This window comes from Rattus rattus, chromosome 1 (assembly GCF_011064425.1).
Source record: "Rattus rattus isolate New Zealand chromosome 1, Rrattus_CSIRO_v1, whole genome shotgun sequence".
Taxonomy (NCBI): domain Eukaryota; kingdom Metazoa; phylum Chordata; class Mammalia; order Rodentia; family Muridae; genus Rattus; species Rattus rattus.
The window spans coordinates 17,196,586-17,267,117 of NC_046154.1; the positions used below are offsets into that span (position 1 = coordinate 17,196,586).

General features: G+C 50.7%; 1 protein-coding gene across 1 annotated transcript; it reads right to left on the bottom strand.

Annotated features, from left to right (window-relative positions):
• Positions 1-1,404: 1,404 nt before the first annotated feature.
• On the bottom strand, positions 1,405-43,776 carry Padi2 (peptidyl arginine deiminase 2). Its single transcript, XM_032895258.1, has 16 exons — positions 43,606-43,776; positions 33,902-34,085; positions 32,415-32,487; positions 25,746-25,807; positions 24,009-24,126; positions 23,338-23,463; positions 18,278-18,456; positions 17,635-17,738; positions 16,646-16,757; positions 15,035-15,142; positions 12,360-12,511; positions 11,024-11,168; positions 9,491-9,584; positions 7,192-7,277; positions 4,455-4,583; positions 1,405-4,081 (listed from the first exon to the last, which is right to left on the bottom strand). Exons 1-16 carry the CDS (start codon positions 43,695-43,697, stop codon positions 3,848-3,850), a joined length of 1,998 nt encoding a protein of 665 aa, XP_032751149.1. The 5' UTR covers positions 43,698-43,776; the 3' UTR covers positions 1,405-3,847.
• Between the last annotated feature and the right edge of the window lie 26,756 nt (positions 43,777-70,532).

The following is a 70,532-nucleotide window of genomic DNA, read 5'->3' on the forward strand; positions in this document are numbered from 1 at the left end:
AAGCTTAGGGTAAGCCCTTTACCTGGGAAGCTACCTCACGGGTTTAACTTCGCTCTTTTTAAACACAACTTATTATCTTATTTATTTATTTGTATGTATCTGAGCATGTGCGCACATGCAGGTGCCCACAGAGGCCAAAAGTGGTAATTAGTCACCTTATGTGGGTGCTGGGAACTGAACCCTGGTCTGTCTGGAAGAGTAATGTTTAACCACTGAGCCATTTTTCCAAGCCCCACTCCCTAACTCTGTTTTTTTTTTCTTAACGATTTATTTATCGTATTAATACAAGTATACTGTCGCTCTCTTCAGACACACCAGTAAAGGACATTGGATCCCATTACAGATGGTTGTGAGCCACCATGTGGTTGCTAGGAATTGAACTCAAGACCTCTGGAAGAACAAGACCACTGGGCCAGGCCACCTCTCCAGCTCTCCCCAACTCTGTTCTTTTTTTTTTTAAACTACTCTTTTTTTTTTTCCCCAGAGCTAAGGACCTAACCCAGGGCCTTGCACTTGCTAGGCAAGCGCTCTACCACTGAGCTAAATCCCCAACCCCCCAACTCTGTTCTTTTTTTTTTTTTTTTTGGTTCTTTTTTCCGGAGCTGGGGACCGAACCCAGGGCCTTGCGCTTCCTAGGCAAGCGCTCTAACCACTGAGCTAAATCCCCAACCCCCCAACTCTGTTCTTAATGCAGCAGATACAACCTTTTTTAAATCTTCCTGTGGACTACCAGTGACTCTACCTATCAAGTACCAAAGGGACCATAGTTAGCGCCCTGCTGGTCAGGTGCAGCGGGTCTCCAGCTCCAGGGGCTCAACTTCCAGGGGCCATCAGCTCTGCAGAGCTTACAGGGGGTACTGGGATGAACTGGCCTGGAAATTACACCCCTTGCTTATGTCTTCACTTTCAGTGTCCTGTTACCCCAGTTCCCGGACCCGTTTCTCCTGGAGACACTTTGCTAAGAGATGCTCATCTCACTGTGTGCATCCTGGGAAACTTGCCTTTAAAACACATGAACGAGGGGTTGGGGATTTAGCTCAGTGGTAGAGCGTTTGCCTAGCAAGCCCAAGGCCCTGGGTTCGGTCCCCAGCTCCGAAAAAAAGAAAACAAAACAAAACAAAACAAACAAACAAACAAAACACATGAACGATTCTTTCTGTGGATATTGGTCATGACCTTGGGTAGAGGCCATGTGACACATAGTCCTGAGTGTGTGTGTGTTTGTGTGTGTGTGTGTGTGTGTGTGTGTGTGTGTGTGCGCGCGCGCGCACGCGCACGAGGGTATGTGTCTGCGGGACATGGGGGTGGTACCAGGTCCTTGATATGAGTTTGATGAGGACCTCGAGGGCCGCATGACTTGCGATCATGTCTCGGAAGCCACAAAGAAAATCACCCAGAGCCACGTAATGTCCCGCGGACGGCTTATTTTATTGCCCTTTATTTTGGCTCTTCCCTCAGACACTCCTCAGACTCCATGTTGGCTTCTTTTCCAGGAAGTCCATGCTGCCCCGTTCCCGCCATCTTCCTGCCGTTACCCCCACCCTCAGCAGAGCATTTCAAAATTAACATTGAAACAGGAACTGGCATAGCCCAGAAGCATCTGGGCATAAGTTTAAAAAAAAACAAACAAACCAACAAACAGTGGAGGTGGGGAAGAGCAAGGAGTCCACGGGATGGGGCGTCCACACTTGGGGGAGTCACACTGGGTGAGTAAGTGAGATGGGACAGGCAGAGTCCTGGAGTTCCAGAAATTTTCTAAACAACCAACCAACACAACCTACAAAAGACACGTCTTGGCCCCCACGAGGGAAGGGCTCACTTCCTCTTAACGCAGATAAAAATAAAAGCAGTAAAAGCCACTTTAACGGAACACCACACACGACAAACCGCCACATCCCCAGACCACCTCCCTCAGAGAGGTGCCTGTGTTTTCCACTCTGGAGCAGGAGACAGGATTTGGGGCTTTGCCCTCAAGGGCAGGAACCTCTGTCCCCAGAGACAGAGGATGACAGCTTTGGAGGCTCTGGGGCCTGACCTGGCATGGTGCACTAGGCCAGCTGGACAGAAAAGAGGACGCCTCCTAATTGTTGAAGGCAGTGACTGTTGTCCTGAATGCTTCTTGAATATAGTGGGTAGTGTTACCACAGCAAGGGCAGAGGGTGGCTATGCAGACGTGGGTTTTGTCTGTTGGGACAAGCGAGTCTATGGCTAGCTTGTGTTATCAGAGTCCAAGTCTGTGCCCACTGCTCAGTAGCATACTGAGGAAATAATGCAAGGTAAAAATTTTGTTCCCCTAAGAATGTGGGTGTAACCCTTTTCTTCAGCTATAAAATGGGACCGTTTAACCCTCCAAAGCAGAATTACCATTTCTTACCTTCTTGGCCTTAAAAGGACTTTATTTTAAGAGACATATTTTCCTTGTTTCTATTTTTTTAAGCATCGTTTATTTTACTTTACTTGTATGTGTGCTTGAGGGCGTGTATGTGAACCATCTGTGTGCAGAAGCCCATGGAGGTCAGAGGAGAGCATCGGACCCCCTGGGACTAGAGTTATAGTTGGTTGTGAGCCACCAACTGGGTGCTGAGAACTGAACCCAGGTCCTCTGCAAGAGCAGCAAGTGCTTTTAACCACTGGGCCACTTCTCCAGACTCTCAAACATTTATTTGTCTATGGGTTTGTGCACATGTGTGAAGTGCCCTCAGAAAAGGGTATTGGATCCTCTGGATCTGGAGTTACAGACAGCTGTGGGTGCTGGGAACTGAACTTGGGTCCCTTTGAAGAGCAGGGAGCATTTTTAACTGCCGAGCCATCTCTACAGCTCCTGGGGGCCTTTCTAAATGAAGCAAAGGGGATACGTTTGCCTGTATCTGGATGGAAGGCCTTCGGAAAGTGTGCTGGAAAATTCCGCCTCGGGAGCAGTAGCTAGCTGGGAAGTGATCAGTGAGGCTGGGGCATTGCCAGCATCCTTGGACAGTGGGATTGGCTACTTCTCAGGCCCTCGGGAGGCCTGCATCTGGCTGGTGGTGAAGAAACTGTAGCTGCTGGAGGGGCAACATCCAGAATAGGAAGGTCAGTGTCAGAAACAGAAGAACAATGGAAAAAGAGGCCCACGGACTGGCCAGAGAATTGAGGACCAGGGGAGAGAACAGAAATAGTGTCGACACACAGGAGCATCTTTGTCTACTGAACTTTGGACCTCGGATGCTAGTCCCAGACCTCCCCGTCCTCCCAAAAGTGGGCAGCCCGCATCCACAGAAAGTGAAGACCTCTCCTCTGCTAAGACCCATTTCCAGATGATTCTAAGCTGAACGATTGGACCCTCAGGGGGTGGGGGTGGGGTGGGGTGGGGACACAGTGTGTATGGAAAGCCGTAAGGAATGAACGGGTGCAGGACAACACCAGGAGGCCCCAAGGTAGGTAAGCTTGAAAAGATGGTTCCGTCCGAGTTACACCAGGACCCTGGCCTTAGTCCTCCTGGTCTATCTTGAATGTCAGATGGGTGCTGGGCGAGCCAATGACCTCAGAGTCTCCCTTCTCTCTCCCCTCCTTTTGATCTGGAGTAGAGGCTGAGAATTCTTTGGGGGGACAGTGCGACTACATGATTTGTTGAAGTCTGGTTTTCCCTTCCAGAGCTCTGCACACTAACCACATGTCTAGCTATTTTCAGGGGTAGGGAACGGTTGGGCTTACTCGGGGTGGCTTCAATGGACACTAAGGTCCTTCTCCAGGGGACAGCAAGGCACATATACCTTCCCAATCCCACCCGCTTCTTGTAGGGGAAGGACTTGGGGACACAGGAAGGACCTGGAGATCGCAGGGAAGGAAGGAAGGCCAGGGCCCCTGGCAGTCAGGGCACCATGTGCCACCACTTGAAGGTGAAGGGCTTCCTACGCACGTTGGTGCCACAGTGAACCTCTCCCAGAAACTTGTGGTATGCAGAGATGTCATCAATGAAGGTGCAGGCAAGGCCCAGGGGCTCCAGCAGGCCTCGAACATGTGTCTCCAGGCAGCACTCCTCCTCGACCTGGGGCCCGAAAGGCTTGGGGATACCCAGGTCTTTGTCTAGCACGATCATGTTCACCTGGGGTGGGGGGAGTGAGTGTTCAGGGAGCAGCCACTGTTTGCCTGTGGGTGTCAAGGCTCTTGGACCCCTGATACTGTCCTATGTAGGAAGTGTTATCTGGGATCCTCCTTTAGAGGTGGGGAAACCGAGGCACAGATTTTGAGCTAATCCTGGTCTGTGCTGTGATATTATTCGCAAAGCACTCTCCTATCTGTTAGAGTAATGGGTTGGGAGTCACCTAGTAAAAAAGGAAGTTAAGCATGTCACCCCTCTTCAGAGAGGGCAAGTGCCAGAGGTGAGGTCACACAGCCACTCAGCTGGGCCTTTTGGGGCTGGTTACACCCTGCTGGGGCTGGCGCTGGTGTGAGGGGCTGGGGCTGGTGTATCTCACCATGTTAGGGAAGAAAGCCCTGGCCTGACGGTCTTCATCCATCTTGAAGAGAGCAGGCAGGTCAATGATGTCCTTCTCAGTCAGCGCCAGCTCCTTCTTAAGGATGTCACGGTTCCAATCCAGACAGCGCTGGGAGAGGGGGAAAGAGGAAGCCTTGAGGTCAGGGGACACACACTGGCTTAGCTGTGTCTCTGCCACCTTCTCTGCCACTCCTCCATATCTCTCCACCAGGGATAAAAGGCAGTAGTAAATCCATCTCTTTGTTTTTGTTTTTGTTTTTTCCTTTTCTTTTTTTCGGAGCTGGGGACTGAACTCAGGGCCTTGCGCTTGCTAGGCAAGCGCCCTACCACTGAGCTAAATCCCCAACCCTGTTTTTGTTTTTTTTGAGACAGGGTCTCTTTGTAGCCCTGGCTGTCCTGAAACTCTATAGACCAGGCTAGCCTTGAACTCACAGAGATCCGCAGGTGTTATGCTTAAAGGCGTGTGCTTAATGGTCCATTGAGGCACAGCTACAGATGAACAGAAAACTCTGGACTGCCGCTAATGCTTGCTAGTCTCCCTGCAATGCTACAGCCCAAGCTCTGTTAGCTTAGTCACCCCTTTGCCCCCTAACTTAAACTTTACAATAAAAAATTGCTAGCGGCTGGGCTTGCCCACAACTAGCAGATGTGTCAGCCATGTTGCTGACAACTGTGAACGACGTAAACCAGAGATAGAACTCAGAACAGTCCTCGCTGAAAACCAAACTTAAGCGACAGAGACCCAGGTGACCCTGGAGGACTGTGCCCTCCAGCTTACTCAGCTAATGAGGAAAGCCCGGAGGGGCGGGCCTTAGTGCTTAAACTCTCCTCTCTCTGCTGTCAATCAGTGCACCTGCCATCTGGGCTTTGCAAAGCTGTAAGCTGGGCTTTGCAAAGCTGTAAGCTGGGCTTTGCAAAGCTGCCTAGCTTCTCCAGAGTTCTTATTACAGTGTGTGTGTGTGTGTGTGTGTGTGTGTGTGTGTGTGTGTGTGTGTGTGCATGCGCACATGTGTGCTGTGTTTCTTACAGGGATCATGGAGGGATAGTCAGAGGTCAGCCCCAATGAGGAGGCTGGCTCAGCTCCAGTGGGTCCTGCTTCAGAGAGTGGCTGGGTTGTACTAACTTCTCTGAGCTTCAGGTGAGAGCTCACTGGCGGTCCCTTGACACTTCCTCTCACCTCAGTGATTAAGGGGGGGGGGGAGTTACAGTGACTCAGGACTGAGCAAACTGGTACTGGGAAACTCCCTGACCACACATCACCAGTTCAGGTTGACCCCAAGGCAGAGGGAGATACAGGGTCCTGTTCAAATGCCGCAGGGCATCTAAGAGCTCTGTTTCCCAGGATGCTGTGCAGGTATTTATGCGAGGCTTTGAACTTCCACAGCCTTGAGGGCACCTGTGCATACCGACCTGTGCACAGTCGGAGCCCCATCAGCCTGAGCCCCATCAGCCTGAGCCTGAGGTCCACACAACCATAGGACTTTGAACAAACCCCACCCAACCCTGACTCCTGCCCCTTCCCTCACTTCCATTGCCTCACTCAGTTGCCCACTGTGACCCACATCCTGATAGCAAGGTCAGGGCAGATTCTGGAGATAAAGCCCTCTCTGTCTGGACAAACAACTCCGGGAGAGAGAAACCTCAGGTTTGCAGTAACCCGAGTTAAGCTGCATTTAACTTCCCCCTTCCACAAACCTCCTACATAAACCCCAAGTGTACCCCTCCCCCTTCCACAGACACCCCTTTCCTGCAGTGTCTGAACAGTCTGCCGAGGCCCACCCTCCAGCCTATTTTCTGCCTCTAGATTCTTCAAACTGACTTAGATATCTAACACTGCATTACTATGGGCCAAGAATGGGTTCTGATTGGTCTCTCTCTCTCTCTCTCTCTCTCTCTCTCTCTCTCTCTCTCTCCCTTCTCTTTTCTTTCTCTCCTTCCTTTCTTTCTTTTCTCTCTCTTCCTTCCTTTCTTTCTTTCTTTCTTTCTTTCTTTCTTTCTTTCTTTCTTTTTTTCTTCTCTCTCTCTTTCTTTCTTTCTTTCTTTCCAAGGCAGGGTTTCTCAGCCTGACCTTGAACTCACAGATCCACCTGCCTCTGCCATAACCTAGGCCATCTTAAAATGGAATCCAAGGCTCTCTTTCTGTCAAGGCAGGAGCTCTACCCATGGAGCTCACTCCTAGGTGCTGGGTTTAATGTCTGGTGCAACTCTTTTTTTTGGTTTTTTTTTTCAGAGCTGGGGACCGAACCCAGGGCCTTGCGCTTCCCTAGGCAAGCGCTCTACCACTGAGCTAAATCCCCAGCCCCTGGTGCAACTCTTAAGACAAGAATGAGAATGTCTTAAGACAAGAAGCAGAATGTCACGCCCACACACAGCTCTTCAAAGGATTTGCGAGCAGCCATAGCTCTAGAGGGAGGGATGCGTTCAGGCCACCATTGTCCAGACAGCAAGTCTAGAGCTTCGGTCTCCCCTTAAGGGGAATGCGCTCTGACCACGTGTCTGATGCAGCTCTGGGCTTGAGGTTCTGAGCCCTGCTGCCCCTCTTGGCACAGAAACGGCCAGCAGATCCAGCAGGTGCTTGCCGAGGCCTCTCGGGGCCAGAAGCCCCCAAGCCTCTGACTTTTCCCATAAAACCAGCCTCTGCCAAGATGACAAACTTGTTTGCAGTCCCTTCCTGTCCTCCTGTGTTGCCCCCCACCCCAACCCTCCTGCCCCTGTACCTGAAAGTACTGGTTTTCCTGCGTGAGGCTCTCATTGGACAGGATCTTGTTGATGGTGATTCGTTTGCTACTCATGCCCCCCAGACCTGTGGGGGTCAGAGAATGACAGTAAACCTTACCTGCCTGCCTGGTAGCCCATCTGAGCTACTTGCTGGCAGTGGGGGATGGGGTGGGAGTGAGGTGGGGGGAGGGGGAGGGGAGGGGGCAGAGGAATGGGGGAGGGGTGATTTTCTACCCAGGGAAGCAACATGCACTCCTTTCTCTAGATCCGCCAGTCTCCTAAGCCAGGAGGTGGGTGAAACATTTTGTGCTCTCTGGCAGAAGAGTCCTGGGTGCCCCGTCTGAACATTAGCAGCTGACCAAGGGCAAACAACTCTCCCGTGGTACTCAGCGCTGCCCTGGAGAGAGCCTGCCTTTGACTCCAGCTCCACAGCCTGGAGGCTTCAGGTTAGAAGCCAGCACCTCACAGATACCATAGATAAGCATTCTGCCAAGCGAGGCAAGTAAGCAATCTTTTGAGGGCTTAATGTGGATCAATTTAGCCGTCCTCCCCAAATCCCCTTGACAGTCTTCCCCACGTTCCTGTGAGCGTAGCTGCTACTGTTCAAGGTGAGGAAGTTCGGTCCCAGGAGGTTCCATGATTCTTGAAAATTTCCCCACACAGCAAGTGGCCACACAGGCTGCCGGACCACAAGGCTGTGGGCCTCCTATATTTGATTAACATTTTTTCCTTTTAATTTTTTTTAAATAGAGTCTCTCTGTAGCATGGGTTGGCTTGGAAGATACAACCTTCTGCCTCAGCCTCCCTAGTGCTAAGACTGTTATATTTTGTTTTTTGCTTGATCTAGGAATAGCCTGTCAGCTCTCTGCATGGCCCAGACTTGGAGTGTCACAACACCAAAGAGACCAGGGCTGTGGGACCCTGCCCCTGTGCTGCCACCACACCACAGTCCTCTCTGTGACCCTTTGGCATTAATACTTCTAATCATGGGGTGAATGGGCAGCATTTGAGGCAGCTTAAGATAGAAAGGAAGCTTCTAGAAAGTCAAGCCTCATGCCTGCCAACCCACAAAAAACTTGCCATCAGAGGCTAGAACAGAGAATAGCAGTGCTATCTATCTATCTATCTATCTATCTATCTATCTATCTATCTATCCATCCATCCATCCATCCATCCATCCATCCATCCATCCATCCATCCATCCATCTATCTATGTTGTTTTAATTTTGTTTTTCAAGATAGGGTTCCTTTGTGTAAGAACCCTGGCTGTCCTGGAACTCACTTTATAGACCAGGCTAGCCTCGAACTCAGAGATCCACCTGCCTCTGCCTCCTGAGTGCTGGGGTTAAAGGTGCTAGGGTGGCAGTCTTAAGTGGATCTGTCCTGGACACAGGCAGTCCCACTCCTCAGATACAGAGGACAAATGCATAAGCATTAGCCAGTAGAATTTGAGTGTCAGGATACTAAGCTAAGATGTGAGAGAAAGTAGTTTAAGAAAAAAAAATGGGGAACTGGACAGAGAAGGCAGTGATTATTAACAACAATGTAATATACTGGATGCTAAGAGGTGACCATGACCGATACATTGTGTCTATTTTGCCACAGCAAGCGTGCAGACATGCTGAGGCGGCTCCCTGGCAGGCTTTTCCCAGCTGATTCTCTTTCTCATGATTAATTCAGGCGCAAACCTCATCCCTGGGTCTGCCCCACTTAGGAGGGAGACAGAGTCTCACTCCAGACCCTGCAGGCGCAATGCCAGCGGAAACCACTTCCCTTCCTGGGCCTCCAGCCTGGCACTGTCTTTCTCCCCTCTTTACTGTTCTAGGGTTGGGAGGGGAGATGGGGGGGCAGAAAGGGATGTGGCTTGGCAGAAGAGTACATGACCATCTCAGGAGGTCCTGACTTCCATCCCTCTGTTTTGAAAACACCAGCTCCTGGTACAGAGCACATGGCAGTCTGGGTCCTTTAGGTCCTGCTCTAGGTCTGGAGGCCTGTCAAATATTAGTTCTGGAGACTTTGCCCTTCTCCCTTTTGAGACAGGGTCACATGACCTTGGAGTTAGTTCCTGTCTGCCTCAGATAGGGGTGCTGGGATTCCAGACAAGCGCCACCACACTTGGGTTATGCGGTGCCCGGGATCAAACCCAGGATTTCGTGAATGCTGGCAAGCACTCCATCAACTCTGCGTCCCCAGCCACGCGTGATCTTTGGTTTGGGTTTGGTGGTGCAGCCGGGTGCTCAGAGACAAGGTCCTCGTGAGCTCTGTGGGGCTTCCTGCCAAGAGCTTGTGATCACTCACCCTTGAACATAATGGCCTCCCCGTGGCCTTCCTTCTGTTTTTCTCTGAAGAGCTGGTAGCAGGCTGAGGTGCTGGCCATGAGCAGCCGAAATTCCTGCAAGAGATGCCACAGTGGGTGGCACATTGTTGGTGGGGGGAGGGGAGGGAGGAGGCCGTCAGGACGCCAGAGGGACTAGAGCCATAGCTGCCCAGCACTTGGTGCCTTCCATGCTCAGCACCACTGGCTTCCTAGGAAGGTCTGTCTGTCTTAGGACTGACTATGCCTCTTATATCCTGGGCAATAGCATCGGGTCAAAGTAGAGGCCCAAAAGTGGCCCAGGATGGCGGCTTCTCCAAAGGGACAGGAGTTTGCAGAGAATCTGACGATACACAGAGGCAGCCAGACCTTTCACTTTTCAAAAAGGACATTCTGCCCCAGAGCCTTAGTCCGAGCAGCCACTCTCTGGGTGTGACTGCCCAGCACAAGAATAGAGAGTCTAAACGGAGGCGAGCTGTAAAGGTTGAAGAGGAAGACCTGGCTTGGGAAAAAAAAAAAAGAAGACAGGAGATAACTTTTTACACGAGGGCTGGGCATGGTTGGCAATGTGCTTGCTGCAAACGTATGAGGACCTGAGTTTCTTTGGGTTCCCCAGCACTCACTTTGGGGGCAAAAAAAAGTCAGACACTACAGTGCAATCTCAGTGTCAGAATGGAGAGTGCGGAAGTTTGGGGATTTGAATAAGAATGTCCCCCACAGGCTCCTGTAATTGAATGCTTAGTCACCAGGAGAGGAACTCTTTGATAGGGTTAGAAGGATAAAGGGGTGTGGCCTTGTTGAAGGAAGTGTGTCACTGGGGGGAGGGCTTTGAGGTTTCAAAAAAACCCTCACAAGGCCCAGGCCCTCACACAGGTCATCTCTCTCCCTCCCTCTCTCCCCCGTCTCTTCTTCCCCCTCTCCCCCTCCCTCCCTGCCTGCTCACCAGAATGTTACTCTCAGCTATCCCTCCAGTACCTTGAGTGCTGCCACCATGATGATAATGAACTAAACCTATGAAACTGTAAGCCAGCCCCAAGTAAATGTTTTTCTTATTTCATAAAGAGTATCCGCGGTCCTGGTGTCTCTTCACAGCATTAGAACACTGACTAAGGCAGAAGGGAAGCAGAGGAAGTCACTCCCTGGAGTTGCTGGCCAAATTGTCCAGGGTTAGTGAGACACTCAAAAGATAGGAATGACAATTAGCTGAGAAAGACTGGACATCAACCTCTGACCCCTACACCCACACGTGTGCACGGAAACACACACACACACACACACACACACACACACACAAACACATCTACAGGAGTGGGTACGTACAACACAAAATAACATATTCTTCATACTGTTTATGTGTGGAACTATTGATCTTTTGGATTTATGGGTTACCTTCCATAGTCACATTACAAAACCAGCTACTCCCTCTTTGCTCTAGACCCCACCCTCCACGGCCAAGTCCAGGCCGTTCATGGATCCTTGGCTACAAAATCCACTCTGGTCTTGGGACATCAGCTCACCTTTTTGCCTGGGACGGGGACGAAGGTCATGAACTCATCCACGTGGCCCACAGTCAGCCAATCCGAGTAGAGTTCCACAGGTGCCTGCACCTGCTGGGCCTGCAGGAAGTCACGCACCACCTTGGTCATCCTCCTGCCTCCAGACCTAGGGTAGGGTTGGAGAAGAGGAGCCTTTTATCACGTTATCTTTGTGCTCCTGCACCAGATCATCCCCCAGAATGAGATATTTAGCATCTGGAACCCAGGCCAGATCTGGGTGGTGCCAGCAAGGGCACAGGTGGGAGTCTGAACTGCAGACCCTGGTGCAGGCAGAAGGCATGGGAGCCCCGGGCCGGAAGAGGGTACAGCCACGGTTGCACCAATATAGAGGGCTTAGAGCTCAGCCTTAGGCCCAGGAATTTGTTAGCAAGCAGCTGTAGCCAGCTTCCATGCTCAGCATGGGACCGATGTGTCTGAGACTTCTATCATCTTGGAGGTGGAACAGGGCTTGGCACTCCACGGAGGCACAGGAAGTAGCTGCTGAGTGCATGGGACTACTGAGTTGGGGGAGGGTGGGCTAATGGTCATTACCGCTGTCCTGCAGATAGACGAACATTCCATGTGGGTCAGAGGGACTTGATACTCAAATCTCGGGTGACCGCAGGTTCCAGGCAACTCTTGTGAAGTGGGGACCCAGGCTGCCCACTCTCTCCCAGCAATGTTAGAATAAAGAAGACTCTGCTTTTCCATTGGCTGGGCTGGGAGTACAGTTATCGTGGGAGCCAAGGACACATGCCTTGTCTCTTCTCTTTCATTTACAGGTATTCCCACCACCTTCCCCAAAGCCAGTGTACCTTTGCTAGGGTCCCACACCCTTTCCCTACCCAGCTTACATCTCACCACACAGCCCTTGTCCTGCTTCCAAGATGATAGAAGTCTCGGACACATAAGTCCCATGCTGAGCATGGAAGCTGGCTACAGCTGCTTGCTAACAAATTCCTGAACCTAAGGCTGAGCTCTAAGACCTTTACATCAGTGCGGGTGCGACCGTGGCCGTACCTACTTCCAGCCTGGGGCTCCCATGCCTTCTGCCTGTACTAGGGTCTCAGGTCTTCAGCTTAGACTCCCACCTTTGTGGAAGAAGATTATTGGGTTGTATAGATTGGGTATACAGGGTTCACTTATACTAAGATGTAGAAGCTAACTTGGCTTTTTCCCCACAGGTGTCTATAGATTTACACACCATTGCAGAAGGGGATGTTCCTCCCTTAGATTCACCCCAAGTACATACACCCCTAAAGAGGCAGTCATGCTCCCGTGCCTGCCACCCCCCCAGACACACCCCGAGTTATCTTACAGAGGGAAACTGCTCCCGATGAGGATCCGGCCAAGCGGGTATGCCTTGCCATTCACGGTCACTGGGGGACTGACCTCCAGATTCCCGAAGGAGTCAAGGCTGGTGACAGTCTCAAAGAGGGGCTCCCGGGTCACATAGCCGAAATCTGGGCCCTGGGGAAAGAGAGGATGCACATCTGCCTTTAGCCCCCTACAGCCAGGAGCCCTCTTTCCCGGCAGCCATTCTCTGGTGACAAGCGCGGTGCCACCTGCAGTCTGGCACTCTGGAGTCTCAGTCTCAAGGATGGCTGTGACCTGAGGCTGCTGATTGAGCGTGATGACAGAGTGGGTGTGGGTGTGGGTGTGATGTGTGTGCGCCCCATCTCTGCCTGGGTCCATCAGTACAGGCATCCGATGTGATACCGAGATCTGGCCTCACAGGTTCTGTTGATCTTAGTGACCATCTCAGAATTTCTCTGAACCTCGGTCTCCATTTCTATGAGAAAGTTCTTCAACTAGGAGGCTGGAGGCAAGATAGTGAACTGATTTTCCCCTGGAGTTTGCTAGACCTGCCCAGAGAGAGAGAATTGTGCATCCTGACCCACTGCGAATGACTTCTGGCATCTCCCTGAAAAAGAACTCAGGGTCACATGACTTGCTCTGGCCAATGAAATATGAGCAAGATGGGCTGTTGGCCAGTGTTCTGGCCTGGTCTGTTCACTTTCTCCTCTCACACTAGGGGAGTGGCAGCTCTCAGCCAGGCTGTGTAGCTGTAGGATAAGGACACAGAGAGACATCCAGTCATCAGTTAAGGCTGTGAACAGCAGGACAGAGTGGCTGTTGTCAGTCACTACAGTTTGGGGCTTGTTTGTCACTGCGGCCTTATTTACTGATAGCTGACTGATACACTCACCCCTACGCATCCAAACAGCTGCATCTGTCCATCCAGCTCATAGCTGGGCTTCATCATTAGTATAGCACTTCAGTAAACTGGATTTTATATGTAGGAAGGGAAGATCCCACCTGTTCCTGGATCTTAAGATTCCCTTTATATATATATTTATTCTTTTTTTCTTTTGATAAAAATATAAGGGGATCGGGCTAGAGAGATAGCTCAGTGGTTAACAACACTGACTGCTCTTCCAGAGGTCCTGAGTTCAATTCCCAGCAACCACATGGTGGCTCACAACCATCTGTAATGGGATCCGATGCCCTCTTCTGGTGTGTCTGAAGACAGTGACTGTGCTCACATACATAAAATCTATCTATCTATCTCTCTATCTCTCTATCTATACACATACACATATATGTATGTATATGTATATATATATGTATATACATATGTATACATATGTATATACATATGTATATACATATATATGTATACACACACATATACATATATATTGGGAGTTTGTACTAGAGCAAGGGGGCAACTAACTTGCCTGACCTAAAAAACCCAAACCAACCAACAAGAGAACTTTGTGTGGTAGGCAGATGCGGCTTATGCTGCCTTAGCTAAGAGGCTCAAGGGACAGGCACGCCCGGCGTGGTGCATGGCAGCAGCTTAGCACGTTCTTGCCTGGGGCTCCTCTTTGGCCATGTGTGAGCTGGTCACAGGTGGCAGCTGGGGCTTTATAGCAGCACACAGGCCGGCAGGCACGCAGCACAAAGCAGGGCCTGGCCCGGCCTCTGGGAACAATGCAGGCTGGGCCCCGGCACCAGGCCAGACTGGAGCACTGAAGACAGGTGGAGACCAGGGGAAGAGAAAGGACAGGGCTCTGAGCTTGGTTTCCATTCCTGTTGCCTGTGGTAACTCTGGGGTGGTCAATTTGATGGTCCTCTCTTCCAGTGTCAGGGGAAATGGACAACCCCCACATGGAGGGCCTCTGAGGGCAGCCTCCAGGCTGGGGCAGTGAAGCCAGACTGTGATAGCCACTGATCAGGCACAGATTTGATGACTGTGGCATGCCTTTGATGGGTAACAATCCTGGGTGACAGTTTCCTATTTCACAGGTGTGTACCCCGAGGCTCATGAAAGCTTGGAAGTCTGCCTGAGTCCCCTTTCTGATATGGGGGTGGGGGGGGGCTGTGGAAGACAAGTTCTTCTGTCGCCCCAGAGCAGAGCTCACACACTGCTTCTTCCACATCTCCAGAGGGGACTCGGGTAGGGTCACCTCTGAATGGCCCGCATCATGTGACCATGGGAAAGCCAGATCTGCTGTCCCTATGACATGCTCCACATGGGCTTCTGGCTCAGAGTGGAGGGTGGGGATGTAGACATTTTTCACTCTCCCACGTGGCTTGAGGCCGCCACGTGGGGGTGATAAGGGCCTCTCAGAACAGCGAGGAGTCAAGCTGCTTTAATAAACCCAACACTGAGATTCACATCACAAAGTCCTCATGAGCATTGACATCTGTAGACTTCTGTCGTGTCTCTTTGAAACTTACTTAGCTACAAGTTGGAGGCTTGGGACAGCAGCAGGAGTCAAAACCTCTGGATCTGGACTTTGCCCTGCCTCCCACGGTTCTCATCTCCCACAATACAGCTCTCCCACGGTCCACTGACCCATCTTGCAGATGAGAAAACAGAGGCCCTGAGTGGAGACTAGTTCTCTTGGGATGCTGCACATCTCCTGTCTATGCTGTCCTCTAAGGGTCCCCACTGTCACCCCCAGGTGAACCTCAGCATCTCACCAGGAGTTGCTTAATGGGGAAGTCCTTCAGGTTTCCATCTCGAGGGGAGTCCAGCACTACTGGGAAGCCTTTGTGAGGTGCCTCAATGTAGCCAAACTCAATTTCATCCTGTGGAGGAGAACAGGGAGAGCTGTCAGTGGCGGCAGCACCCAGGGGTGTCTGGGACATGATAGAGGGGGATTTAATCTCAGACCTCAGGAAGCAGAGGCAGGAGGCTAGAGAGTATGAGGCTAGCCTTGGCTACATATAAAGACTGGTTTTTTTGTTTGTTTGTTTGTTTGTTTGTTTGTTTTGTTTTTGTTTTTTTGTTGTTGTTTTTTTAAAGCACAAAACAAGGAGCAGGGAATATAACCCAGGTGGTAGAGTGCTTGGTTAACACAAACATGAAGTCCTGAGTTCAAGTCCAAGTACCGCATACACCGAGCATGGTGGCATATGCTTGTGGAATCCTTAGTAGTTGGGGGAATGAGTGCAGGAGGACCAAAAGTTTAAGGCCACTCCCTATTACATAGTGAGTTCAAAGCCAGCCTCGGTTATGGGAGACCTTATTACAGAACCAAACAAAAAGGACAAAGAAACTAGGCATGACAGTGTACACCTGTAATCTCACCACTCTGAGAGGACAGAGGCTTGGGAAGATAAGGCCGGCGTGGGCCACAAACTGAGAGTCTGGCTCAAATATCAAAGCAAGTAAAGGAGGCAGGTAAAGCAGCCTCCTGCTGAGGCTGATGACCTGAGTTTGGTCCCCTGGACTCATAGGACAGAAGGAGAGGACCAACCGCTCCAAGTTGTCCTCTGACCTCCTCCCTGTGTGGGCTGTGGGGCATGCACCACCCCTGTAATCACTATAAGGTTTATCACAAAAGTAACCCGTGAGCCTGGCTCGGGAAGCACGTCTCATTCCCAGTCTGCCTCAGGTGCCCAGCTCGCCTCCCAGTGAGCATCGATTGATGGCAGAGCTTCTTCCCACAGACCGCCTCTGCCCATGGCAGATCACACAACTTCCTCTTGGAGACACTTACTTTTGTGGTGGTTTTATTTTTCTGAGACAGGGTTTCTTTGCGTAGCCCTGGCTGTTCTGGTACTCACTCTGTAGACCAGGCTGGCCTCTAATTCAGAGATTTACCTGCCTCTGCCTCCCGAGGGCTGGGATTGAAGGTGTGAGGTACCACCACCGGGCTTCATTTTTAAAATGTAAAAAACAGGTTGGGGATTTAGCTCAGTGGTAGAGCGCTTGCCTAGCAAGTGCAAGGCCCTGGGTTCGGTCCCCAGCTCCGAAAAAATAAAAATAAAAATAAAATGTAAAAAACATATCCTAAACATATTTCCTTCAAAGGAACGACTCAAGCATATTCTGTGTCTTTGACACAGACTGGCCTTTTTCTCTGTAACCGCCACAGAGCACTCCCGGTGAGTACTGTCCCTGTCACCTGTCCCCATGGATGCATACGGATGATTTCAGTGTAGCCTGTCACTAGAAGTCACATTCCCTCTCTCAGGTCTCTGTGTTCCCGAGCAGACGGAGGGATCCACACACGCGTGGGCAGCTGGGTACCAGGGTGTTCACACAAACCCCTCTGGGCAGAGGCCTTCTGGCCCCTCACCCCTCACCTGGATCCAGCGGTCGCCGCGATTCATGTACTGGAAACAAACTTTCAGCTCGCAGTTGGTTTTCTCCACCAGGTTCTTCACCTCTTTCAGGAACAGGTAATTGTCCTTCATGCTGGGGGAGCATTGGGAGAGAGGCCGGGAGGAAGCATGAGGGGGACGAGCGCCACCCACGTTGGGTGGTCGCAGATGCTAGCACTCTGGACTGAGGTGTGGTGTCAAGGCTCCCTCCTGTATCCACAGCTACTTTGTGGTCCCTGGGACCACAGGCTTCTTATGCAGCTTTTGTCAAGGACACGGATAAATAAGACAAAGAAGGGACCTCTCACCCCACATGCTTAAGGCCCTACCTCTCTGACTCCCCATATTTTAAAAAGTACTGTGCCTGGGATATGGGAGACCCTGGCATGAAGGGTTGGGGGTGGACAGAGGGTCTCTTCTGAAGTTGTCAGGCATAGAAAAGCAGCCATTTCGTGCCCTTCCTGTTCATTATCTTGTAGTGCTGACCAAGCACATAGTAGATACTCAATAAAATTTTGCTGAACAAGTGAGCAAAAAGGAGGGGGGTACATAGGTGGGGGATTTAGCTCAGTGGTAGAGGCTAGCAAGCACAAGGCCCGGGTTCGGTCCCCAGCTCCGAAAAAAAGAAAGAAAGGAAAAAAAAAAAAAAAGAGGGGGTACCACTGCCAAGCAGGAACCTCATCCCCATGGTGGAGGGCCAAGGGAAGAGAACGGAGAAGCGTGGCTTTGGCAGCACACAGCCTGAGCCATGGTAAAGGCACCAATGCAGAGGCATCGTCTCAGTCCTCACAGCAAGGCTGGGGTATGTGCATTTCAGAGACACTGAGGCACAGAGAGGCCACCTGAACGACCACAGGTCATATAGCCGCTAAGTGGCAGAGACAGGAGCTGGGTTTAGCTGAGTCTGACCCTCAAGTCCAGCTCTTGGCCACCCTGCCACCCTGCCCGTGTGGAGTATGCCTGACCCTTACCAGCACACGAACACTGACACGGGAGGCAGGATATTGGGTGTCATAATCCATGGGGCAATCCGGAACGTCACAGTGTCCGTGAAGATGGGTGTCAACGGGATGTCCTGGGCATGGGAGAGAAGAGGAACACCACAGAGTCACGCTGGGCGTGTGCGTGCATTTGTGCGGTCCCCGTCTCCCTCTTAGTGGGCGAGACAGACGACGATGCATTTACTGAGCACTTGCTGTATGCTAGGAACCGTGCCAAGTGTCGTCTTTATATGCACGGGTGGGTTTGTGTTTGTGTGTGTTTATGTAGATGTGTGTGCTGGCCCTGGAGCTACAGTTACATGCTGATGTGAGGTGCCCATCAGGTTGGCGCTGGCGGACGAACTCTGCTCTCCTGGAAGAGCAGCAAGCGCTCTTAACGGCTGAGCCATCTTTCTGGCTCCACACGCCAATTATTTCTGCGTGTACCGATTCATCCCCAGGAGATAGCTGCTACTACCCTTCCTTTTCAGACAGGGAAACTGAGTCACAGGACGGAAAAGTCCCACGGTTAGGCTTCGTTCGATCCCATTTTCACTCAAACTTGCCCTGTCCACGTTCCCAGGTCTGAGCCAGGGACGTACATGGCAGTGCACGGGAGGCCTGTGGCCCTCACCTCGGCCATGTACTCCAGCAGACTGACGTGGATGGAAACCAGGCCTGAGAAACTCTCGTCCGGGAAACGGAGGCCTTCCACGAAGAACAGCAACTCTGCAGAGCCACCGGTGTACTTCACCACGTGGTAGAGCTTCTGCCGGCCCAGGATGTGGATGTAGCGCTGGCCAAAGAACGGGTCTGTAGGGGGAGTGGACCCACGTTAGGACCCTCTCCCATCAGGAGCCGGTCAGGGAGCTCCCTGATGGGGGAAAAGTGGCAGAGTGACTTGTCCTTTAGACACAGAGAGGAGAGCACAAATGGAAAACACCACAGGATGCTGCAAACAGGTCAGCGTCACAGCCTCAGCGTGCTGTGTGCCTGCTGGCTTCCGGCTTCCTCATCTGGCAAATGAGCTGCTTTGGGAATGGCGCTCGGGAAAGAAGAGCACAGGGAGGTGTTAGTCATTTGACAGAGGAGGAAACAGGGCCAGAAAGCAGAAATGGCTGGGCGGGGCCTCCACATCAAATTCCAAAATGCCGGTTCTCCTCTTATGACTAACGTGAGTGTGCCATTTGTTTGAGACATTCTCTGTATCACAGAAGCCACACTGTGCAGCTCTCTGGTGGGAAGGAAGGCGTTCACTCCTGCCTCATCAAATTCCCAGCTCCTTACAGCGCCGTTCCCTCTACCTGGAAGTCTTGTGCTCTTAACCGTCTCAAGGAGTCCTCGGGAGACTCCCAGAGAGCAAGCTGGGGTCTGTGTGGGCCTTCCCCATTGCAGCCTGTGCAAATGTTTGTGAGAGACGGTCCTGCCAGGCCATCTGCCTGTCTAGTACGTGATCATGTTTAATGACTGTCCGTTGAATGAAATAATGTCTCCCATCAGCCCCTGTGGGAGAGACCCATAGGGGAGTTCAGGGCTGGTCCCATGAATTGAATTACTTTGGCCAGCATGAGCAAAGGCCTCTGTGTCTAAGAGTAGCACTCGGACCACGATAAAGACAGCAGATGTGGAAAGTATCTAACGGCAGCATCAGGGTGGCGATCTGATCTGTTACTCAGGGTGGGGAAGGGCAGGGGAGACTTCTGAGCAGAGGGAAGTGGCTTTGAGACACCCCTGTGGGGCAGCAGGGACATGGAGGAAAGAGATACTTGCACTGGCAAAGGCCTGGAGCTAGGGCCCTACAGAGTTCCTGAAGCCGCTTCTTTACGCCCTGCAAATCTGGAAGGGCAGATCGGGTTCAGCTTAGCTCTTGCAACAAGGATGACATCGATTAACGACCAGCTGCCTAAGGGTTAGAACACACGGAACAGGACATTCCCGGGATACAGGGCTAAAAATTGTCAAGACTGATGTCACCCGAAACACAGGCTCGCAGCAGCACCTGCTTTAAGAGCCTTATTTCTGAGTGACACACGAACAGGTGACCTGGCTCACTTCCCAAGTCAGAGGGACTTCAGGTCAGACGTCATTTGCAAGTTACAAACCCAGAAATTATGGTCATCTCTCAAACAGGTCCCTCAATTGCTATCTGGGGGACGGACAGCGGTCCCTGTGTTACAGGCTCACCGCAGACAACACAGTATCAATGTCTTCAGTAATCTTGGGAACACGGGTAACCATGGGTAACACAGCTGGGACCTAAGGGGACTGGGAGGAAGGAGAATCTGGGTGTGGCGATGCCACCCCTTGCTGTGTAACTCAGCGCTTCGCCATGCAATGTCTTCCAGATGGAAGAGAAAGCTCAGAAGTAGCATTTCAGCCTCTCAGAGGCAGGGCTGGGCATTGAGATGCACATGCCCTGAAGATTCCAAGAACCCTACCACAGGCCAGCACAGAAAGTGATATCCTTCTCACCTGAAATGCCAGCAGGTACCCTAGGGCCCTATCTCTGCTCAGATGCAGTCGGATGTGTAGCTATGGTGACCTTCTCCTACCAGTAACGTCTGCCCAACACAGGTTGCATTTCAGCTGTGTTCATGGGAGTAATGTCAAACACCAGAGTTTCCCTAGGCTCTCCAAGGCCTGGAGCACAGGAGTATGGGCGAGGGAGGTGGGTCTGATAGGAGGATTTGTTCTGCATAGCGGCTGGCGACTGGTGGCTTTCTCCTCCCTATGTAGACTATGCCCTGTGATTCACAATGCATCTTCTATTTGGGGCTGCTTTCTGGAAGTTTGTGCCAACACCAGGCAGATTGAATCTCAGGCGGGAACAACACAGCCCTTGTCTTAAGGAGGCTCGATCGCTGGTCAGAGTCCTCAGCTTGGTGCAGATCCTGCCACCCCCGACATGGCTGGCTGTCCTTGCAGGCACCAACAATGTACTCCTATTGAGTGGCCCCAGCCTCGTGCTGGACCTGCCAGCCACCCCCTGGCCTCTCCTGAGCTTTAGTCTTCTGCTCTGGCTGGCCAGCACGTGGTCTGATTTGCCACAACCTTTTCAGTGACAAGGAGACAGATAGTATGGCCGTCTGTCTCAACTTGCCCGCGATAGATGAGCATCTTGGCATGACAGACATCCAATGCTAAAAGCCAGGGAGGTCCTGGACAAAGGGGGACAAGTTGGTTACTATGTCCTTGTGGGAGAAGATAAGTCTCCAACTTTTGGGGAGGCCTGAGACTGGAGGACATACTTGGTCCTCCAAGGACCACTGGAGATTTCTGTCCACCCTGGTCCTAATAGTCACCAGCTTGCATAATTCCAGCCAAACCGACAGCTACAGTCTTACAGAGAGCTTCTCATAGGCCAGCTGCTTCTGAGGCATGAGAATGGGGACCCCATACAGCCCATGACACACTACAGAGGAGGCCCTTGGGTACCCTAGAGCCCAGTTCCTCGCCTTGTTGGGGAACTGAACTGTCTCTCCTGGGACACAGGTCATGACACTGAAGTAATAGACAAATGACAAAAGGTAGTCAGAATGGGACAAAATCCCCCATATGCTCATATGGAAGAAAAAGATTAAAATCCTTTGTGCTGGGTGACTGAAGAGTGTTCCCCCGGGTTGATTGTCTATTTGATACAATGTAACTCACTACGCGGGAACAGAAGTCTTAGTCCCCTGGTTCAATGTCTATCTGGTACAATGTAGACTGACTTGGGAAGGGAACCCTCTAGGTCAGGATGGCCTGTGGGCGATTTCCTTAATTGGGATAACTGAGGTGTGTTCATGAGGGTGGCACCATTTGATGGACTGGGCCCCGGACAGAACAAAGAGAGGAGAGAGCTGAGCTGCTGCTGGGACTTTCCTGCTGTGATGGACAGTAACCTGGAACCAAGACATGGCACAAATGCCTTTTCTCAATTGTTTTTGCCAGAGTATTTATAATATGAGCAGCAACTAAGACCCATGGAGTCCATATCTAGAGAGAAACTGACTATGGGGGCGGGGGGCAGTCCCCAACCCAGCAGCCACCCTCCCTTCGAGATGGTGGCCCAGCTAAGACATCCAGAGGACACTCTCCATCCACTCACAGCGGGAGCTCTTTCTAGCCAGCTCAGGACCCATCTCGAATAGCAAGCAAAGGGGAGACTTGCGAACGGAGCCAGCCTTGAGTGTACTCCTGTCAGCAAAGCGAAGAAGTATCTAGAGCATGCAGGGATGTTGCTATTAGCCACAGGTCGATGCCAAGGCTGGGTCGAAGCCCAGACTGGGTCCCCCTGGTCCCCCTGGTCCCCCTCTGCTGCATGGCAACTCTGGTCTGGACCATGTAAACATTAGCTTCTCGGCTCCCTGGGGCAGCAGAGCCAGCCTGACTCGGGACATTCCAACCAGCCGTCAGAGCCCAGGGTGGAGCAGAGCGTCACAGGACTTCTGTTCATCGGTGTCCCAACTAAGTCACTCCCTGAGGTGAGGGCCTTGCAATGGCAACTGCCTGTTTCCAAAGGGTCTATCAAGCAGGGGTCTGAGGGTGAAGCTCAAGGCACTGGTCTCCAGACAGCAGACTTCACAATGCTTGACAAACTTCAAAGGGCACTTTACAGAGGGACTCCTCACGTGGGTAGGTTTTAACAGTTCTGCCCAAGACCCTCTGGGGTCCACTTGCCTAGCACGTACCAGGCCTTCCTTGGTACCATAGTATGGGGTGTGATGGTAGTGTGTGGCTATAATCCCAGGTTCAGGAGGTGACTGTAGGAGAGTCAGAAGGTAAAGGCCACCCTCCCTTCTCTACATACGGAGTTAGAGACCACAGGACCCTGTCTCAACAAACAAAAACAAAACCCCTGAGGCGACTCTCCACTGTACAAAAAACGAATTGCAAACCCAGAGGGTCTTGCTCTGGCCCTCCCTGCTTGACTGGCGGACCTCGACTCTCCCAGCACAGCCCACTAGCCTGGTCTTGCTGTTCCTCTGAAACCCTGAAGCTGGCCCCTCTTCAGAGCTTGCTGTATGCTGTGCCCCAGTTTAGCTCCCCCCTAGCCAGCTAGTCCTCAGCTCCTCGCCAGATCCTTCTCCTTATGTCCTTTGAGTCTCGTCTCAAATGTCACTCCCCAGAGAGGCCTCTCTGGACCACCTAGCCAGCACAGACTCTGTGGGCTGACATTCTCTGGGACCCGATCTGTTCCATTTCTTCAGACAGGTCTTCCTCACTCAAGCTCCTCCAGGGCAGTGGGGGTGAGGGGGCTGTTGTGTTTACTGCATGGGGACCTGAGAGGCTCTATAGCATAAGCAGACTAGATGAATAGCTGCAAGGTAGAGAGTATGGTAGCACCCAGGACACCCTGTCAACACCAGGAGGGAAAAGGGCAGCTATGTCATCTCCAGGGACTTCTGAAAGTCAGAAACACCCAACACCATTTGAAGGAGGTGCTTATCTGGCCTCAGGTATTGTGAAGGACACAGGACCCTCACTTCCTCCCCTGGAGAGAAGTATGTAAACTGAGGTCATTGAACCTTCTCAGGGGAAAAGAGAGAGAGAGAGAGAAAGAGAGAGAGAGAAAGAGAGAGAGAGAGAGAGAGAGAGAGAGAGAGAGAGAGAGAGAGATCTGTAAGTCATTCTGTGGGTTCCATACCCTGGGGAACCTGTACCCAGAGAAAGGGCAGTGGCTGCAAAAGTGGGGGTTGGGGGATCACTCACTCTCCACGTAGAACACGCCCACTTTGTCCGAGTCCGACATAGAAATGTAGAGGACTATTTCATACCCGGCGGGCAGGCGGTCAGGGCCTTTGGTCCTCAGGATCATCTGAGACATGTCCTGGAGGTCTGTGGGTGGATGAGGGAGATTAGGAAGAGGATCCTGTGGGAACTGGGCTCGACATTGCTTCTTTGAGGCCCCTCCCTCACAAGAGTACCAGAAACCTAAGGGAAAGATGCTTAGCTCCAGCACCAGGGAGAACTGGTCAACCTTTGGGAATTTCCTTTTGCCAGTCTTTTTTTTTTTTTTTTTTTTCTCTCTCTCATACGTAGACCAGGTTGGCTTGGAACTCAGATTTGCCTGACTTATTTGCAGCTTTTGGGAATCTGTTCTCTCTCTCTTCATCATGTGTGTTTCAGGAATTGAACTTGAATCCTCTGGCGTGTTGCCAAACCCCTTTCCCCTCTGAGCCATCTTGCTGGTCCTTCCAGGTTTTTCCCTACCCATGCCTGTAAGAAGTGCGGTTGAACCGTATTTGCAGTCATTTATTCTGAGCACTGAAACTTTGAGTCATTATCCTCTGTAGGATCAAGTATACTCCTGCCTCACCCTCTGTCCTAGCCAGGACAGAACACCATGCTCCCACGGTCCCCCAGTATGGCCCTGTAGGCACCTTGCTTGCTGTAGACCTTTTCGTCACTGCAGTCCTCCTTGGGCAACCAGGGTGTGTCTCGGTCACAGTTCACCAACAGAATGGCCCCCTGGCCCTCAGGACCCCAGGTCCAGGATGCCTGCAATGGCAGAGACTCTGTCAATACCATCCCTGGATCCATCCCCGTGCAGCCTCTGTGGGACGCTGAGGGACAGACACTGTAAGGAGTACTTCCTACCCTCCCGGACGGCAGCTGGAAGGGTTGACTCCCAAATCCAGTTCCCCAAACAGACCCACATTCAAGAGCACAGAGAGACAGGAAGGCTGAATAGGACGTGCCAGCCTCAGCTCTGGTGTGAGATGACCGTGCCTGGCAGAGATGGTGGCAGGAACTGACATTCTAAGACACGCTTGAAGTGACTGATTCCAGACACGCTCTGAGTGCTCCCAAGGGAGCCGGCACCTTGCTCTGCCTTCTATCCTGCAGCCACAGTGCCCAGAGCAGCTTCCAACTGGATCACACCATTTTCCTGTTTGAAGCCCTCACTGTTAACTCAGATGAAGCCTGGATTCTCTGATCTTCCCTGAGGCCGGTGAGACAGGAGGCTGGTGAGACCCACGGCCCCTGCATCTGGCCTTTTCCACCCACTCTCCTCTACCCACACTGTCCCTTCTTTACGTGTTCTTTTGGGAGCACGGGGCTCATACGATGGTGACAATGTAGTCAACCCACATCCTTCTTCCTTGAACTTTGGTCTCTCTAGGTTTTTGTTATTTTCTGGGCCTGACCTGATCCTAGAATCCAAGAGATTAATTTGTTCTTGTTTTGACACAGGGTCTCACCATGTAGCAGAGGATGGCCTTGAACTCCTGATCTTCCTTCCTCTACCTCCTGACATCTGGGATTCCTGGTATGCATGACCACTACTAGCTAATATAAATGGTACTCAGAGGGTGGGCGAAGACATTGTGAGAACTTCGCTGGTCCAGGTAGGGAAATTCTTGCTAAGGGGCTGGATGACTTTGCCTTGATTCCTTAGCTCAGGGTCAATACCAGGGAACAGATGCAGGGTTTCCTGCATTGAAGGCAGGCGCTCTCTCAACTGAGCTCCATTCTCAGCCTCCTGAGGGTCTTGTGCAGGATTATCAAGACCTACAACCTGTTTTTAAGAGATTTCCCAATAAAGCGCCTTTTTTTTTTTAAATCCTCTTAAAGACAGGGTTTGCCACGAACATCCACTCCTCTTGTCTCTACCTCCTGAGCACTGACAGGTAAGAGCCACCTCTCACGTCCTCCTTTGAATTATTTATACTATTTATCTGGTTTCTTGAGACAGAGTCTCACTAGGTAGCCCTGGCTGGCCCAGAATTCTCTCCTTAGACCAGGCTTTCTGCCCCACGAGTGCTGGGATTAAAGGTGTGTGCTAACACCACCCTCTATTACTTTAATTTTAAAAGAAGAGGCATGGGGTGTATGTGTGTGGCAAATGGCTTTCCTGGGGAGCATCAAGTCTTTCATGCAGCCCATGCTGGGGAAGCAAGATCCCACTGGGCCTGACTTGCCTATGGCCCATACCTGCTGCCGTGCTGTTTCTGCAGCCTGATTTCAGCCTCAGCCTCCTGCCCCAGGTAGCTGACCTCTCTGGTGGACAGCTCTGGCCAAATGTCCCATGCAGTCTTGTGATGCCCTGGAAGTCCCCCCTCCCCACCCCCACCATGTCAGAGTCAGGCTAGTGTCCACCCTCAAAGCCAGCTAACCTTCTTAGGATTATTCTTCTCCACTTCTCCGTCCCGGTCTGCGTCCACATCCAGTGAGATCTCTGCAGACAAGAGACAACCGTGAGTGGAAGAACCAGCCAGCCAGTTGTGGCTCAGTTGGAGGAACCCGGCAGGAAGCAGGAGGTTGTGGAAGGGTGGTAGCTCCCCCATTCACTTGTTTGCTGGAAGTTGAGGACCTTGCTGAGGTCCTCATCTCTCAGGGACCCTCAGCAGATGCGAATAGCTTTGGAAGTGGGCGGGTCCCTGCAAACCCTGGTGGGGGTGGGAGGCTGATCTTCATGGTACAGGCATAGGGAACCCAGATCACATGCCCAAGGTCACAGGTGGTAGGCCAAACCAGGGGTCACGATATTTCTAATTCCCTCCTCTGGTCCGTTTCAGTGCATACACAGGCCTGTCTGTGTTTCCGTCTCTGCCTTTCTCTCTTTCCTCATTTTATTTTGGTTGAGAAAAATACACAAAAAAATTCACATCTCCAGCCTCTGTCCATCTAAGGGAACCTTGATGCCAGGTCCAGAGAGTTGATCCAGGGCAGGGTCCCTGTTGACACTTTCTCTTGGGGAAGAGACCTTCAGCATCCTGGAACCTCTCACAGAAAGGCTATGTAGAGCCTGTGTGGTAGAGAGAAGGTTTAACATGAGATGGTCTTAGGTTGGAACTCTGGTTCTTCGTTCATGAGCTGTGTGACTCTGGATAGGTTCCACAACCTCTCTCGGCCCCTATTCCCTCATCTGCAGCATGGGGTTCTGGTTATAGTTGTTCTAACTGCAAAAGCCGGCACAACTGACTTTCTGAGCTGCGTAACTCCATGTGTGGGCCTGTCCTGAGTGTAGGGTGTTTAGTGGTGTTCTTGGTTACCATCTTCAAGATGCTAGCAATATTCCTCATACCTCAACTGTTGTCTAGCAGACTGGGGAGGTAAAACCACCCTGAGTTAGGGGATGGCGGGAGGAGGGTGAGGTGTTGCTGGGAAGGCACCAGCGTGCTCTGTCTCGTGTTAACTATGACTTCAACCACAGCAGAAGCAAGATGGGAAGGGATACATTCCAGTCAGTCCATTTTGGGGGTATACTTCGTCCCTGGGTGGGCAGGAGGAGGGTCCTGACACAGCGCAATGGGGTACAGAGTCCCATTCAGGTGTCTCCTTTGTCCACAGTTCAGTTCCCACTGGCCTGACTACAGCTTTTGTGGGTGGAGAAGGAGGTAAGAAGAACATGAGGTGCGGGGAAGAGGCACCTTCCAGCGTTCCACCCTCCCAGACCTGCCATGAACTTGGAGCCACGGGGCATCCCATGGTGATGGTTGTACAAAGCATCCCACTGGAGTATCTGCTGCGACCCAACACGGGGTGAGAGATCACACCCATTTCAGAAAGGAGCTTGGGGGAGCTGCTCAGTGGCTACCTCTGTGGCTCGTGATGGAGCTGGGCTGGCAGAGGATTCCAGTGCAGAGGGGAGGCCCTCTAATCGCAGTGAGGGACAATGTTGACTTTGGCTCCCAGCTTCCTTTCCAGCCTGCCATGCCTCACTCCAGGAACACAGCTGCCCGCACTCTCCGGGCTGTTCTCTCCCCACCAGCTCTGAGGAGGAGACCCACACTCCCACGCCCAGCAGGGAGGCGACAGACCTACAAATCCAAGTTCTCAGAGTGCAGGATGGTCCTCCTACAGAAGCCCTGGACTCCAGACATTGGCTCTGAGCTACTCCCCTCACTGAAGCAGCTGACCCCTGGCTGACACTGGCTGACGTCATACCTGGACAGTGTCCAAAAGCCAAGCAGCCTTTAAAGTCCCAGCATTTGCTTCCCTGAAGGTCACTGACCACATCTTCACATGGCAGCCCTGTGACTCCATTTATACTAAGGTTCCTTATGAGGTGTCCTGTGTGTCTACCATGCAGTGGGTCACGGGACATGAAGAAGCACTTCCGGCCACACTGAAGGAATCTCTCTCTCCCTCTCCCTCTCTCTCTATCCCTCTCCCCTCCCTCTTTCTCTCCCCTTTCCCCCCTCTCTCCCTTCTCCTCCCCTCCCCCTCCTCCATCTTCCTACTTGTCTTTGTGTTTTGTTCGTTTTTTTCAGACAGGGTCTCTCTCACGATGTGGACCTGGCTGGCCTGACCTGAAATTTGATATGTAGCCCAGGCTGGCCTCGAGCTCAGACCCATCTGCCGGGCAGGGATCAGAGATGTGTGCACACCACACCCAGCTCTCTTTTCTTTCTTGAAATATAAATGTATGTTCTGTCTGAATGTATGTGTCTGTGCCTGGTGCATGGGAAGGGCAAAGGCATTGGATCCCCAGGATCTGGAGTTATAAACGGTTGTGAGCCCTGCAGTGACCTCACTTCCCTAAAGCCGCACAGCAGGCTTCTTGCTGCTTCCTGATCTATTTCCTTCCTTCCTTCCTTCCTTCCTTCCTTCCTTCCTTCCTTCCTTCCTTTCTTCCTCCTTCCTTTTTCTTCCTTCCTTCCTTCTTCTTCCTTCCTTTCTTTCTTTTCCTTCCTTCCTTCTTTCCTTCTTTCTTTCTTTCCTTTTTTTGAGACAGGGTTTCTCTGTGTAGCCTCAGCTGCCCTGGAACTCACTGTGTAGACCAGGCTATCCTCAAATTCACAGAGATCCACCTGCCTCTGGCTCCTGAGTGCTGGGATTAAAGTCATGCGCCGCCAGCACCCAGCCTGTGTCCTGATTTATTACTCTCGGAAGGACCTGCCACCTTCCCATTATGGTTTGCACAGTCTCTCGGCCACCTCTGCTCCACTTCCCACAGTACTTCTCAGTTCTCTCAGGACCCGTCACTGTCCCCATGGTCAACACATCTCCATTGCCTTCTAGCCTCCCCGGCTATCAGCCGTCCCCTGGACCTTCTCCCGGGCTCTAATGGGACATTGTCTACAGGCCAAGAAGGAGAAGCCGGGACAGCCCTTCTGAGCTCTGCCCTCCCCACAGAGAGGGGGTCACACCTGTTTCACACATTTCCCAGAGGTTCTAAGTCCTGCCTCAGCTACCCAGAATAGCCCCAAGGTGTCAGGTGGCGCCTGGTGCCGGGGTGTGGGGTAGATTCATGGGAAATGTCACTAGGATTGAGTTTGAGGCCATTGCCCTGTGAACCTAGGCACAGAAACTGTGGCTGCATTTAGGCCAGCCGCCAACCCTGCGGACTGAGGCTATGCTGGCCTGGTCTTCTGACTTGTCCAGGGAGCTTGGGATGCAGTGTGAGGAAGTGCTCTGAGGACCAGGAGAAGAATGCTACCCTCCTGTGGATGCTGAAAGCCCCAGCTCTCGGTCTGGGGGAAGCTTGGGGCCTGTGGAACATTTACCCAAGGCACAAAGGGAGAAAGGCACTGGGGCGCCAGTCTATGCCCTTCTCCCCCTGCCAGGACCTCAGCAGGAAGGGTGGCTGTTCCCTCCCACCCTTCTCTCCCTCACCTCACTTTCCTCAGTAAAGTCTATTGCTGGGGAAAAGTAGAGCCCAGAGAGGGTGGTCTGCTTGTCAGGGTCACACAGCAGGATCAGACACAGAGATTTGGCCGGGGGCTCCTTGGTTTGTAAACTGTATTTCAGGATGAAGTCCTTCTAGGCAGGGAGTGAAGGGCAGGGAGACGAGGCCTCTGCTCAGCACCTGCTGTGCCTTGGCACAGGCCCTTTGCACACCTCACTCTCCTGAGTCTTTAGAGGCACCATGCTAGAATGCTCTACAGAACCCCCTTTTTCAGATGGAGAAACTGAGGCTGGGGATGACGGAATTGGTGTAAGTTGGTATGATCGCCATGAGGTGAACAGAGGAGGCCAAGCCACGGCTAATTTCTACCTCTGCTGAGGCCCATCAACGTGGGCTTAGACAGTCTAGTGAGGTGCACTCAGAAGTGCTTCTGTGGGGCCAGGCCTAGCATCTAGGATGGTCAGGGCGTCCCTGTCCCTGAGGTGCCTCAGATCCCTCAGAGTGGAGATGCCAGAGGGAGGAGATAGTCAGGTGGGACACAGACCACAGACAGTCACGTTCCTGCTAGTGGAACAGAAACCAGACATGACTGAGTGGATTTCAATCAGCCTGGCTGTTACGATGTAAATGGCTCTGCCTTCCTTCTGAGAGGGAGCCCTGCCTGGGGAAGCCTCCACCACAAAGCTCTCTTCTTAGCCCAGAAAGGCGCTGGCAGTCAGTCTCCTGCCTTAGCTTCCGAGCAACTGGAATGACAGGTACCTGTCTCCAGCCTGCTTCCCTTTCTGCTTAAAAAAAAAAAAAGATTTATTTATTTTTATTTTCTGTGCATGCATATGCAGGTGTTTTGCCTGTGTGTCTATCTCTATGAGGATGTCAGATCACTTGGGGCCGACTACACACAGTTGCAGGCTGCCATGTTGGTGCTTGAACTGAACCCTGGTTCTCTGGACGAGCAGTCAGTAACCTTAACCACTGAGCTATCCCTCCAGCAAACATTATTCATTTATATATATTTTGAGATAGGGGCTTATGTAGCCCAGGCTGGCCTTGAATTCGCTATGAAACGAAGGCTGGCCTTAAAATCCTGGTCCTGCCTGTCACTCAAGTTCTGGAATTACTAATGTGCTTCCACAACCAGCCCTTTATGCTATATACATACACACACACACACACATACACATACATATTCACATACATACATACACATACACATACACATACACACATATACATACATATACATACACACATACATGCACACATATATACACACATACACACATATCATACACATATGTGCATGCAGACATATGTGTAGTGGGGCATGTGTGGAGAGGTTAGAGCACTACTTTTGGGAGCTAGTTCTCTCCTTCCATCTTGAGTCCTAGGGAGTAAACTCAGGTCGTCAGGATTTATCTGCTGAGCCATCTCGAACACTCCCTTGCCTGCTTTTTATTGTCGAAATGACGGTGCTGGCTGAAGACTGACTGTTTTATTAATGTTGGTTTTTTCCTCTTGTAGAGATAAGCTTCCTTTTTATTGTCCTTGGGAGAGCCATGGACACGTTTTACTGTCCCATGAACCAAGACACCTGGACCTCATGGCAGTTAAGTAGCCATGAGGACTGAAAACAGAACACTCTCGGGATAGCGATGATGCTGGTGGAGGCTTCTTTACCTCTGGTGGTCAGATGTCACCAGGATCGCACCTGAGCTCCCTCTGAGTCTTGAGCTCAGCCTCAGGTCTCAGGTGGGGAACAAGCTTGATTAACTCCTCCTCTGATCATCTCCCTGCTTGTGTCTCCTCTGTGCACATCCTGAGGCCACGCCAACCTGGGTTATCTCTGACAGGTCTCCGGCTGCCTCCTGCCCCCCTGCCTTTGTCCTCAGGTATCCCTGGCTCTGTGGGATTGGGTTTCCTGGAGGTGGTTATCTGAGACAGGTGGGGGCTGTGTGTTTGCAATGTCACTCAGTCACATGCCGGGTTCACAGCACGCTGGGGAGTCAGGCTACAACTCTCACCATCCACCTCCCTGTCACCCTCACTTCTGGGCTAAGAAGCTCCCGGTACAGAGGGAAGGACAAGGTGACAGCATCCAGGACCGGGAGAGAGCACTGCCACTAAGAGTCCTCCAGCCTCTGAAGAGCCACAGGAGACTGAAGAGAAGGGGGATCTCATAGAGAAGTTTTAAAGGAAATTTCACAACTCTTAGAAAATGAGATAACTGGTGTGACTTGGTTCCCTAGCGATCATTTCTAGGTGTAACCCAGGCGACTTTGTTTTGCCTTTTTTTTTCTTTCCTTCTTTCTTTCTTTCTTTTTTCTTTTTTCTTTTTTTTGGGGCTGAGGACCGAACCCAGGGCCTTTTCTGAGCCTCAGTTTTTCCATCTGCTTAATGGGTATAGTTTTTAGTGATTCTCCTTACAGCAGCTGAAAGGATAGACTGACGTCTTGGTGGGAAGATATCAAAGTCTGGAGCATGGTAGACAGTGGGTGCTCAGTATATGTTCTGTGTTTATCTGCCTCCTTCCATCTCCTTTTCCTCAAAGCACCCAGACTAGTCCTCTATAGCAGTGAGTCAGTGGACAGTGTTCCAATGGTGGGTCCCACCACTGTCAATGTGTAACCACAACTGGATGACATAACGAGCCTCTGGATTCCCTCTAGCTTGAAAGCATCAATAAAGATGAAATCTTAGGCGCAGCAGGGACTGAATGTTCAGAAAGGTCACATCCCTGGGCCCTGCTCAGCCCACGGTGTCCCCGACACCCAGGGCAGGGCCCTGCAGGGGAAGAACTGAAGGAATTGTTTCCAGTTTGGAACTCAACCTGCTACACTGTTGCTGTGTGACTGTGAATGAGTTTCCTAACCCCTGTTCCCAGGCTGGGTGCCCACGAGGATTGTCAGGGACAGTGGCAGCGGTGCCTCTGTGAGTGTGAGTGTGTGTGTGTGCTCATGCGCGTGTGTGTGTACAGAGGCTTTGGGCTTTTCTCTTTCTCTCTGCAGCCCACAGAGCCTGTGAAGGGAGCCCCACATCACATCTCCTCTACAGGAGTCCCCCGTCCCTGAAGTCTCAGGGTACACATGCTCTGCTCTGAAGCTCGCATTGCTTGGAAGCAGCTCCAGGAACAGGTCCGCCACACTGAAATTGCCCTGAGTACTTTTCCAGCTTCCCCAAAGTTAAGACCCCCAGACCCCCAGCACCAACTCACCAATGGCAGTGAGGAAGAGCCCGGCCTGGTCAATGGGGGCGCTGCCATCCTCTTCATAGTAGTTGACGGTGACCTTGGTGACAGGCACACATGGGGACAAAAGAGAAGAGCAGAAGTCAGAGGTTACAGTGAAAAAGGAAACAAACAGAAGACCAGGAAGAAATAACCCCCTACCTCCCAGCCCATCCTCTCCAGAAGCAGGGACCCCTCCTCCAGGAAGCACCCCTGGGTTGTTAAAATGCTCTCACATATTCAATCCAACCAGGGAAGGGGCTCCTCTCCCCTACCTGACCTGTGCCCTGGCACATCTCCCGCCTTTCTGAGCTCATGCCCACTATGCTGTGTGCCTAACACCAGCCGAGCCCCAGAGACTTGTTCCTTTGCATGGTGCCAGGTGCCAAGGCTGCAAATGGCCTCGAGTAATAAATACTCTTGAGAGCCCAGAGTGGGGATCATCTGGCTTTAGCTGCATCATCTGAGCCAAACATCTTACCCCTGACTGCTCAGTACCCCACTTTACAGACAGTGAAGCCTGAGGCCCTACGGATATCATCTCTAATCATTCTATGGGTCTGGAAAAGTACTTCTGTGGTTGTTATTGTTGTAAGAACATCAGAACTTGCTAATTATCCCAGGCTAGCTTCAACACAGTGATGCTCCTGCCTCTGCCTCTTAAGTGCTGCGATTGCAAGTGTGTACCCCAAGTCCTGGCCTCTCTTTGCACGTGCGCATTTCGAACACTTTCACCACATAGCTCAGGCTAGTCTGGTACTAATGAGGCTGGTCTCAAGCTTGCAGCAATCCTCCTGCCTCTGCTTACACTTCCTTCAGCTCTCTGAGTCTTCCTTCCTCCCTCTCGCCCCCATTTCTGTCTCCTTTCTTCTTTCTGTCCTAGGTATTGACCTCAGGGCTTTGCATAGGCTAGACACAAAACTACTGAGCCCTGTCACTCACACTAGTTTCCCCTTAAAACTTTATTTTATGTGTATGGGACTTTGCCTGTGTATACCACATGCATGCCTGGTAGCTTTGGAGGTCAGAAGAGGGCGTCAGATCCCCGGGAACTGGAGTTACAGAGTGGTGTGAGCCACCACGTGGGCGCTGGGAATTGAACTCAGGACCTCTGGAAGAGCAGCCAGTGCTCTTAACCACTGAGCCATCTCTCTAACCCCAAGTTTTCACTGTTTGAGGCAGGATCTCATATGTCCCATGCTGGCCACAGCAGGCCTTGAACTCTTGATCCTCCTGCCTCTGCCTCTTAAATGTTGGGGTTACAGGTGTCTGGCCAACCAGCTTCCCACGTCTCCCACCTCCACCCCCCGCTATGCCCACACCCCCTAACTCTGCCCACATAGCTGCTAGGGACCGGAAGGAACTATGTGGCTCCCACTGTTTCTATGGCTCAGGCTAGTGTGCTCCCGCACAATGAGATGTCAGCCTGGCTTTGGACTCCTCAGTCCTGGATAATGTCTCCCCAGCCATGGTACCTTGTCGCTGCTGGCCTCGGTGCTGGCCTGGGCCATGCTGAGCCGCAGTGTGGTGCTGGGTGACAGGGCCCAACGCTGCTTGCCGTTGGTGACTACCTCCTCTGCCTCTCCATCACGCACGACCTCTACTTTCACACCCTCCGAGTGCTTCAGGCTGAAGGTTTTGGCCCCAGCAGGCGCTGCACTGTAGGAAGAACAGACAGAGGGTCAGACAGAGCCTGGGCTAGGTGGGACAAGGGTGTCAGTAAGAGAGTTCCAGAGGGGTAGGCTTCCCAGGCTGTGTGGTCTGGAGGACCCAGGCAGATGTAGGGAGCCGTATTGGATTTGGGCCTGGCCGCTTTGTGACTGTATGGCCATAAAGTCTTGAGATTGTTGGACAAAAGCCTCTCCCATGAATTTACGGCACAGGAAGAAAATAATCACGGAATGCTTTGAGCCCTGCTAATGCACGTGGAACGGACACACCTGGGCCACACCTGGGCAGTGGTCAATTCGCTCCTGCCTTTTGCTTTCTCAGCCTTTGTCCTTGAGATTTAGGCTGGTCTTCTGGGATTTCTCCCTAATTAATTCAGGTCTCGTAGTTGGTCTTTTGTTACCAAAGTCAGGTAGTCACGAGCCAGGGTTTCCCACTGTGCTTCCCCGATATTTTCTACCTGGGGAACTTGGGTATATAAGTGGTGAATAAAGCTACAGGAGTCTCTCTCTCTCTTCCTCTCCTGGCTTGACACGAATAACCTGTGTGTGTTTCTTTAATCCCGCAGGCTTTCGCCCGATTCTCAGTACCGTGTCGGTGCTGGCGCCGACAGGCAGACCCAGCTGTCCTGCCATGACCAGCTAGCTGGTGGCAAGAGATTATGAAAGATACAGAGTCCTGGGCTAATTTTGTACCTGCTGAGCTGGAATCCAACTCTCTGTCTATCTGTCTGTCTGTCAGTCTGTCTCTGTGCCTCTGTCTCTCCTCTCTCTGTGTTTGTCTGTGTCTCTGTCTCTCTTCTCTCTGTCTGGGTCTCTCTATGTGTCTCTGTCTGTCTCTCCTCTCTGTGTCTGTCTGTCTGTCTGTCTGTCTGTCTCTCTCTCTCTCTCTGTGTGTGTGTGTGTGTGTGTGTGTGTGTGTGTGTGTGTGTGAGAGAGAGAGAGAGAGAGAGAGAGAGAGAGAGAGAGAGAGAGACGTTTCCTCTCTTTGCTGTCTCTGCCTCCAGCCTTAGGACCAGAACATTTTTTTTTTTCTTGTTAGACAGGATATTTTTACATCACTAGGACTGGTGTCTCCCCAGTGCTGGGATTTTTAGGCATGTAGTGTCACACTTGACTTAGGGCTCCCATTCATCCATCCATCCATCCATTAATCCATCCATCCATTAATCCATCCATCCATCCATCCATCCATCCATCCATCCATCCATTCATTACTGAGATATGGTCTCTTGTAGCTCAGGCTGGCCTCGAACTTGCTCTGTAGGTGAAAATGAACAAGAAGCTTAAGCTTGTAACTCTCAAATGTAGCAGCAGCAGCCTCTGTGACAGCTTAGTTTCTTTGTCCAAACAGAGACTGCTGGGTCCTAAGAACATTCTAGAAACTATGGGGCCACAGTTTGAGGAACACTGACATCATCTTCTGCAGTGTGGTCTTGTTGTTTTAGTCCCGGGGTGGGCTGTGACGGTGGCTGGGAGTCTGCAGAGGCTGCCAAGCGATGCATTCTGTTTGTTTTGTTTTTGAGACAAGCTTTTTCTTAGCCCCAACTGTCCTGAAACTCACTCTGTAGACCAGGCTTCCTGGCCCCGCCTCCCAAGTGCTGCTGAATTCGTGAGCTACCACCGCCTGCCTAGCAACCCATTCTTGTTCATTTGGCTAAACCCAGGCGGAGGGTGCTAGAGCCCCACCCTCCTTGAAACAAGACCGCTTCATCTGGCTTTTGCATCAAGTTTCCATAGGCGGTTTTTCTGAGATAATCGTGCTTTCCAAACCACACCAAATGCATGACCCCCAGGACCGCATGCGTCCCTGTGCCCGCCTCCATCCCTCTGGTCCAGTAAGAAACCGGAGGAACATCTCATGGGTTAACGCCACATCAGAGCTCCTGGGCCCCAGGCCTCCCACATCCCTGCACCAGCCTTGCTTGAGGCTGAGCAAACAGCTATTCTTGGAGCCCTGGCAGAGGCCACAAAGGCGCCATTGTCCCATGTGGATCCTGTTGGCTGCCTCCTCCCCCGGGGAAGATCCTGTTAGAATCCCCTGCAGAAACCCGAGAGCCTGGGGCTAAAGATGGCTTGGGGTCCCTAGAGGCTGTGGGACAGTATTGAGGGAGGGAAAGGAATGGGGTGGGGTGCCTATGACCTCCTGGCTTACTGGAGAGAGTCAGACAGAGAGCATGCTTGGGACAGGAGGCTGGTCCTGAGACCCATGTCTGCACTGTGTCCCAGCACCTAGGAGTGACAGTAAATGAATGCTTCCTGATTAGCCTTCCAAGCTGGTATCAGAGAATTTTATACATGTATTAAATGTGTGTGTGTGTGTGTGTGTGTGTGTGTGTGTGTGTGTGCATGCGCGCACGTGCGTACACGTGCAGACCAAAGGTTAGTGCTGATTCCTGTATTGATTTACGCCTTAGTTTTTGAAATAGGGTCTCTCGCTGAACCTCTGGCTAACCGGTTTGGCTAGGAGGATGAGCCCCTGGAACCCACTTATCTCTGTCCCCCGGTGCCACAGTTACAGACCTATGCTGCTGCACCCGGCTTTTATGTGGGCTCTGGGGATCTGAACTCAGGTCCTCGTGCTTGTGCACTTCCAGCCCCTCATTGTGCACTGACACCCGGAATGCCGTTCCCCCAAATCTCTGCCCACCAAACGCCCGCCTCTCCGCGAAGGGATTTGTGCCTGTGTTCCACTGCAGGCTGTATCTTCTTCCTCATATCCTTTCAGCTCTGGGCTGTTCCAGGCACAGTCAGTAAAAATGTTTGACAGAGATGGGGCTGGAGGAGGAGGGTTCGGTCACATGGTCTTTCATTCACTCAACACACATTCTAGAGCAGAGTTCTGGGTGTTGAGGAAAGACTGACTAAGAAGATAACCCATCTCTTGGCCCATAGGGCTTATCTTCTAGTGAAAGAGGAAGACTTTTGTAGATTATGCCATCAACTGTGATGACTGCAATAGAGATGTGAATTGCCAGGCTGGGGGGGTCATAGGTCAGTAGCAATGTGCTTGGGTAACACTAACCTTGCATGAAGGTTCTGGAAATATGGAGTACATGATGTCAGGGGCTCTCAGACAGATTCACTGAGGAAGCAACATTTGAGCTAAGAGTCTAAACTTTACTTAGAATTAGTTAAGGCCGTGGACCTGGAACCCCAGTATCAGTTTACACTTCTGTCTCAGGAAGGTTTCTTCCAAGCTCTAAGCCACCCTGATGCTGTGGGACCAGGAGGCCTGACACGGAGAAATGGGAGGAAGGTGAATGTGGCTGGATCTGTGAGCGTGTGTGTACACGCACGTGTGTGAGCTTGCACACGCGCATATAGGAGGAGGGGGTGGTCGTAGTCAGGGAGAGAAGTCCTAGATATGGTGGAGCTAGCCTTTCTCCTGAGGGAGGGAAGTCACCAAGGGCTTGCAAGCAAGGAGGGAATTTAGAAGAAAAATAATGGAAGTGTGTGTGTGTGTGTGTGTGTGTGTGTGTGTGTGTGTGTGTGTGTTGGCTTGTAAGTGAGTCTGTTGATTGTGGCTGCCATGAGGGATGGTGGTGGCTTAGGGCTGAACGGTGACCATGGAAATGGAGAGATATGGCTAAGCAGACGTATGCCCAGCTTCCCAAATGCTGTGTGGCCTCTGGGGAGTCACCCAACCTGTCTGATGTTGTCTCAGACAGTGGGAGAAGGTGTCAGGCACAGCGTGGCGGGGCTGAGGAGGCCCGCACAGCTCCACGCTCGAGGGTGTGATGCGCCTGTTCTTTGCTGGCCTCTGGCTCTCCGTCTGTCTGTTTGGCTTGGCCCTCATTAACACCAGCCGGGGTTCATCCTTGGAGTGCCCCCAGCTCCTGGCAGCCGGGGTGTGACATCCTGCCCCCGGGGACTTTGGAGGAATTAGAAGGAGGGGTTGTGGGTGCCAGTCTGGTAAGCACCCTCAGGGACAGAGGTGAGGGGAGGGAGGAAGAGAGATCTCAGCCCAGGCCTCACACTTGATGTTCACTACTGGGGTGGCCAGAGTTCTGAGGGCTGGCACTGGCTGGGCAGAGTTGGTCGAGGCAAACCTTGGCATGTGTGTATAGCTGGCCTCCGTCTCTACCTGGTCGCCCCAGGAACCTCCATTACAGGATGCTGGTGCTCTCCACAGGAAGAAATAGTCTGATTTCTGGTGACTCCCTTTCTCAGACGCCTTCCCGGACCCCTCCTACCTACAGAACAAGATCCGGCCCCTGAGCAAAACCCCCAAAGGGCCATTTCTTGCTCTCTGGTCTACAGCTTTACATTCCAGAACACTTCCAGACCCCTTCACTGTCTCCATGGACCCCACCTTCCTGCCAGGTAGGTTTGTTTGCTCCTATGGGACTCATCTCTTGTGTGCTGAACCCTTGCCTGTCTCACAAGACCCAGCATAGCTGCCGCCTCTTCCAGGAAGTCTTCCCTGATCCCATCAGCCAGATCACCTTACTCTTACGGTTAGCCAGCGCCCCAAATACTGACAGGTGTTCAAAACATCCCTCCCACGGGTCTCACGAACACTTTGAGGGCAGTAACTGTGGTTCATTGTGATGGGTGATATTGTAATCAACCCAGTCCGATCCACAACAACGACTACGGAGAGTTTACCCCTGGAAGCCACAGGCTCTCAATCCACACTTTACCCAACCCCACAAAGCCTGCCTGATCCATCTCACTTCACAGACAAACACACTGAGATCCACACAGAATCCACCCTTACTTCAAAGAGGTCTCGGGACCCTCATGGCAGAGGGCGTGAGTGAACTGTGTGAGCCCTAGGCTTGGGAGAGCCTAAAGGTTGGAGTCCTCACTATGGTCCTCTAGGTAAGGATCCAGAGACAATCAAGTGGGGCTTGATCAAGAGGTTCGTGGGGATCTCAAGATTCCCCCGACATCCCGCTTGTTTGTAGATAAGAGTCTGGGGCTCAGAGGGGACAGTCAATGGTGGCTTCCTGTCCTGGACTCTTAGGTAAATGACTGGGATGAACAGGCTTAGGCCTGTCAGACCTCTGGGCTCAGGGTCCAGCATGGCTATGCCTGGGAGGAGAGGAGAGGTCACTTCTAAACATTGGTGTTTGAGGGTGTGAGCTCCTGGGACAACACTATCTTCCTGAATAGGGGACCTCTGCTCAGCCAGGAAGAGCCTCACAGACCCTACTAAGTGAAGGAACTGTGAGCTTGGCACTCTGGGTGCCAGGCCCTTCCTCAGCCCTCCCGCTCCTGGGCACCAGCCCGAAACCTGAATCCTAAGTAGCTTCTGGCAGCGCCTCCTGTCCCAGGCCCAGGGCTCTGGGTGTTGTTCTAATTTATGGGGCCACGGGACCTGGCCTGGTGTTTTCCTTCGTCACTCTCTTGGCAGCAAGCGTCGCTGCTCTGCCAAGCTCTGCCACATACCCTTGACCTTCCGTGGACCCATCCAACAGGGCCTGTCTATTGAGGTTGAAGGTGGCAAGCTCAGCCCCATGCTAGGCAGTCTGCAACCATCAATGGCGGCTCTCACACGCTCGCCCCACAGCCCGCGAGGATTCTGTAAGGGGCAGAGCAGGGAGGAGCCATTCTCAAAACAGGAGCCTCAGGAAGACAGGTTGGGAGAGCAGGATACCTTGGGTTCTACTCCTCTACCCCTCCTCAGCCCCATGTGGCTTGACTTTAGGTCCCTCAAGGATGAAAGACATGAAGATAGCGCCTTTTTCAAGGAGGTGGTATGAGGGCGGGGTGTATGCAAATTATCACGTGCATACGAAATGAGCATGTAAATGTTGGGAAGGCTGTTGGGTGTTTAAATGTTAGGGAGCGATTTTTTTTTCTTTTTTTTTTTTCGGAGCTGGGGACTGAACCCAGGGCCTTGAGCTTGCTAGGCAAGTGCTCTACCGCTGAGCTAAATCCCCAACCCAGGGAGCGATTTTAATAATGGCATGCACTCTCTCTCACGCGCATGTGCGTGTGTGTATGTGTGTGTGTGTGTACATGTGTATGCAGATGCATGTGCTTGTTTGTGCACACTCACAGAGGCCAGAGTACATTCTCTATCACTTTCTTTCTTTCTTTCTTTCTTTTTTTTTCTTTTTTTCGGAGCTGGGGACCGAATCCAGGGCCTTGCACTTGCTAGGCAAGCACCCTACCACTGAGCTAAATCCCCAACCCCTCTCTATCACTTTCTACCTTATCCCCCCAACCCCCTTTTTATCAGACAGTTTCACTATGCAGCCCTGGCTGACTTGGAACTTACTATGTAGACCAGGCTACCCTGGAACGCACAGAGATCCACCTGCCTCTGACATCCAAGTGCTGGGATCAAAGACAAGAGTTCTGCCTCATTTTGTTGAGTCAGCGTCTCTCACTGACCTTGGAGCTAGGCTGCTCCTGCCTCTGCTCCCTCAGCACTGGCCTTAGTGGTTTTCTGTGGATGCTGGCACTGGAACTAAGGTCCCAGCCACTGAGCCATCTCTCCAGCCTGATAATAAGATCTTTAAAAGCCCAAACAAAGCAAAGCAAAAACATAAGTTGTCTCTTTCTACTGCGCCATCAGCTTCTAAGTCCCTCAAAGCAGCCTCACTCAGAGACTGCTCTCTCTCCACATGCGACAATGGTGGGGATCGGCGTTGGCTGACAGGCCTCAAGGTCTGGAAGGAAAAGGTTCATCTTCACCCACAGACTTTGACGGCGAAGCGGGCTTACTCATTCACCTTTGTGACTTGATGGAGAAATGAGGGGTCCCCACTCTCCTTCCCATATAACTGGGTGCACTGCGCACGAGTCTTGCTCTGTGGTTTCTATTCAGAGGCCCTGGGATGATGTTTTTGGTTGTCATATCGTGTGGGAGAGAGGCTGCTACTGACAGTGTGTAAGCTGAGGCAGGAGAACCACTCATTACACTACACTATACAGAACAGTCCCTTCAGCAAAGAATCACACAGAAAGATATTGGGTTTCTGACCCAGACACGTGCTGTCCAGGACAGTGGCTGTCAGCATAGGTGACCATGGGACCCTTGCAGAGCAACCAGCAGCTCACCCCAGAAGAACTTTAAGGGTCACAAAGTGTCCCTTACAGGGAACGGCTGTCAGCCTTCTCACGAACTATCTTCTATGATCACATAAATTCCAGAGGAAGATGTTGGGGGTTCTGTGCTGATACTCTCTGCCAGGGACTCTCTCGTTCTACAACCGAGCTGGTAACAGGAAGCCCCCAGTGACCTTCTCGACTCTCTCCCGCCCCAGAGCACAGGAGCACACAGCCACACCTAGCTTCCATGAGACCTGAGGATTCAAACCGAGCTCCTCATGCTTACAAAGCAACCCATTTACCCTCAGAGTCATTTCTCCAGCTCTAACTTTTCTTTTGGTTGTTTTGAGACAGGGTCGTTACTGGGTAGTCCTGTCTGGCCTGGAAGTTGCCACGTAGACCAGGCTGGCCTCAAACTCATGGGGATCCATCCTTGCCTCTGCCACTCAAATGCTGGATTCAAAGCATGCACCACCACACCCCGCTCCCAGTACTGGCTAAAATAAATAACCTTTATTAGTGTTTCTTAGAGGTGGGGTGGGAGTCAAGGTCTCTCGGTGTAGCCTTGGCTGTCCTGGAACTCACTACGTAGACCAGACTAGCCCTGAACATACAGTGATCCTCCTGCCTCCGCTTCCCATCCAGTGCTGGGATTACGGGACATCCTTTCTCCTTTTTGAGGTACGCATGCATGTGTTGGGGTAGATTGAGACAGGGTCATGCCGTGTAGACCAAGCTGAGCTGGAACTCACTATGTAGCCTAAACGAGCCTTAGGCTTGCGGTCCTCTGGCCTCAGCTTCTGGTGTGTAGGGATCTGGGTGTAGGGATACAGGTGTGTACTGCCAACCCTGGTTTACGTATTTTCAAAGGTAGACGACGACAACATTTACAACGACAACCGTGGCTTGCATTCAGCTTCCTTTGGGCAGGTTATGGTCCAGGCTGTGTTGACTCTGGGTGTTGGGGAACTCTTAATACTGTGAACTGTGAGTCCTGGCTGAGGCTGGTGCCATACGGAACAACAAGAGTGGACACCTCCCCGCTTGCCCTCCACCAGGCTGGGCCTCTCTCTGCTAAGGTGGAGCAAGGACAAGGACTTAGGCATAGACCCCCTTTGTTCCTTAGCCCCCAGCAGAGGCAGCATGTCAGTCTTTCAGACAGTTCCCACGGTCCCCCGGCAGGCAAGCAGACAGGCATGGTGACAGCTGTGGCTTAGGGACCTGAGCACCCTGGATCCTGGCTTACCCCTTGGCAGCACCCAATTCAGAGCTGGGAGGAGGGGGAGATGGGCACTTTCCCAGGCTACTGGTGCCCAGACCATACTCCACGGCTATGTACAGACCCTAGGGCCCATCCGGTCCTGCTTTGGGGTCTGTATGAAGGACCACTGAAATCCAGTGGAGAAGTGGAGGCCAGGGCTGAGGCCTAAGGGCTAAAGGAGCAGAGAGGGGTCCCATCTCAGGCTTGCTGGGACCAACAGGGCCAGGGCCTCCTGTAGAAGTGGCTGTGCCATTGGGAAGGAGCTGGAAAGTGGGCAGGGAGAGCATGAGAGACACTCAGGTGGGCTTTGGAAGGCTAGGGAGAGTCAGGTGCCTTAGAGTCAGAATGATTTCGGAACAAAATAGATAGAGGTTGCACGGACCCAGGTCATCGGCACAGGGTCTCACCTCAGAATCCCCCATGCCCCTCCCACCAGCACGAAGCCCCCCCGGAAGAACACTTAGAGTGCTCGGAGCGGAGAGCCGTCTCAGTGTGGCCTCTCGGACTGCTCACACCACTCCTTCCCCACAGCACCTTTCTGAGGTCCCACACTACACCCTACCCGTTTCCTTGGGGGGTGGGACACAGTCAGCACCATTCCTTCTCCCTGCTGTCTCCGCTACCCTAACCCCCATCGAGCGTGTGGACAGAGAAGATGGGGAGGAACAGATCCTGGCTCCCGGGGCCACAGTGGGTGGAAAGTGACCCCTCTCTGATCTCAGGATGAAGTCAGGAAAGGCATTTGGGGACACAGCTCACAGCCAGTGCCTGGGGACAGGCAACCAACAGCAACCCCCTGGAGGGTGAAATCGGATAAGTACCAGGCCAGATTCCACGTGGGCAGCTCCCCCTTTGGGCGAGCCAGTCCCTAGAACATCCCAGAGTGTTTCTGCTTGCAGGGCATAGGAAGTCCACTGGTGGAGGAGAGTGGGCTAGGGTAAAAGGCGAGCCAAGAAGGGGTGGGGGTAGTGAAAGGGGCGTGTTACAGAGAGCCTATGTGTGCTGAGGTCACCCAGGAGAAGGGCCGGAGAGACCAGGCATGGGAAGGGTAGGTTTAGGGAGCAATCTCAGAGAAGGGGCTGTGACTGGGTGTCTTAGAGGGGTCTCATTGCATGGAATTGGATACTGGCTTCTGGATTCCTGAGGATCTCGAATTGAGAGACAACCTGGATACCTGAGCCAGGTCCAGGGACCCAGGGCTTGGGAAGGGTGGGTGAGAGAGTGACTCGCTGTCTCGGCTCACCTGTAGACATCGGTCCAGAGCTGCGTGCCCAGCACGTACACCGCCTCCACGCGGCTCCCGTATTGCAGCCGTACGGTCCGCTCCCGCAGCATCTTTCCCCGCAGAGGCGGCTGCAGTCCGCGCAGCTCCCGGGAATGAGCACCTGCTACAGGTGAGCCCTCCGCTGCGCCTGCGCCCGCCGCTGAGCAGCCGGCGGCCTTAAGCTGTAGCCGAGGGGCGGGGCGTGGGCGTGGCTGTCCGCCGGACGCTTCTTGGAGTGGACCTGCGAGCCCGTCCGTCAAGCCTGGCTCCGCCCTCCAAGCGCCTCTGCCCGCAAGTTGTCAATTCCTGCTTTCCATGTTTGGCTTGTTCATTCTTTTGTTCAATAAATTCCCCTTTCTGGACTCCCCCTCCCCTCCAGCTCGGAGGGGCAGAAAATGCGAGCAGGAGCAGGCGAAGGGACAGGGCAGGAGTGAGTGGGTGGCAACCAAAGCCAATCTGGGGCCAGGGGATGCTTCTCAGAGGAAACTTCTGAGGCTTCTTAAAGATTTTGCCAATACCAGGGGCTGGAGAGGAGCCTCCTGAACACCTTCGCGAAGCTGGAAATCCCCACATTAGATCCACACTGCTATGGGAAATAGGGAGTGGGGTGGAGTCGGGGGAACCGTGCCCCTGGCAAGGACCAGAATGCTAAGCCCAGGCATGAGAGCGACAGCATGAACCTGGAAAGGGGTTGTCTGGGAATGCATTCTGGCTGTCCCAGACAACGGTGAGCTCTGAGCTCGAGCCAGGAGTGAAGACCCCGGATGGTGCGTGAGAGGGCTGGAGAGGAGAGGACTGATCTGAGCGGTGTTTATGGATGGAGATTTGGGTGGCTCCGGGTGGCTGACGGGGCAGAGGATTAGGGCTCCAGCCTGAGGCACCAAAAAGCGTGCCGTGGTAGAGGTCAGTGTATGGTCCTGGAAGGCCAAGGTGCACCGTAACATCTAGTGGCGGGACTGGGGTCTGAAGCACCCTGAACCCCATCCACAGGCCTTTTCTCTCTGAACCCAGGGCTGGTGCTATACAGAAAACGGCAGCGTTTGAGGAAGTGACTTTTTGGTCATGGGGATGGAAACTGAAGGGCGCGGGGGTGGGGGGGGATGCGTATTGGAGAGGGAGGGAGACTGATGGGAGACCCGGCAAAGGGCGCACTGCAAAGGGCGCACAGAATTAATCGCATTGCTCATATGTATGCCCAGGAATGCCCGGTCAGTCCCCATTCCATCCTTCTCCTCCAGATGCCCAAATTAGGAGGTGGTAAGGACCCCAGCTGTCCCTGGGTATCAGGGATCTAGGGAGAATGTGGGTGGAGAAGTGAGAGGGCCAGAATCCCAGCCAGAGGGGTCATTGTCTCCTGAAAGGCTTGGGGTTCAGATCCTGGGAGAAGCTAATAATTTCTGATTGATCCCTGGGAGAGTGTTCTCCAATCAGGAGGCAGCATGTGGGAAAAACTCCAAGAGGCACTAGTCTGGAAACCTCTGCAGAGGTGGGTAGGCTTGGGTCTGAGTACCCTGTGCACGCAAGCCACACCTCCAACAGGGGCAGAACAGTCCCACTTTCACCAAGTAAGAGGGGTCCCGTGTGGAACAAGAACGCGTCTCCTCTCAACCAAGGGAGTCCCAACAGAGCCAGGGTTGTGCTGTCAAGCAACGGCTGTGGTTACCCAGCTGGGCAGAAAGAAGGTGTGCACTCATTACGTATGCGGTTTCTGTGCCCCACACTGCACCCAAGCTATAGTTCCCAAAGTGTTAGAGTTAAATTATTTTATCTTTCCAGGAGATGAAGAAAGAGAGCACAGAGAGGGTGAAGAACTAACCTAGGGGTGCACAGCTCCTGACAGCGGCAGAGCAGGAACCTGGGTGGGGATCCGTGGGAGGGTGGCTCTCCCTGCCTCTGGGAAGCGCATAGGTAATCTCGCAGCAGCATAATGGAAGATACAAACTGATATTAAACGAGACAATATTCCGAAAACGCTGGCAGAGTCTGGTCCAAGGCTCGGGATACAAAGCCCCTCCCCTTATGTAACTTGCCCCTCTCTTGGCACCCACACTCAGGCCTCTGACCTGGTTCTGGCTCACCCCGGTGCCTGGCTTGGTGGGATAGGAGCTTTCAGAGCCCAAGGGTTTAAAATAGCTGAAGTGGTCACAGCTGTTGGTGGATTGAGGGCCGGAGGTCTCGCACATCACGGCTGCCCGCGCTGCTCTCATGGAGCCTAGAAAATCCGCATGGCATCTCTCAGTGCCTTTTGGGGGGTGACAACAAAAGCCAGTTCCCAGCACTCACCATCCTGGACCCCTCCTCCCATTCAACTCCCATCAAGTGTGGGACCAGAGAGCCTGAACCCGGAGGGGCCTCCTCTGCCAGGTGCCCCGCTCTGTTGTGTGGTTGCTCTATGCCTGGCTTTGGGGAGCCTGGCCCGGAGGTGACTTAAACCATCTATGAGCCTTCCTTGATGTGGACAGTTCACTGAGGGTATCATGTGTGGTTGCTGGGGAAAATGTTTAGAAAGCATGACCGTCTAGGACTTAGCAGCAAAGATCAATGTGAGCATCTTTTTTTTTTCCAGTAGCCCCTCCCCTTTCAAGTGTGTGCACATGTGTGTGTGGCCGTGCTCACCTGTGTGTGCATGTGTGGAGGTCAGAGGGCAACATCAGGAGCCTTCCTCTATCCCTTATACCTTATGTCATTAATTCCACATGGTACATATATGTATGAGTGTTTTGACTGCATGCATGTCTGTGCACTATGTGTGTACCTGAAGTCCTAGGTGGGCAGAGGAGGGTGTCAGATCCCCTGGGATTGGAGTTACAGACAGCTGTGAGCCGCCATGTGGGTGCCCATCCTCTGGAAGAGCAGCCAGTGCTCTTAACCGCTGAGCTGAATCATCTCTGTGTCTCCAGCCTTTCCTTATTCTTTTTTGAGGCAGGATCTCTCCCTGAACTGGGAACTCCACAATTTAGCAAGACTAGAGGGCCACCCACCCCACTCATCTGGGTAAAGCAAGCACTTTGCCATGGTCCAAGTTTCATCTTGCAGGACCTGCCAGAGGCAACAGCCATGACCCAAAGCTCCAACCAAGGCTGTGCTAGAAATGGTCTGACATTTTCCCCGCAATGAGGTTTGGTAGACACCGGGTCATATCTAACTCTGGTCCTCACTCTCTGTGACCCTCTCTGCCTTTTCCTCTATAAAGGCAACCCCTGTAGCACCTAGCCTTAGTGATTGCAGATGATAAAAGTGACAGGTGGCAAACTGAGCTGCCTTTGTGGCCAGCCCCACAGCCCAGCCCCACTAACTCCTCTCTGTAGATGGATGCTGGCCTGGAGATTTCGCTTCTCACTGGGCTCTTTTCACAGACACTCGAAATGTCCGCAGTGTCAGGGACAGCCTGGCTCTGCCTTGTGACTTGGGCTCTATCCGAAGGTCATGGGGAGCCATGGGAAGCTCTGGAACTCGATGACGGGCGTGACCTCACTTGAGGAGACTCCCCGTGGAGACGGGAATCCTGGCAGGTTAGAGACCACAGTGAACTTGAGACAGAGGTGGCCATTTTTCTCACTATGGCTGTGCCTGGACCGGCAGTCCTGGCCTTGCCTCATTCTCTCACATCTGCCCTTTTTCCCCCAGAAGAATCCTGTTTCTTCTCTTCTCCCTGTGGATGGGTAACTGTGCCACTGGTGACAGAGGGGCAGTGGGGGATGGTAGTGGAAAGGTGATGACGACAACGATGACAATGACGATGACGATGGCACAACACTTGTTGTTGGGGTGAGCCAAAATCTACAGTTCACCAGGTGTCCACTGCTAGAAGATTCTTAAGGAAATGATCCCGCTTGGAAGAGGTACTGGCCACAAGGTGGCACTAGGTCCCCATTCTAGAGGCACAGGGAGTCCGTGTTCTTGGTGACTAAGCCTTCGGAAGCTGTCCAAGCTCTTGTTCCCTAGGACTTGGGCTGGGATTCAGGGATTCCTATGGTGTCAGATCAGGTCAACGCCAGATCTCCCAGGTGAGGCCTGCCTTCTGGTCAGAGGAACGACTGAGAACCCACATGAGGGACTACCCTATCATTTTAATGTGTTTGTCAATAACCCCGCGAGTCTTGGTTATTGATTCGTTGTTTTAAAGTTTATTTTTTTTAAAAAAACAAATGTGTGTTTTGTGTGTGGTTTACACACAGTTGTGTCTGGACGCCCTTGGAGGCAGAAATGTCGCTGTCATCTGATGTGGGCTGAGGTACAGGTGGGAGGTTTACGCTTCAGGTGACAGTGGCCGCATAGACCAGTTGGATGAGCTTATAGAATCAGTGTGGAGGTGAAAAGAACTTTTTGGAACAATTCCTGGAGACTTTGGGTGAAGGCCATGGACCCTCCCTGCTCCCACCCACCTCCTGATGCCCTCCCATTACTTCCCCCTTCCACTTCCAGCAGCAGAGAAGGCTCTGGGAACTCAAGGAGCTCTGTCTAAGTCCATAAGAGGACAGTGGAAGGAAAATGACAAGGACTCCTTCCATGGGAGGGAACAGGGGAGCAGAGTTTAAGATCTAGCAGGACTCAGCCTAGAATCTCAAAGTCAGTAGAGGCTGGATATTGGAACCCCAGGCCAACTGTGCTTTCCTGTGCCTCAGTTTCCCCATTGACAAAGGTGAGTGGTGAAAGTTCTCTACCTAATGTCTATGAGAATGAAGTGAGTGCACAAGCCGGATGGAGCGCAGCCCACACAGGCTCAGATCAGCCTGGTCCCTGGGGTCACAGGGCACCGCCCTCCCTGAGTCAGCAGGAAGGTGGGAGTGGGTGACTCTGCTTTAACTCCCACAGCTGTCGATCCATGGACTTTGGGATGCAGGTTTGGTTCCCTTCAGGCTTTTGTGATGAGAATAGATGGTCAGTTTCCTTTGGCCTTCAAAATAAATAGTTTGTCAAAGCCACGTTGACGTGTTTTATAAAATAAGAAAAAAAGAAAGAATCAGAAATCTGGAAGAGGTGCGGTATGGTGAGGGGGAAAGGGGTGCCTTTGTGGGCCCATGATGAGGTATCCCTTCCCTCTGAGCCATGAACATGTGGTGGGAAGAGAGGAATGGGGAGAGAAGAGGCCAAGAGGGAAGAGGGCAAACAGCTTCTTTTATAGAGAGTCAGGCACACCTGGCTGTTGCCAGGTAACTGTGGGTGGAGCCTAGAAGAAATGCCAACACACATACCCCTCCCCACCAATAGGCTTTAAGTTAGGGGTTCTCAACCTGTGGGTTGTGACCCCTTCTGGCCTTGCATATCAAACATTGTGTGTATCAGATATTTACATTATGATTCATAACAATAGCAAGATTTAATTATGAAGTAGCAACAAACTAATTTTATGGCTGGGGGTCACCACTACATGAGGAATCGTATTACAGGGTCGCAGCATTAGGAAGCCTGAGAAGCCCTGCTTTGAGCTGTGAGTTCAGGTTAAACATCGTTTAGGAACACCGTCCGCTCCCAGGTACTGGGCGGTAGATTGGTGGCCAGAATGAGGTTCCTGCGAAGAAGTCAAGCGCCCTCCCCTTGGCTACTGGACCACCGAAGCAGCGGTTCTGGGGAACTAGAAAGTCCTCGGGGTCTCCTGCTGAGACCTGGGGCCAGTCTGAGAAGGAAGTAATTCTCAGGAGAGAGATTCTGGGAATCTCTTGGGTCTGGCAGAACCTCGTGGTTCTGGCAGCTGATCCGACCACCTACAGGAGAGACTGGAGCAGAGAGAAGGATGGGCTAGTGATGGGCGGGGCCACACCTTGATGGAGACTGCTTAGTTGCCCGCCTATCAGCCTCCTCTCAGCCTCGACTTAAACCTGAACCTCCTGTCAGAGGTCTGGACCCAGAGGGCAGGATTGGCAAAGGAAAGAGGCAGCTGTCCAGGGTCCCCACGAGCGTCAGATAACACGTGACAGACATGGGATCATGTGACAACAACCAAGTGGAAGGTGGACTGCTATACAGAAGATGCTTCAACCTTACAAAGAGATCTGAGCACAGTGCTTATAACTTCTCAGAAGGTTGGGGCAGGAGGATTCCTGTGGAGTGTGAGGTCAGCCTGGGCTACACTGTGAGTTTCAAGCCAACTGGGCCTACATTGTGAGTTTTAAGCTACCCTGAGCTACAGAGCGAGCTTGTGTCTCGACAGTCCTATTCTTGATAAGAGATAATTTAGCACGTGTCCAGTGTGGGTGATACTTGGTGTCATGCTAAGAGAAATAAGTCTGACACAAAAGGAAAATGCCTTCTGCTTCTGCACCGCACCGAGAGAGGCCAGATGCACAGACCGTGGCCTGGATGTGTAGCTACAGGGCTTCCCTGGAATGCCCAATGTCCTGGGTTCAAGCTGCAGCCTACCCTGCAGCATGCTAGAGGTGTAAGCAGGAGTTCAGAAGTTCAAGATTAGCCTGGGCTACAGGAGACCCTGCCTCAAAAACAACAAAAATGTAAGATTCATAGATTGCAAAGGAATCTGCTTCCTCCTCCTCCTCCTCCCCTCCTCCTCCTCCTCCTCCTCCTCCTCCTTCTCCTCCTCTTCCTCTCCTCCTCCTCCTTCTTCTCCTCCTCTCCCCCTCCTCCCTCCCCCCTCCTCCTCCTCCTTCTTTTTCTCCTCTTCCTCCTTCTGGGATTCTCTGTATAGCCTTGGCTGTCCTGGAACTTGCTCTGTAGACCAGGTTGGACTTGAACTCAGAGATCTGCCTGCCTCTGCCCCCAGAGCAGTGGGATCAAAGGCATGAGCCACCACGCTGAGCTGCATTAAAAATATAAATAGTTCTTGGACAGCTGGTGGCAATGGTTACACATAGAGTGTCATCGAACTGCACCACCGAAACAGTTAAGATGGTAAAATTTACGCAATATGCACGCACCTGTAAGTGTACGTGTTTATTAATGTGGGTATACATTTTTCTTTTTTTATTTTAATTAATTAATCGATTAGTTAATTTTACATCCCTACTGCAGTTTTCCCTGCCTCCTTCCCTCCCAGTTATCCCCCTCGTTTCACCACTTAGAATTGCAGTAAACACGGTGCATCTTCTCCTATTGAGGGAAGAAGCAGCCCAGAAGGGGGAAAGGGTCCCAAAGGCAGATAATAGAGTCAGAGACAGCCCCTGCTCTTGCTGTTAGGAGTCCCACATTAAGACCCGGCTGCACAGCTGCTATGTATGTGCAGAGGGCTTAGCCCTATCCCGCGCCTGCTCTCTGGTTGGCAGTTCAGTCTCTACGAGCCTCTATGAGGCCAGGCCAGTCGATTCTGTAGGTTTTCTTGTGGTGTCTTTGATCTCCTTGGCTCCTGCAATTCTTCCTCCCCCCCCCCCCTTCTCAGAATTCTCCAAGCTTAGCCTAATGTTTGGTCTCTGCATCTCTTTCCATCCGTTGCTGGGCAAAGCCTCTCTGATGCCAGTTATGCTAGGCTCCTGTCTGTAAGTAGAGCCGGGTACCATTAACAGTGTCGGGGTGGGCTTCCCCACATAGCACAGGTCTCAAGCTAGAGAGGCCACTAGGTGGCTCGTTCCTCAATTTCTGCTCTGTCTTTACCGTAGCACATCTATTACACAGCACAAATTGTAGGTAGAAGGTTTTGTGGCCAGGTTGGTATACCAATCTCTCCATTGTCAGCCTGGTTACAGGAGATGGCTAGTTCTGGCTCCATATCGCCTATGCTAGGAGTCTTTGCAAGGCTCACCTGCATAGATTCCTGGGAACTTCCATTACCCTAGGTTTCTAGCTCATCTCAGATAGGACACCCCAGTTCCAATAGTCTCTCCCAATATTCTCCCCCTCTGTCCTCTCTGCCACATGCTCCCTCCTGTTTCAATCCCCACTCTGTCCCCATCCAGTCCCCTGCCTCTTTCCATCCAGGATATATATTCTATTTCCCCTTGAGGTGACACTCACATTCCCTGCCCCCCCCATCCCCACCTTAAGCCTTTCTTGTTACTTAGTTTCCTTGGGTCAGTGGATTGTAACATCGTCTTACTTTATGACTAACATCCACTTATAAGTGAGTACATACCACGTTTTTCTTTCTTAGAGTTACTTCACTCCATTCAAAAGAAGGGATCTTTTCCAGTTCCATTCATTTGCCTGGAATTTTCACAACGTCACCGTTTTAAATAGCTGAGTAATAATTCATTGCGTAAATGTACCGTATTTCTCTATCTCTTCTTTGGTTGAGGGGCTTCTAGGATGTTTCCAGTTTCTGGCATTTACGAATAAAGCTGCGATGAACATAGTTGAACACATGTCTTTGTGGTATGGTGGAAACTCCTTTACGTATATGCCCAGGAGTGGGACAGCTGGGTCTTGAGGTAGATCTATTCCTAATTTTCTGAGAAACCACTAAATTGATTTACAAAGTGACTGTATAACTTTGCATTGCCACCAGCAATGGAGGAGTGTCTCCCTTGTTCCACATCCTCGGCAGCATGCATTTTTGATCTTAGCCATTCCAGCCAGGGTAAGGTGGAATCTCAGAGTCGACTTGATTTGCATTTCCCTGATGGCTAAGGATGGGGAACGTTACTTTAAGTGCTTCTTGGCCATTAGAGATTTCTTTGATGAGAATTCTCTGTTGAGATCTGTGCCCCATTAAAAAAAAAAAGAATTATTTATTTATTTATTTTATTTATGTGAGTACATTGTCACTGTTTTCAGACACACCAGAAGAGGGCATTGGATCCCATTAGAGATGGTTGTGAGCCACCATGTGGTTGCTGGGAATTGACCTCAGGACCTCTGGAAGAGCAGTCAGTGCTCCTAACTTCTGAGCCATCTCTCCAGCCCCTGTGCTTTATTTTTTAAATTGGGTTATTTGGTTTGTTGATGTCTAGTTTCTCAAGTTCTTTATATATTTTGGATATAGCCCTCTGTCAGATGTAAGGTTTTCCCATTCTGTAGGCTGCCATTTTGTCCTTTTGGCAGTGCCCTTTGTTTTACAGAAACTTCAGTTTCAGGGTCCCACTTATTGTTGATCTTAGTGTCTGTGATGGTTTACATATGCTTGGCCCAGGGAGTGGCACTATTAGAAGGTGTGGCCTTGTTTGAGGAAGTGTGTCATTGTGGGGTGGGCCTGAAGACCCTATTCCTAGCTCCTCCTGGGATGCTGAGTCTGATCCTGACTTCCTTCGGGTTAAGATGTAGAACTCAGCTCCTCCTGCACCATGCCTGCCTGGATGCTGCTATGCTCCCGCCTTGATGAAAATGGACTGAACCTCTGTACCTGTAAGCCAGCCCCAATTAAATGTTGTCTTTCTAAAACTTGCATTGGTCATGGTGCCTGTTCACAGCAATAAGACCCCGACTAAGACAGTGTAGTGTCTAAGCTCTATGATCTGTTCAGTTTGGTGTTCTATTGAGGAAGTTGTCTTCTGTATCAATGCGTTCAAGGTTCTTCCCCACTTTCTCTTCTAACTGATGTAGTGTATCTGGTTTTATGTTGAGGTCTTTGGGCCACTTGGACTTGAGTTTGTGCGGGGTGATAGATATGGATCTATTTGCGTCTTTCCACATGCAGACATCCAGTTAGACCTACACCATTTGTTGAAGACGCTTTCTTTTTATTCATTGTTTATTTCTGGCTTCTTCATAAAAAACAGAACAAAACAGGTGTCCGTAGGTGTGTGGGCCTCTGGGTTTTTGATTCAATTCCATTGATCAATTTGCCCGTTTTTTACACCAATAGCATGAGGCTTCTATTCCTATTGGTCTGTTACAGCTCGAAGTCAGGGATGGTGGTCCCTCCAGACGTTCCTTTCTTGTTCAGGACTGTTTTACAGTCCTGCTTTCCGTATGAAGCTGAGAATTGTTCTTTCAAGGTCTATAAAGAACTGTTTTGGAATTTTGATGGGGATTGCCTTGAATCTGAAGACTGCTCTTGGTGAGATGGCCATTTCTACTATGTAAATTCTACCGATCCGTGAGCATGGGAGATCTTTCTGTCTTCTGACATCGCCTTCGATTTCTTTCCTCAAAGACTTGAAGTCTATGTCCTATAGGTCTTTCACTTGCTTGGATAGAGTCACACCAAGACATTTTATAATATTCGTGGCTATCGTGAAGGGTGTTGTTTCTCTGATTTCTTTCACAGTCCCATTTATCATTTGTGAAGAAGAGGACTACTGATTTTATTTATTTATTTATTTATTTATTTATTTATTTATTTATTTATTTATTTTAAAGACTTATTTATTTATATGTAAGTACACTGTCTTCATCCACACCAGAAGAGGGCATCAGATCTCATTACAGATGGTTGTGAGCCACCATGTGGTTGCTGGGATTTGAACTCAGGGCATCTGAAAGAGCAGTCAGTGCTCTTAACCGCTGAGCCATCTCTCCTTTTTTGCGTTAATTTTGTATCCTGCCACTTTGCTGAAGACGTTTATCAGCTGTAGGATGTCTCTGGTAGAATTTTGGGGGGGTCACTTATGTATACTATCATGTTGTCTGTGAGTAAAGATACTTTGACTTCTTCCTTCCCCATTTGGATCCCCTTATTTCAGTTGTCTTCTTTCTTTCTTTTTTTTTCTTCTTCTTCTCTTTCAGTTGTCTTATCGCTCTGTCTAAAACTTCAAGTACAGTATTTAATAGATATGGAGAGAGTGGATACAGCCTGTCTTGAGCCTGATTTTAGTGGGATAGCTTTGAGTTTATCTCCACTTAATTTGATGTTGTCTATATAGACTTGACGTATATTGCCTTTACTATGTCTAGGTATGAGCCTCGTATCCCTGATCTCTCGAAGACATTTAACATGAAGGGGTGTCGGATTTTATCAAAGGCTTTTTCAGCACCTAATGAGAGGATCATGTGTTTTTGTTTTTGTTTTTGTCTTTTAGTTTGTTTATATGGTAGATTACATTGATAGATTTTTTTTTCTTTTCTTTTTTTCGGAGCTGGGGACCGAACCCAGGTCCTTGCACTTGCTAGGCAAGGGCTCTACCACTGAGCTAAATCCCCAACCCCACACTGATAGATTTTGATGCTGAATCATCCTTGCATCTCTGGGATGAAGCCTACTTGATCATGGTGAATGATTTCTTCTTTTTGATATGTTTTTGGATTCAGTGTACAAGTATTTTATTGAGTATTTTGCATCAGTATTCATGAGGGAGGTTGGTTTGACATTCTCTTTCTTAGTGTGGTTTGTGTGGTCTAGGTATCAGGTTTTACTGTGGCCCATAAAATGAATTTGGCAGTGTTCCTTCTTTTTCTATTTTGTGGAATGATTTGAGGTGTGTTGGCATCAGTCCTTTGTTGAAAGTCTGGTAGAATTCTGCACTAAAACCATCTAGCCCTGGGCTTTTATATTTTGGATGGGAGACTCTTAATAATGACTGCTTCTATTTCCTTAGGTAATAGGTTATTATTTTTTTTCTTTTTTTCGGAGCTGGGGACTGAACCCAGGGCCTTGCGCTTGCTAGGCAAGCGCTCTACCACTGAGCTAAATCCCCAACCCCGGTAATAGGTTATTTAACCTGATCTTCATCTAACTTTAGTAAGTGGTATTTATTGAGAAAATTGTCAATTTCCTTTAGATTTTCCAATTTCATGCAGTACAGGGTTTTGAAGTAAGTCCTAGTGAATCTTTGAACTTCCTCGCTATCTGTTGCTATGTCTCCCTTTTTATTTCTGATTCTGTTAATTTGGATATTCTATCCCTGCCTTTTAGTTAGTTTGGCTTAGGGTTTATGTGTCTTGTTGGTTTTCTCAAAGAACCAGCTCTTGGTTTCACTGAGTCTTTGTGTTGTTCTCTTTGTTTTTATTTTATTGACTTCATCCATGAATTTGATTACTTCCTGCCATCTACTCCTCTTGGATGTGTTTGCTTCTTTTTGTTCTAGAGTTTTTAGGTGTGTTGCTAAGTTACTAGTATGAGATCTCACTAGTTTCTTTTTTTTTTTTTTTTTTTTTTTTTTTTTTTTTTTTCGGAGCTGGGGACCGAACCCAGGGCCTTTGCGCTTGCTAGGCAAGCGCTCTACCAGTGAGCTAAATCCCCAACCCCTCACTAGTTTCTTTATGTAGGCTCTTAGTGCTTTGAACTTTCCTCTTAGCTTTCACTGTGTCCCATAAGTTCGGGTATGTTGTGGCTTCATTTTCAATGGATTCTAAAAAGTTTTAATTTTTTTCTTTATTTCTTCCTTGACCCAGTGGTCATTGAATAGAAAGTTGTTCAGTTTCCATGAATTTGTAGGCTTTACAGTGTTTCTGTTATTGTTGAAGTCCAGCTTTAATCCATGGTGGTCTGATAAGATACAGGGTGCTATTTCAATTTTCTTGTATCTTTTGAGGCTTGCTTTGTGAAGGACTTGTGAGGTGCTGAGAAGAAGATATATATATACATATATATGTATATATATATGTATGTATATGTATACACACACACATATTTGTGTTCTGTAGCTGTCTGATAGGTCTATTTGAGTCATAACATTTGTTAGTTCCATTATTTCTCTGTTTAGTTTCTGTCTCGATGACTTGTCAATTGGTGAGAGTGGAGTGTTGAAGTCTCTCACTATTAATGTGTGGGGATGAATGTGTGATTTAAGCTTTAGTAATGTTTCTTTGTGGATGCCCTTGAATTTGGGGGATAGATATTCAGAATTGAGACGCCAACCTGGTGGATTTTTCCTTTGATGTGTATGAAATGTCCTTCTCCATCTCTTTTGATTAATTTTGGTTCAAAGTCTACTTTGTAAGATATCAGAATGGCTATAGCAGCTTACTTCTCGGGTCCAATTGCTTGGATTTTTTTCCTCCAGACTTTTGTTTTGAGGTAATACCTATCTTTGATATTGAGATGTGTTTCTTGAATGCAGCAGAATGACGGATCCTGTTTTCATTCTGTTAGCCTGTGTTTTCTTATTGGGGAATTGAGTCCATTGATGTTGAGAGATATTTATAACCAATGATTGTTAATTCATGTTATTTTAATGTTAGTGGTGGTTGTGTGTGTGTGTGTGTGTGTGTGTGTGTGTGTGTGTGTGTGCATGTGTGCATATATTTCCCTTCTTTTTTTTCTGGTGTGAAATTATTTATTTCCTGTATTTTCTTATGTGTAGTTAAACTACTCAGGTTGAAGTTTTCCTTCTAGTATCTTCTGTAGGACTGGATTTGTGGACAGATATTGTTTAAATTTGATTTTGCCTAGAATATCTTGTTTTCTCCATCTATGGTGATTTAGAGTTTTGCTGGATATAGTAGTCTGGTCTGGCATCTGAGATCTCTTAGGGTCTGCAAGACATCTGCCCAGGCCCTTCTGGCTTTCATAGTCTCTGTTGAGAAGTCAGGTGTAATTCTGAAAGGTCTGCCTTCATATGTTACTTGACCGTTTTCCTTTGCAGCTTTTAAGAGTCGTTCTTTGTTCTGTACATTTAGTATTTTGATTATTATGTGGTGAGAGATGGGGGATTTTCTTTTCCGGTCCAATCTGTTTGGTGTTCTGTAGGCTTCTTGTACCTTTATAGGCAGCTCTTTCTTTAGGTTAGGGAGATTTTCTTCTATGATTTTGTTGAAAATATTTCTGGGCCTTTGAGCTGGGAATCTTCTCTTTCTTCTACTTCTATTATTCTTAGGCTTGGTCTTTTCATAGTGTCCCAGATTTCCTGGAGTTTGTGTCATGAACTTTTCATATTTAACATTTTTTTGATTGGTGTATCAATTTCTTCTATTGTATCTTCCATCTCCTATGTTCTGTTGGTGATGCTTATGTCTGTAATTCCTGTTCTCTTTCCCAGGTTTTCCATCTCCAGGATTCCCTCAGTTTGTGCTTCCTTTATTGCTTCTGTTTCCGTTTTCAGGCCTTGAGCAATTTTACTCGTTTCCTTTACCTGTTCGATTGTATTTTCCTGTATATCCTTAAAGAATTTATTCATTTCCTCTTTAAAGGTCTCTACTATCTTCGTAAGAATGGGTTTAAGGTGATTTTCTCGTGCTTCAGCTGTGTTGGACTATGCAGGGCTTGCTGTAGGAGGATAGATGGACTCTGGTGGTGCCATATTCCCTTGGCTGTTGGTGACTATGCTGCTACACTGGCCTCTAGTCATCTGGACTTGGGGTTATTATAGGTTTAGGTGCTGATTTCTGAGTTTATAGATGGTTGTTTTCCCCCTTGGTTTCTGTTTCCTCTCTGGTCTTCTGGTTTGAGTGTCCTGACTTGGTGATGACCAGTCACTCAGTGGTGTCTCCACTGGAGTTTCTGTGGCTACAAAACCTGTGGAGTTTGCGTGTGTTACGCTGCTGCTTTGGTCACTCAAACTGGTGTGGTCTCCGGGAAAGCAGAGTTCTTCTGCTGAAGTTGTGCGTTAGAAAATGGAGCCCAGGGCTTGGGGTGCAGTGCTGGTGGGTGCATTTTAAGGGGAGTTGGTGGGCATAGGGCACAGGGCATAGGGAGAGCTCTTACCTGGGGTTCCTGGTGCTGGTGGCCTCTGGGAAAACAGGCAGAGTTGTGGGGCCCAGTTTACAGATGTGGGGTGTATTTTAAGGGGAGTTAGTGGGCTTAGGTCATATGGCAGGGTCATTGTGTTTGTGCCTATGTGTAGAATGTGTGTGTAGACTGGAAGTTGACATCAGGTCTCCCTCAGTCCTCTCAGCCTTAATTTTTGGGACCAGTTGGAGCTCACTGATTTGTTCAGATTTTCTGGCCAGCTAGTCCTCCTGTCTGCCTCTCCTGTGTTGAAGACGTACTTCTGTCCTGTGCCTGGCTTTAGGTGGGGACAGAACTCAGGTTGCCAGGGTTGATGGCAAGTGCTTTTATCCACCTTTTTGGCCCCAACCTTAGTTTTTTAAGACAGGGTCTCTCATTGGTACCAGGAATTCCCCAATTATGCTAGACTGGCTCAGTGTTGTAGTGAGGGTTTTACTACTGTGAACAGACACCATGACCAAGGCAACTCTTATAAGGACAGCATTTAATTGGGGCTGGCTTACAGGTTTAGAGGTTCAGTCCATTATCATCAAGGTGGGAACATGGCAGCATCCAGGCAGGCATGGTGCAGGCAGAGCTGAGAGTTCTACATCTTCATCTGAAGGCTGATTAGCGGAAGACTCACTTCCAGGCAGCTAGGATGGGGGGGTCTTAAAACCCACACCCACAGTGGCACACCCACTCCAACAAGGCCACACCCACTCCAACAAGGCCACACCCACTCCAACAAGGCCACACCCACCCCAACAAGGCCACACCCACCCCAACAAGGCCACACCTACTCCAATACGGCTACACCTTCAATAGTGCTACTCCCTGGGTTAAGCATATGCAAGTCGTCACACCCAGTGAGCCTCAATGACCCTCCAGTGTCCACTTATCCAGTGCTGAGAATCACAAATGCTTGCTACAACGCTCAGCTTTTCTCGTGGGTGCTTGTGATCCAGATTCAGGCCCTCAGGTTTGTATGCCAAACACTTTACCAACTGAGCTATGTCTCTAGCCCCCATTTGTAAGACAGCATCTTACTATGAAACTCAGGCTGGCCGAGAATGTTGGGTCTTCTGCCTTAGCTTCTAGACTACACATGTCCTGACTACAGATGTGTGCCATAGCACCCAACCAACTCCAGTGTTTTTTTTAAATTAGATATTTTATATATTTATATTTCAAATGTTATCCCCTTTCCTCCTCTCCCCTGTTTATAATAGTGGATAACACTGAGATGTCGTTATCCAAACTCTCCTTCCCAAATACCCCTCAGAGAAAAATGTCAACATGGGGCTGGAGAGATGGCTCAGTGGTTAAGAGCACTGACTGCTCTTCCAGAGGTCCTGAGTTCAATTCCCAGCAACCACATGGTGGCTCACGACCATCTGTAATGAGATCTGATGCCCTCTTCTGGTGTGTCTGAGGACAGCTACCATGTACTCATATCCGTAAAGTAAATAAATAAGCAATAAGTCTTTAAAAAGAAAAAAAAGATTTAGGGAAAGTACATTGTGTTAATTATACATTGTTTAAGTTGCTGTTTCTGCATCTTTTTTTTTTTAAAGATTTATTTATTATATATGAGTACACTGTTGCTGTCTTCAGACACACCAGGAGAGGGCATCGGATCCCATTACAGATGGTTGTGAGCCACCATGTGGTTGCTGGGAATTGAACTCAGGTCCTCTGGAAGAGCAGTCAGTGCTCTTAACCGCTGAGCCATCTCTCCAGCCCCTTTCTGCATCTTATCCTTACTAGGCACTTCATGGTTTATTTGTGTGTGTGTGTGTGTATGAGAGAGACAGAGACAGAGACAGACAGAGACAGAGAATGTGCATGTGGGTGCCTTTGGGGAGGCAGGGAGTGTTTTTAACCACAGCACCATGGTCCCTTTTTTCTTTTTGAGACACTTTTCACTCCATAGCCCAGGCTTGAAATTGGGATCTGCTTGCCTGTGCTGGGCTTACCGGTGTGTGTTACTGTCATGATGACTTTTTTTTTTTAACTCTGTATGTCTCTTGTGTCTTCAATGGTTAATTCTGCACCAGCAGAGAGCTAAATGCTAACAGATCGTGGTATTGTCTTTTCTATGGCCCCTCGCTGGCCTTGCATTTCTGAGCATTCGTCCTTCTTCATCTGCCTGAAGGCAATCTAGAACCTTATCAGAGGTTGCCTCGCTGCTGATTGGTTGTAAGAAAGATCTGGTGGCCAATAGCTTGGGTCAAACTTCCAAACACAGAGAGGGATGCTGAGAGAAGAAGGGACCCAGAAGATTTGGGAGCAGATGCAGAGGAGAACAGATAAGCTGAGAGGTATGGAGTTAGCCTTGTGGTGCATCGCGCGTTGGAATAGTCAGCTCAGGTTTAAAAGGTAGGTGGACGACTGCCCCAGCAAAGGCCTCAGCTTTAAACGGAATAGAAGACTCCATGTCCTTGTTTATGAGGTTGGTGAGTCTGTGAAAAGCCCATGGTATATGCCACCACACCTTCCAGAAGATTCCCTTTTCTTACCATCCTGGGAATACACTGGGGCCCTTGTGCACGCCTGGTTTCACACGTCTATTCTTGAAAAGCCAGTTTCAGAGAGTCCTTGGGTGGATTCTAGAGGCTTCCCCAGAAACACAGCTTAAGCACGTTGTTGTTTCTTAATAAATGATTTACTTCTATGTGCACCGGTGCTTTGCCTGCATGGGTGTCTGTGCGTCATGAGTGTCAGATTCTCTGGAGTGACAGATGGGTGTGAACCGCCATGTGGGTTCTGGGAATTGAACCTGGGTCTTCTGGAAGAGCAGCCATACTCTCGCCTGCTGAGCTGAGCCATCTCTGCAGCCCCAAGCATGTGTTGTTCTTTTAAGAATTTGTATTCAGGGGTTGGGGATTTAGCTCAGTGGTAAAGCGCTTGCCTAGCAAGCTCAAGGCCCTGGGTTCAGTCCTCAGCTCCGGGGTGGGGGTGGGGGAGAAGTGAGAGGGAAAGGGGACAAGAAAAGCTGAGCCACCATTTCCTCAGGATTTTGGGAGGAGAAAGAATGTGTGTGCCAGAGTAACCTGGGGCGGCGGCAGGGGGTGGGGTAGGGCGGCCACAAACAATTCACCAGGACTCATCCTGTCATCTGGACCTGGAAACACCAGGTCAAGAAACTGTCCAGCTACAAAGAAAAAGAAGAGATACCATGACTGGATGTTACACGATACCCAGGGCTTCGCTTCTGCTCATAGGGAGACTATGCTGAGAACTGTGGAAACCTCAGCTCTGTGGCCGACGTGGTGTGCCCATGCTAATTTCCTCTGTTTTTTTTTATTTTATTTTATTTATTTATTTTTTTTGGTTCTTTTTTTCGGAGCTGGGGACTGAACCCAGGGCCTTGCGCTTCCTAGGCAAGCGCTCTACCACTGAGCTAAATCCCCAACCCCTTATTTTATTTTTTTAATAGATTCTTTCCTGAAGATGGATGTCACGGCTGTAATGTGCTAGCAGGTAGCTTGTGTTAATATACAAGAGATACAGACATAAATGTCCTAGTCATTTTTTACTCCTATGATAAAATACCGTGACCAAGCAACTTCTAGAAGGGTTTATATGGGGCTTTCAGAGGGCGGGTCCATGACCATCGTGACAGGGAACATGACAGCAGGCAGGCAGGCAGGCACCAGAGCTGTAACTCAGAGCTCACATTGTGAGTCACATCTACCAGGCAGCGAGGAGAGTGGAGGACACGAGGGTCTGGAAATGACTTACAAGGCCACACCTCCCAATCCTTCCCAAACAGTTCCACCGACTGGAGACCAAGTATTCAAACATGAGCCTCATTCTCAATCAAATTGCACACACACACACACACACATATATATATATATATATATATACATATATATATGATTTATTTAAAACATGCTGTATATAAAATGTAAGTATAAATATAGACAGAGTAGAAAGAGAAAGGCAGAGAGAGGAAAAGCGAAAGAGAGGAAATATGGAGAGAGAAAAAATGTAAAAGAGGGGGAGGGAGGGGAGAAGAAGAATGTTTTTGTTAGAATCTGGGAAACCTGCAGAGGTGAGTGAGGGTAACTGAGAAGTTGTATAATTCTTGCACTTTGGGGTACCCCCGAAATAAAACTTTCTGGCAAAGTATGGAATTGATCGTCCTGAGCATTACTATTTTGCAGTGGGAGCCAGGGGTTGAACCCAGAGCCTCTTGCATTAAAGGAAAGAGCTGTACCATGGGGCCAAGCATTGTGCCACTGAGCCACTCCCGGGGGCTGTGACCGAGCTGTGACCCCAAGGTCTGTCACACTGAGCAGCAACCCCAGCTCTGTCTGCTCCATCGAGTCATTCCCCCGGGATCTACCGTGCCACACCCTCGGGATCTGGGCTGCATCTGTGTTTCTCCCTTTGTGTAAGCTGGGGTGCACAGCTGGCCGGATGTTCTGGAACCTTCTATGTATAGAGGCTCCAGGGAGGGAAGGCCGGCTCTGCCTTGTGAGGAAACCGATGAAAGACAGTGCCTCAAGGAAAAGGGAGAGCCACCTTCCAGAGCTCAAAGAGGGCTTGTGAGGACAAAGGAGTGACCGCGCAATGCAGAGCCGGCAGCTCACAGCCTTAGCAGATGCTGGCATGGGCTTCAGTTGAAGCGGGTGGAGCAGCTGGTGGGAGAGGAGGCTGGGAAGACACAGACCTCAAAACTCAGTCAGGGAGTTTACCGAGAAACAGGGCAGGAGTCAGCTGCGTACGTGCGTGCGTGCGTGCGTGCGTGCGTGCATGCATGCGTGCATGCATGCGCTTGCGCAATCTGTATGTCTGTGTATGTGCGTGTGTGACTTGTGTGTGTGCACGTGTGTGTGTCTGTGTGCAGCTGTATGTCTGTGTGTGTCTGTGTGAGTGTGTGTATGAGTCTGTATGTCTGTGTGTCTCTTTGTGTACGTGTCTGTGTGTGTCTGTATATGTGTGTCTATGTGCCTGTGTGTGTTTGTGTGTATGTCTATGTGCCTGCGTGCATCTGTATGTCTGTTTGTGTGTCTGTCTGTCTGTCTGTCTCTGTGTCTCTGTGTCCCTGAATGTGAGGATGTTTTCAAAAGAGAAACTGGTGATGCCAGAGAGAGCAGGCACAAGTGTCATGTTTTCCTTAGGTGTCCCCAAACTGTCCTATGGTGACGATCCATCGAAACATCGGGCACCCACCACAGAAGCTCTAGTCACAGACATATGCCTCCCTGCCCCATACCTGCCTGCCGATGCTCACTGCACTCGCAAAAGCAAAAAGCCCACGAACGTGTCCCCTTTCTCCACTAGTCCTCACAGCTTTGGATAGCTAGATTATAACGCACCGGCCTCAGTTTCCCCACCTGTTCAATGCAGACAATGTCAGTGGCTATAAGGATTTTGTGAGAGAATTCTGGTAGAGTAGTGGTCTAGGCCATATGGCTTCCCAGGAGCCATATGACAGGATCCAGAGAGACTTCGGATTGACCATTTGGGGAATGGGTATACATGTGTATTTGTGTGTTCACATGCATGCACACATATGCATGCTACTGGCATCTGGCGAGCAGAGACCAGGGACAGAGTTCAGTATGCTACGATACACAGAAACGGTCTCCCCACCCTCAGTGCAATCCTAATAGAGTCGAAGCTCTGGATAGTAGTACACAGTGGTAATCCCAGCACTTAGGAGGCTGAGGCAGGAGGATCACGAATTATATCTTAAAAGAAAGTAGAGCAAGAAGGAAGAGGGAGGGAAAAAGAGAGGGAGGAAGGGAGGGAGGGAGGAAGGGAGGGAAAGAGAGATGAAGAGACAGAGAAGGAGACGGGGGTTGAGGGATTGGGGCGAGAGGTTACTTCTGAGGAGAGCTGCCGCTGGCAGCATAGCCAGCTCAGAGGGCACTCTCAGTACTGTGAGCTCCACCAAGGGCTTTGCCGTGGACCTGGCTCTGGCATGGACCAGGGATGGGGAACGATCAGTTCAATGATGTAAGCACAGCATCAGGACCACAGCAAAGCCCTCCTTAGAGACAACACTCAATGAGGCTGAAACAAAGCCCAGAGCTGAGTTCAGATCTCAGCCGTGGGTAGGTGGGGCACCACCCAGTCTCCTGGAGAGACAGCCAGCAGTTAAGAACGCCCACTACTTTTACATAGGGTTTGAGTTCAGCTCCCAGCACCCAGTTCTGCTGGCTCACAAACCCCACAACTCCAGCTCCAGGATCTGATGCCCTCTTCTGGACGCCCCGGGCACTGTACCCATAAAGTGTGCATACACTCACATGCATAATTGAAAAAGCAAAAAGTTTAAAACCAGAAAAGTGAATCTTGTTAACGCCAATGGCAATAGACCCTTCTATAAATTCCAGAATGTTCTACCCCTTTCTTTTTTTTTTTTTTTTTTTTTTTTCGGAGCTGGGGACCGAACCCAGGGCCTTGCGCTTGCTTGGCAAGCGCTCTACTGCTCAGCTAAATCCCCAACTCCCACAATTCTTTTCTATTTTTCCAGTTCACTGTGGGTTTCTGAATTATTCCTCCAGATTCATTTATTTGACGCCCAATGAATGCTATGATCCACCCACAGTCCTAAACTGTAAGACTCGAGATTGGTCTCTAGAACATTCCTTTAGTCTCCAGCAGAAGAGGGAGAGCAGTAAGCCGGCCAGCTCTCCAGTCCTGCTCTGAGAACCATCAGGAAGTTCCTTGGTTTTCCCCCATGTGACCTGGGAATGAAGTCATTCTTGCTGTGGCCTAGTGTGGGGCGAGGTGGGGCCTCCTCTTTGAAGTCCTAGGATTTGGGGGCAGGGATTCGTCTGGTGTGACGGGGACAAGCCATGTGCACCTGGCCCTGTAGTGACCGTGCCGATCATGAGCGGCAGTCTGGGCGTGAGCTGGCAGAGGTACTTAGCGGGGATTAGGTGGATCAGGGCTGGCTGTGAGGTTGGTAGTGACTAACGCTATTATTCTAGTCCAGGGCGGGGACCTGAAAGAGAGATGGCTTGCATGACAGTGGTCCTCCGGGGAAAGCTGTGATTCCCATCCATTCCCAGCGTGGCCCACCCTGCCATGGGTGGTGCAGTCATCCTACACACAGCCTCCGGTTCCAATCACTTCCATCCCGGGACAAACTGAACTTTTCAAGCCCCAGCTTACTCAACCCAGGTAAATCCCATCGCTCAGCATAACAGTTACAGGGCCGGGGTAGAGTCGCAGGGCACCTGCCTAGCCTTCACAGGGCCCTGGGTTGGCTCCCCCAGCCCCACCAGGAAGTGTGAATAAGCAGTGAGCAGGCACCTCCTAAGGACCTAGCATCCTGCATCCCCTCAGAGTCACCTGGCTGGAGAGCCTCAGGAGCCCTGCAAGACCTGCAGAGCCAGACTTCCTCTTAACCAGATCCCCAAGGCCCAGGAGCACAGTGTGCGTGCTGGAGTCCCAGGTGACAGGCTCTGCCTTCTGACTCCTGCTGGGTTACTCTGGGTTATGACAGGGTGTGGCTTCCTCCTCTGGAAAGTGGAGACCAGTGATAAAATGCATGCATACGTACATACATACATACATACATACATACATACATACATACATACATATGGGATGGGGGAGCTGATGGGCTAATACTACCTAAAAATAGAAAAAAAAAAACAACAGTGTTTTGTTTAAAATAGGGACTTCACAAATAACTCTAGGACCAAGGGGCCCTGGGTCACTCAGTTCTGCCTGCTCTGTTCAGCCTTCTTTCCTGGGAAATAGGTCTTTGGGACTCAGTTCCCCTCTCTTCTCCCCCCTGCCCTCGATGGCCAAGCTGAATGCTAGGACTTTAATATGGTACCCGGAGTGGTCAGAGCGGACAGCCTTCTTGGAGGCCCCAGTGCCCTGGCTGTCCTGGAACTAACTCTGCAGACCAGGCTGGCCTTGAACTCATGGAGATCCACCTGCCTCTGCCTCCCGAGTGCTGGGACTTAAGGTGTGAGCCACCATTGCCCGGCCTTTGGTAACTATTTCATGGGATCGTCCACATGTGCTTCATAACAGCTCTGGGAGGCATGAATCTCTCCCCATATTCCCTTGTTCTTGTTCCGCCATGGGGAAGCAGAGCAGGAAGGGAGGAAGGGAGAGAGAGAGGGAGAGGGAGAAGGAGAGAGGGAGGGAGAGAGAGAGAGAGACAGAGACAGAGACAGAGAAACAGAGAGAGCAGGCACTCCGTCTCTAACAGCAGACAGCTCTGCGGTGGTTCTTATTCTGCAGGGTATTAGGTGAAGCTGAACCTCACTGTCCACATGGATCCCACAGCCAAAAGCACACGGTACCCACTGAGTTGCTCCTTGGGAGTCTCATTTCCGTCCCCCCAGTGTAACTAACTGCCCAGGCACAGCTGTCCCCAAGGAATCCAAACTTCTGCAAGTTTCACACTGGGAGAAGGAAAAGGCTGCAGGTTCTACACCCTTGGACAACTTGTCAGACCACCTTACAGGACAGACAAGCGGACATAAGGGTGGGTCAGCTTGGCCACACCTGGACCGTGACTTGACTTGTGATTATCTCTGTCTTTCTATTTAAAGGACACATTCACCACCACCACCCCTACACACACTGTGTCAGAGGACAGCTTGCCAGGGTCAGTTTTCTTCTGCTACCATTAGGGTCCCAGAAGTCAAACTCCGGTTGTCTGACTTGGTGGCAAGGACCTTTACCTGCTGAGCCATCTCTCTGTCCCCTTCTCTGGTTATAGTTCATTTTAGGAGCAAGAAATGAATGTGGAGGGGTCACTAGACTTCTTAGTTCCTTTCCCCAAAGGGGTCACATGGAATAAATCTCCTTTCCCTGCTTTGATCTGCTGTTTGATTAGCATACTGGGGACAAATGGCTGGGCCATTGTTGGGGCAGCCGGGCTCAGGCTCTGATCCTGACAGATCTAGTTACCCCAGCAGTCTGGCTGCAGCTGGCATCTGGCCTGGCCCTCGTTCCTTCCAGTCCCTGTCAGAGCCCTCTCTTAATCCCTACTGTTTCTGCCTGGCTCAAGATCAAGGTCCAAAGAAAGACTGAGGTGGTGCTGGCCTCTATGTCTGGTCCAGGAACAGGCAGAGGCCGCACCCTTGGCAGCAAGCCCCCGCTGGAAGCCTGGATTTAAACCTCAGGCTTGGTGGAGTTGGGGCTCAGCTCGTGTGGGCCCTGTAGGATTCGGTGGTGGGGTTGGTAAAGGTCTCATGTTTCCCAGGTGGGAAAGATGAGCGAGGCTGGGTGCTCAGGCTAGTTTCTATAGCTGCTGTAATAACCACAGATTCGGTGGCTCTGTAGCAATTCTGGAGGTCGGAATTCCAACTTGGGTTAAGATTAGGGTCGATATCATCCTCTCGGCGGGCCCCTTCTCTCTGCTTCAGGAGACCCCTCCTCTCCCCTGGTGTGGAGCCTTCCTCAGCCTCAAAGTAAGCATTGCTCACTGGTTCCTAACAGACATGTAGCTGGTTCTTTTCTACACTCGAGAGGGTCTCTGCTTTTAAAACCTCCAGTGGTCGGATTGAGCCCACTTGGTGATCTCTCCTGGGCCAAAGTAATGAGTGTTTTTGTTTTTTCGTTTTTCGTTTTTGTTTTTGTCTTTTTTTTGAGACAGGGTCTCTCTGGATAGCTTTGGCTGTCCTGGCACTCTCTCTGTAGACCAGGCTGGCCTTGAACTCACAGAGATCCACCTGCCTCTGCCTCTCCAACTGCTGCTCTTAAAGGTGTGTGCCACCATTGCCAGGGTTAGGTGTTGAGTCTTAATCCAACCACACAATCCACTTCGTAGGCTTCAAAGATTTTAGGAATGAGGAGGTAGCCATCTTTTTTTTTTTTTTTTTTTTTTTTTTTTTGTGGGGTGGTGGAGACCAGAAACTCTTAGCCCAGGCAGGTCTTAAATTCCACGTGTAATGGAAGATGATTTTGAATTTCTGATCCTCCCACTGGTACTTCCCAAGCGCTGACATGTGTGGCAGGGGCTACCTGGTCCAGTAGAGGTGGCAATAGGGTTCGACCCCGGGGCTTCATTTAGGTTAGGGAACAAATCTACCACCTTAGCTGGGGGTGGGTCTCGTTGATGGGTCGTTGTTCTGCGTGGGATCGAGAGGTTAAGCAATCTACCCCCACCCCCACCTGACGACGGCCCAGAAGCAGTGCAGCCCCTAGCCCCTTCCCCCAAAGTCTTCCATTCCAGTTTTGATATCTACAGACTGGATGGGGGCTCACTGGAAAGTGGCCACAGGACACTCCTGACTTGACAATTAAGTGAGACACCTTCACAGGTGTCCTGGAGATAGGAGATGAGAGGAGAGCCACCCTGAAGACAGAGGAGCCAGACTGCCTAAGAGCCATGGAAAGTCTGTCTCTCCCAGGCTAGCTAAAGGCGGGAGGTCATTTGTGAGAGAGAAAATTGCTCCTTGCAGGTGACAGTGGGAAGCCTGGTTGGCCCCAGCCCCATGGCCGGCCATCGTCCTTACACTTACCTGGCTGTCCCCAGCTTTGGACATTGGGATCTGAGGTTGTTGGTTGCTCTGAGTCATAGAGAAAGGGAGCAATGCAAGGGGGGCTGGGGGAAAGCAGAGCCCCTCCTGTTCTTTTACCTCAGACTCAGACAAGAGGAGTCTTGAAGCCGGGTGGTGGTGACCTACACCTTTAATCTCAGTACTAGTGAGACAGAGGTAGGTGGATTTCTGAGTTTGAGGACAGCCTGGTCTACAGAGAGAGTTCCAGGAAATCCAGGGCTACACAGAAACCCTGTCTCAAAAAAAAAGCAAAAATAAAAAGTCTTGAGACCTCTGTAAGGCAATGTGTTTGTCCCAGAGACAGGCTTGAAGCCGAGTAGGTTTGTTATGGTACGCTCAGCAGTAGCCAGGTTTAGAAAACCCTGCTCAACTCCTGAGGGGTCTTTAATGTCTCACGGTACCGGAAAGCCAGACTTTTAGGCGCAGCTTGATCCGGAAGTTCATTCATATCCAGTTTTATGGCTTTAATGTTGGCGTTTTTCCTCAGCCAGATTCTCTTCTTGGGTTCCTAAGACAGCTACAAGGAACGCTGACCAGGACTTGGTCCCTGATTCAAATACAAAAAGCAAAACAAACAGAAAAACAAACAAAAAGTTTACCTCATTGGCGACTCAAAACACTTTGGAATGAGACCATGTTGGTCCCAATCAGACCGTGTCGTACCTCGGGTCGACATTGTTTGTGGTCCCACATCCTCTCAGTTGTCATGTCTCTTTGGGAAGTCACCCAGCTCTGCTCCCTCTAAGCAGAGAAATTCTGGATGTTAAATGTCACCTAAGGCTCACGTGGTGACAGCTTGGTCTGTAGGGTGACGATGCTGGGAGAGATGAGTCCTTTAGGTCCGAAGGCACGTGTCACCCGCAGCCATGGTAGGGCCTTCCTCTTCACGAGTGGGTTTCTTGGCTTCTTGGTTATAAGAAGGAAACCTGATGGACAGTACCTGTGGACACTGGCATGTGAGCTCAGGCAGTAAGGAAACTGGGGAGGGGACAGTGGCAGTAAGGAGTAAATCCGGGGAGAGCTGGTTTATGGTTAAGTAGTGCATACGCATATAAAATGAGAGTTCAAAACCCCCAGAACTGACAAAGGGAGGGGTTTGTAAAAGTAAGTAGAAGGGACCATCTGGCCTTTCAACACCATTTCTTTTTTTTTGTTTTGTTTTGTTTTTGGTTTTTTTTTTCCTTGTTTTTTTTTTTTTCCGGAGCTGGTGGAGTGAACCCAGGGCCTTGGGCTTGTTAGGCAAGTGCTCTATCACTGAGCTAAATCCCCAACCCCTCAACACCATTTCTTAAGTGACTACTGTGTACCATGCTTCATCCTGAGGACCCAGTGACGGTCAGGGCAGACACAGATCCTTGGGGACCTAAACGGATTGTCACAGTAACTGAGATTGGTGTCATAAGAACATCTTCAGCTGCCATGGGTGGATGATGGCCTTCCGAAAGCTGCTTAAAGGTGGAGGACTTGGGACCTGAACCCAGGAGTCCCCAGGGCTCTTGGGTGGGTCCCACGACCTCTCCCTTCACACCCTGTGGCACAGTAGCTGCCTCCTGGTTAAGCGCCACACTTGCCTGTGGTTTTCGTTTGAAGTTGCTCTTCCTGGCTCCGGGAGAGACCAGCCCTTCCCAAATTGCTCCTGGTAATTGGGGCAGAGAGTGAGTCAGGGTTCCGTGGCTGACTTTCCCTGCCAGCTGCCCGGCCAGAGTGCCTTCCAGGGAGACAGGCAGAGGGCGAGAGCCTCGTAATGATTTTTGCGTTCCGAGATGAAGCCACAGGGAAAGGCAAGGCCGGCTCTGCCGTGGCTGTGTCCTTCTGTGCATGCGATGGGGGCAGGAATGTGCAGGAGGGTCTGTGAGAGGCAGTGTCCCTGGACCGGGACACCTGGGTCTAGACCTCATGCCAAGTGCCCTAACTTCACTAAGGCTGGCATCCCTCTTTGGGCCTCAGTTTCCCTCTCTGTAAACGGGGGTGGGCGGGACCTCCTTGCTCCATCCATT

What these genes read in the sequence shown, in the direction of transcription:
- Padi2 (XM_032895258.1), bottom strand. Translation starts at nt 43,697, where the DNA reads ATGCTGCGGGAGCGGACCGTACGGCTGCAATACGGGAGCCGCGTGGAG. An exon ending in ATCGGGAGCAGTTTCCCTCT is followed by an intron (nt 11,169 to 12,359) that starts GTAAGATAACTC and finishes ACCCTACCCTAG; the next exon opens with GTCTGGAGGCAGGAGGATGA. An exon ending in GGGCTTTCTTCCCTAACATG is followed by an intron (nt 4,082 to 4,454) that starts GTGAGATACACC and finishes CCCCCACCCCAG; the next exon opens with GTGAACATGATCGTGCTAGA.